Source organism: Haliotis asinina, chromosome 7 (genome assembly GCF_037392515.1).
Source record: "Haliotis asinina isolate JCU_RB_2024 chromosome 7, JCU_Hal_asi_v2, whole genome shotgun sequence".
NCBI lineage: Eukaryota > Metazoa > Mollusca > Gastropoda > Lepetellida > Haliotidae > Haliotis > Haliotis asinina.
Window position 1 is genome coordinate 3,898,567 of NC_090286.1, and position 72,089 is coordinate 3,970,655.

Genomic DNA, 72,089 nt, shown 5'->3' on the forward strand with positions numbered 1-72,089 from the left:
AGAAGGAATGTAGAAGGGTTTTGTACGTGCTTAATGATTCAAGTTATGCAGGTTTTATAAAAAGTTAAAAATAACTGATACTCTTAGGAAATAGCTCTCAGCGTTATAGAACATGCTCTACCAGTGACATTTTATTACCCCATAATTCAAATTTGCAGTTGGTGTTAGACATCTGACGTTGTGCATCTAAATGATGGATGCTTACTTTCCACAAATGATAACAACAACTGCCTGGAATTGTTTAAGCGATTTCTTAAAGTTCCAATTTCGAACACATCTAGAAAAGATGTTGTGAAATTTTGTTTGAAGCCATATGCGTTTTTGTGATCGCACCACCCTTTCCCAGATCCTTTGACGAACTCACCCTTACCGCAATCAGGATTATTTACAGACCCCGTCATATAGCTGAAATTAATGCTACACTTATGACACACCGACCCCATCCTAACAGGCTATAACACAACTGAACTGCTAAAAAACGCAAAACAGCATACCGCAATTCAGTCTACAATGTAGACAATAACTGTGAAACCTTTAGTATATGTACGACATATTATCATAATCTAGTTATCACCTTAATTGAACACTTAAATGTTATCAGGAGCATAACGATTCCAATAACTTACTTTTTAAGACTACTCTGAAGCGTTCCTCATACCGCATAAGCTCCTAGGCAAATCTTTAACTCCAGCTGACATATATTACCTGACCTCAACTGAAAACACTGACCTCTATTGAACTTTAGCAGAAACCAAGTAACACAATTAGAACACTCTTACACAACAGAACACGTCTGATTCTCCTAATGTTGGCAAGACCAAAGTGTGTATTTGAAGTGACAGCATAGCGGTGGCAAATGCCATAATGTACAGCTGTCGGTTTCCGTTTGGATTTAGTCTCAACAGTCTGTACAACAATAAGCAATCTTAAGACAGTTAGGGAACGATATGCGTTTCAAAATGGGCACTTGCATCTGTAAATACACATATATTGATACTCGTGCTCCTGTTCCGCTGCTTAAACGTGAAGTAAGTAGGATTCTACAGTGTTTGTGTCACACCATATAGATTCTTTCAGATAACTTCTTTCCTCCCTCAAGTATGTCGGTATTAAACTCAGTGGAGTCATCGTGTATATGTGAAAGTGTTTTCAGATACTGGGATCGACACAGATTATATCTTCAGTCAGTATTCCACAGATAGCCATGACCTCCACTGTATCAGTTCCATAAAGGCTCAGTTACTTCATTGTAGTCACGATCATATTGTCTTAGACGTGTTGAATTAACTCTAAGAAAATGTGGGTGACCGTCTGACATTTACCTGAGAAATCTTTACGAAGAGTAAGCTCTGTCTTAAACAAGGACAGAACAGAAATAAACAGGAGCATACGAACACCAATCATGAACACACTATTACGAACAGACAGATAGCGAACACGTAGTTTAAATAGAAGGGTGAAACTGTTTTTCGAAAAATTGATCACAGGGTGTGAAATTTCAGCGCTTTAACTTAACTTTGTCATAATAATAATAACAATTGCTTCAAAACGCCCCTCCAAAATGGTGCACCACAGTAAGGTGTCAACGATACAGAGGTAAATTCAATGTTGAATGGATATCATCGTAATGTACAGTTATTTGTTAAAGGAAATGGCTTGGGTCGTGTTTGAATAAAAGAATTTGGGTATTTAGCCCCCAAAACGAAAATCTCAAATTAATGGTTCTGCATAGTAGCTACATTCATGAATTCAATAATACCTTAAAGTCATAGCATTTTGTATATTTGCATAGTGTCCTAGCCTAAAAGAAATGGATAGCCACCATCTTACTAGAGAGTCGTTTGGCAAGCGACTTTTGTGACCCAACCTCCAGGTTGGTATTCCCGGGAACATTTCATGTTGATGCTATACTGCAAACTATGCAACCTCTGACAAACTAATACCATTTAACTTACAACGACCACCATGTTGACAAGTGTGTTGTTTCACAATCTAATAAATGAGACCATTGACTAAGAAACAACACCATGAAGGCGAACACGAATTGTACCCTGTCTCTTAGAAACGACGATAACGCCAGGCAATATCATCCAATTGGGTCAGCATTACAACGTTGGAGAAAGAGTGTGGTGACCACCGTGGCTTGACTGTCAGTGTGAGTTCACACACCGGTGACCTGAATGTCCCGATCCTTTGGTGGACGTTCCATTCCTTGACAGTAGTTCGTAGAAAATACCAGATGTTATGACGTTCCCAGAAATGTATTGTTACGTAAAAGACGTTCTTACATGAGCTATGAGGTATATTCCAGGAGAACATTGAAAGACAATGTTTAACTGAAAAGTTCATCCTTCCCATTCTTGAAACTGCAACACTGAAAGAATATGCTGCTCGCACGAACAAATCATTAAAGATAATATGTATTTTAGAGAAACAAGCAATTTAAAACGCCAGTGAAGATTTATTTATGAAAATCGTCGACTATGGATTCCAAGTGAAAACCTAATAAACATTCCAGCAGTCACTTCTCTCGATAGAAGGAGCCATATGCCAGCGCTTGGAACCTTTTTCTGTGGTGAAACTATACGGTTGATGAGTCTGCACAAGGCGGCGAGCTGCAGTTTTCTCTTTCCGTGAAGATTTCCAAGAGCGTTGCTCAAAGGTTGTTTGACGAGAAAGTTCATATTTAAATGGTTTATGGTGGATATGAATAAAATGATAACCAGTGTGTTTCTCCATGTAGACATGTACCGTATGTTCCGTGACTTTGACCATGTGTTTCTGACAGATGCTACCGTTGTTCATGGTACGTCCACCTTTATAGAAAGACCCGGGATCAAAACTACTCCACGGTGACTTAATGTTTAAAGTCACATTGGCAATATTTCAGCCATATTGTGACGTAAAACGTTACAAATTATCAATCGAAGCAGTTACATTACAAATGACACTGTCGACGAAGGAGAGAAAAATAGTAGATTATCACATAGCAAATAAAACTGGCAAGTAAAGTTAAAAATAGACACATGGTGCAGATAATACAATATAAAATCGGGCGATAGATCGCTAGCAACTCAAGGTAGATCTCCATGCCTGAGACCAAACTGAACTTCTCGTGACACTTAGGAAACACTCCGGTAATGGGTTCCGTAGTTTCGGCTATACATTTTCCGTCTCTTGACATCTGTGGTCACACCTGCTTGTGTGCTGTGTAATCACAGCTTACTCAAAATGCCTCTGCTGAAGCCTACAAATCCCATCATTAGACGCATGAACCAACCAGCAGTCTCTGGATATACCATGCCACACACTATCAGTGGGTTGGTATTTAACACAGGTCCCAGTTTGATGTCAGCTGCATGCCGTAGAGTTAATACTTTGGGAGAATAGTAACTAATAAAACTAGTTAACCCATATATGGATGTGTTCATATGTTTTCAAGCAAATGTGAGCAAGGATTATTGTGTCATTTTACCTGGAAACATTTTTCCCTGTTTTACTTAAGACTGCAAAAGTGCTTCCTAAAGCTCAGGCGATATGCAGATATGGGTACAGGGTTGTTTTCCAGTGTTGGTTCGGTTCACTGGCTCCTAATATAAAATAGCACCACCAAAGCAGGCATCTTTAGAGAAGAAAGCGAAGGGTCTTGATTAAGTATTTCTTGGTATTTCATGACAAGTTTTATATGACGAAAATATAATGACCGATTTAGCGTTAAAATAGTCATGTTTACTCAGCCTGCGTCACAAAAGTTGCTAACTGACTGTTGTTTCTAGTGTTTCTGAAATCCAGAGACATCAATGGAAGAAGACGAATGCTTGGCGAGGGTGTCACTAAATTTGTTGGCGATGCCACCTCTGACAGTTATCACCGCCCTTCAGTGATGACCGGTATATTTTGAACCTTTGTTCTGTATTCTTGGTACCATGTTCCACACCTTTGAAACGGGAGTGCGTGAATTTATTTTGGAAACACTTCTCCAAGAACGACGCTTATTCGGTTTCGGTGTGCGTCTTGATATTTCAGATTTTTAAGTTTATTCAAATTATGCACTGAAGGATGATTACGTTTCGGCTTTCTTTCTAAACACTCTGGTCTGTTTACTTTCATTATTAAACCATGGTTTTACGAATATGTGGAATTGCAGCGGAACGTGGAATTGTTTTGTCAGCAATGTTCTCATGTATATACAAGAACGGCTGTATGATATCTCTTTCACTGGTGATGAAAAGGTCATGTTCAAGTGTTTAATACATAGAGGGTTATAAACTAACGGGCAAAAGATACGATACCAAATCGACACCACTGATGTCACAAAAATGCCAAACAACCACTGTGAAAAAGGACAGTGAATCTTAATAACAGATTATGGGCAACTCATTTCATGGGAGTAGCAACATTAACACATGGGAGTAGCAACATTAACACATGGGAGTAGCAACATTAACACATGGGAGTAGCAACATTAACACATGGGAGTAGCAACATTAACACATGGGAGTAGCAACATTAACACATGGGAGTAGCAACATTAACACATGGGAGTAGCAACATTAACACATGGGAGTAGCAACATTAACACATGGGAGTAGCAACATTAACACATGGGAGTAGCAACATTAACACATGGGAGTAGCAACATTAACACATGGGAGTAGCAACATTAACACATGGGAGTAGCAACATTAACACATGGGAGTAGCAACATTAACACATGGGAGTAGCAACATTAACACATGGGAGTAGCAACATTAACACATGGGAGTAGCAACATTAACACATGGGAGTAGCAACATTAACAAGTCCTTTGAGTCACAGTATAAATCAAAGAATGGAGTCCAAATAGTCAAATTAAATTTAGGTATCGTTTCTTTTGCCGTTAGTATATATTGACCAAGCAACTTTGGTTGCGTTGCGTCCTGACAAAGTAGAATCTTCACCAGGTTTGAAAGTTTTAAGAACGGAAGGGAAGAGATCACTCCCACACAGTTGATCATGGCCCAGCCACACAGCTTCCTAAGACTGACTTGTGGAGTGCCAGATCGAGGGCAAAATATGTTCCAACAGCTGCAAGTGTTTACTTTTCCGGTAAACTTACAGAGGTTTTTCTCTGAAATATCTTACTCAAAGCTTTTCTGTGTTGAATTCTCCATCATAAGGGATAAATGTTTCACTGTAAAAACACTCAAGGATCTTTTTCCACTGTTAGTCCTATGTAGGTTGCTTAAAGGAATTGATTTCTATGAAGAATTCTGATTATTTATTTATTATAGAGAGATTTATATTGATGTTTGGTAGGTTAGTAACTTAGATTGCTGGTAGCTGTACCATCAGAGGGTGTTGAAGTATTGTAAATTTATAGAGGATACGTAAATCCCCAAACACTGAAAGTCAATTTTAACTTTCCTCTTTTTTTAATCGTAGCATATCTGTTTTATTGATGCATGGCTAGATGTGTCTAAATTGCTGACAGCAGAAGGGATGGTGTAAATCCAGCTAGGGACCATGCACGTAGCAAAAGTACTGTAGGTCCTCATGGTTCCTACTACGGTGATCTACCAGTTGTTGGCGAACTATAGCCTGTGTTTCATATTGTTTTGTCTTCTTTAATTAAAATGTTTCAGTTTTCCATGCTAGTTTTATGTCCATATCTGTGATACTCTAGTTATTATACAGTCCACCGATGACTGGTTATTTACCTGTTTATGTTTATTATGCCTGCCCATCATTTGGGGTAACTATATATATGGTTGAGATATTGCCGAGGTGACGACTAAATTTTAACTCCCTCCCTCCACAAAGATTTTAATTTTGTCAGAATGGATACGTTCTCAATGGTGTTTCTGATCACCCATGATGATACATGGTTTCCGAGGTTGACCATATATATATATATGATAACCAATTACCTAAAATAAGTCCACTATTATATAGACTAAACAATTTACTCTGGTTCACTCACTTCCATACTGCAAATCTGCCAGGTTAAAAATGTCAAACTGACACGACACGTAAAGGAGGCAATTCGTTCTTAACTATCGAAACTCTAAGTATTCATGTGTGCGTCGGTTCGACAGTCACATACATCACATTTAAGCTGAACATAACATTAATTTGCCGTTCATGATTCGTCCAACTGTCTCCAAGCAAGCTATTTGACTGGTTTTCATGGGCATGAAGATTTCTTTTGACGTAAAATTTTAAGACATTGTCAAGCATGCGCTACATATAGATAATTTTAGCTACGAAGTGTGTATCAGTGTACGAATCCGCTTTGAAGTGCCAGCCATACAACGCATGTGTGTATCTTATGATGATAAAATAACATGCAAATCCCAAACAGGGTCAGTGTGTCCAAACATGTGAAAACCAAGGCAGTCATCTTGGGACTCGCTTTGATTAATGGATGGAATGGGACAATATATACTGGAACCAAAATAAATATGTAAAGTTTGGTGTATTATTTGGTCTGCGTCACATGGATGAAGTATTGTTGAGTGAGCGTTGAACAGCAAAGGAGTAAAACAAATAGATGTTTTGCACTATAATAAGGCGGCATTCTCTTTTGTCATAGTAGATAGCTGTTACTAGCCAACATACAACCAACTACGCTCACGGTATATTTTTGTATGTGTGGTCACGATATATGTATGTATGTATGTATGTATGTGTGTGTGTGTGTGTGTGTGTGTGTGTGTGTGTGTGTGTGTGTGTGTGTGTGTGTGTGTGTGTGTGTGTGTGTGTGTGTGTGTGTGTGTGTGTGTGTGTGTGTGTGTGTGTGTGTTACTTGTTGGGAGAGAAAGGAAATGTTAAACTTAAATGCTTGATCATGAATCAGCTGGGGTTGCTGGTGTGGTATATGTGATCGTTTAAATGCGACACGGGTTTCGTTACGCTTTGTTTTTAATTAAAGAAGTTGTTTTCTTTGAGGTATGGAAATATCAGTTAGGTAATTGGGAGACTACTGAGTAGCAGTTCTACACGCCCAAGGCAAAGATTATCATTCGCGTTTGTGGTGTCCTTCGATATTGCTCTAATACAGACATCAAATGTCACTGTCAGCGTTACGTCATGTGCCTCATTTGACGTTATGATTAATGTAATGTTCACTTCCTGGATGTATTCGTGGGAGTTAAAATTACTTCTAAGAAGTTATCACTTGACACCTGCTGAAGTAATTTGAACCTAGTCATCAAACGGGTATGGTTGAAGATGAAGTTTGTTTGAAGAGAAAAAATTGCAACAGAAATGTATTTTTTTCTAAAAGAAAACACAACATGTATGACTTCTGATAAAAATGAAAGTGCAGGTCTTCATATTTCATACGCTTGAGAAGACATAGGATAAAGTCAGTTTGGTTTGTAGCTAGATTAAAATCATTGTATCGATTTTAATCAAAGAACTCTTTAGCAGAGAAACGTTTTTGTGGCTTCAGGGGAGAATGCCTGACGTGATTTCAAAATACTCTTCGCACATGACATATCTCTGCATGTCACAAGTAAGGTGAGAATAAACAAATGAGTTAGTTCAAACCATCTTTATTCAGATATCAGGGAAATATTCTCAGCATTTTAGTAAGATGCATGTGTCGAGTTAAATCGCAAATGTCTAGTTGTTTAGAAGGAGGAGTTGAAAATGTACAATACGTTTGTGTATGATGGTATGGTTTATGTGGGTATACATGAATGGTAAACCATTCTGTTTGAGCAAACAAAGTGGGCATTATTGGTTGTTTTCATACCTTTCCCAAGGCGCTGAAGTAGATGCCAGATACATACTACCGCATAAGAAAATATGTCACTGGATGACGTATACGTGCTCCCCATAGTCTTTATTTACAAGATGCTTTATCTTAGTCGTGTTATATCGGTCGTTCATACAGCCATGCTGTTACATAACGTCACGACAAAGAGGAGCAATTCTGTACCAGTTGCTTTGCTCAATAAAAGATATATGTATCCAGTTAACGAACATTGGGCCCATTGTTGTGTTTTGATACGATACGATATGATATGATATGATATGATATGAGCAAGTATTACACCTGTACCTGTTCACATTGGCCAGCACTGTTTTGTACTGGGCCTCAGCTTCTGACAAAATAGCAGCTGGTTTTGTGTTATATAATTTACTTCAAACAATACACGCTCTCGATGCATTTCTTTTACAGTATTAATGGACACGTATTTCTGCTGGCAGATGAGATGTGAGTGAATGTAGTTTTACGCTTGTTGCTGATTTCTGTGGGTAAAACTGTGATAGACATTATGTTCTCTATAACAGACACTATGTACACTATAACAGACACTATGTTCACTATAACAGACACTATGTACACTAAGACAGACACTATGTTCACTATAACACACACTATGTACACTATAACAGACACTATGTTCACTATAACAGACACTATATACACTAAGACAGACACTATGTACACTAAGACAGACACTATGTGCACTATGACAGACACTATGTGCACTATGACAGACACTATGTGCACTATAACAGACTATGTACACTAAGACAGACACTATGTTCACTATAACAGACACTATGTACACTATAACAGACACTATGTACACTAAGACAGACACTATGTGCACTATGACAGACACTATGTACACTATGACAGACACTATGTACACTATGACATACACTATGTACACTATAACAGACGCTATGTGCACTATGACAGACACTATGCAGACTAAGACAGACACTATGTGCACTATGACAGACACTATGTACACTATAACAGACACTATGTAGACTATGACAGACACTATGTACACTATGACAGACACTATGTACACTATGACAGACACTATGTAGACTATGACAGACACACACGATGGCTCTGGCTGATTGATGGATCTAAACTTTCCATGTTCGGTGAAACACACCAGAACGTGAGTTGACGATGGATTACACTACATCACTAATGTGATAAAATATCATGTGATAGACAAGGTATGTGTAATGTGATGTTATTATAATGTGATTCATTTGATAAGTTATGACATATTGTGATGTGATGTGATGTGACTATATTATTCCTTTCTGTGATATTTTGTGTACCATGTTCTTGTATACTATGGCCTGTGGTCTTATGTACGAATAAAGATAGATTGAATACACTCTACAAGCATTTTTCTCAATAAAACCGAAAAGAAGGCCATCGACACACAACTGGAATACATATTACTGAGGGTTTCGTCAAACACCACACATACATAACAAATGGATTGTTTGATCTCCGAGTTTTCTAATTTGTAGAACAGCAGGGACTTTTCCTGCCTACATGCTAATACGCCCACAATGTATGATTTTTTTATTCACCTGTTGGAAAAGAAAGTAATTATCACACCTGTCCTCATGGGCCACCTCTGTTTTGTACTGGGCCCCATTTTCTGACAAAATTGCAGCTGGTTTAGTGTTTCAAATTTCCTTCAAACACTACACGTTTTCGATGCATTTGTTTTACTGCTGGAAACGATTTTGCTCGGAGATGAGACGAGTGAGTGTAGTTTTACGCCGCATTCAGAATTGTTTTGCTGTACGGTGGAGGTCTTCAAACACGCCTCTTGCGTCAAGCATAGTCGCCTTTTATGGCAAGCATGGGTTGCTGAAGGTCTGTAAGATAAGGTAAGTAAGAAGCGATTGATTATCTCATATATTAAGCTTAAACTCTACAAGCCGACGGTAGAGATTATGACAACCGTTATGATAATTTTACCGTAAGTGATATGAGTATTATGAGGGGTCGAGTATTTCTGAAGCACAGAGGCAAAACTGTTCCAGTATTTCAAATAATGGTACTCCACTTTTATGAAACAAACGTTCACAACTCGACTTAAGATTAAGCCGTGGAGTAAGAAGACAGATTTGTTTTACTCCTACAGTGTTTCAACAAACGCAAAGCATGACAGAGGGTGAAACGACTAGTCCTGCTGTCACACAATGTAGAAGACATATCTTTTTGTCAGAAGGGCATGTAAAGTGTCGTGTAGGTCAAAATGTTTGTGATAGAGGGCACGTTGAAGTGAAGTGTGTCTATTAACGTAATAGTCGCGTTAGGTGCTCACGTGACCTACACACACTGAAAGTATGTAAGACACGATAAAGGACAGATAAATAGACGCGCCACGAAAGTTATTACGCGTAATGTGCACTTGCTGTTATGTAGCGACTGACAGCAGGAGATGACAGAGCATATTTGAAGTGATTAACGAGAACAAAACCAGCGTTAGCTGAACCTAACATTGAAATTTAGCCAAACACTAACATCTTACTCCACCAGCAAATAGCATCTTTTTGCTGATAGACGAGACTGAGGAGTTCCAATCTCCGTGAGTAAGACAAGGATGTTCACTATGATAGACACACAAGATGGCTCTTGCAGAATGATGGATGTTCGGTAAAACATCCCAGAAATTGAGTTGAAGACTATTGCATTACACCACAAATGTGAGAAAAAATCCTTCAGCGATGCAGATTACTTTACAATACAGCTGCAAATTTATGGCATAACTCTTTTGGTACATTGAATTTGATTTAAGAAACGTTCAAAGTTTACATTTTGCAATCTATGGATTATTATCGTTCATAAATTGTGTCCTTGTTGTTATTATTGCGTATTATTGTTGTCCGTGATGTTTCCTTCAAAAAAATCTCTGTAGCTATCATTGTGAGCAGCCTGTGCCTTCATCTGTACTTGACGCCCTTTATTCGTTACAAGACACTTTAAAACAAAACCACTTCACGAAAACTCAACTTTGTTTCACTATAATGGACCGGTATCATTTCATTACACTCTTTCAAAAAACTTAGTAAACTTAAAGCATTTTGTATGTTGTTGAATAGTCGTTTTCATATTCGGTTTGTAAGCAATAAAGATCACTGCACGAGTATTTCAGATACCAATCATCTTACAACGAGGTGTTTCAAAGCGTATCTGACGAGCGATTGTAAGATGTGTTTAGAAGCAACTTTTAAAATATATGGAATCTGATAGAAAAGAGCACAGGAATTTGTTCCTTACACACCATAAAATCACACCTTGGTGTCGAATACTAGTAGATTGAAATATTACAGACATTAATCTCCAAAATGAGCCAATGAATGAGTCACTCAGCTTCCTATTCGCTAACACACACACACACACACACAGAGAGAGAGAGAGAGAGGCTCTAACACATCTGTTCAAACTAGATAAGATTAATTAAATGCCTCAAAACGACGACGTTGCCCACGTGACTGTACATGATATTACTTCCTGTAAAACTATAACAGTGTGACGTCATTGTGTTCTTTGAGGACATTTTCTGGCGTCGCTCATTTAGTTTCGATATAGCTGTCGTCATTGGAAGATTATTTGGATTTTTCCTAACTGACAGGGACGGAATTCAAGGCCAAGGACGAATGACGTCACACGAACTTTATTTACTAAATTCATTGTTGATAATGTGTTTCTATCCTAGCGCCTGAATGACAGATACTGATTAACCACGGCTAACCTCTTTAACCTTTGGTGGACCGTTTATTATTAAGACACGTTTAACCCTTTTGGTTGTAGCAACAAGAAGGTTGATTCGGGTGTATTGTATAGGCAGACCTAGCATCGTCGACAAGATGGCTGCTGGTGGCCAAAAAGTTAGATAAAGCCTCACATATATGCATATTGATACCCTATCACCTTCCAATAACAGTTAAACTGTCAGGTTTCCTTTTCACTGAATTGTCCACCGGAAGTAGACATACAAGAGACTAGTAAAACTTCATCTGTTCTCCAGTTCGATGCATTATGATTTAAAGAGGAACGAACTCTTCATTTTAAGCGAACAATATTACAGCAGTTTCTGTTTTCGTTTGTTCAGGGTACCACATTCTTTGATTCAATGAAGCTTCATAAAAGATTTTAAGGTAGACGCGTGAAGGATATTTCAAAAGTTTAAGCACCAAATTAACGATGCACAATTCCCAGTTGTTGGTTGATGTAGTGTTGTGTTTATTCAGCGAGTGTTTCAATTAGCTCACTTGTACATGTTTTTATGCTACTACTGGGATAGGATTCACCTTTTCGGGAACACCAGATAATCCGAATCGCACAGTGGTGTTGGCGATCAGTGAATATTTCCTATGATTAACACAATTTACCTGCTTAATAATTCATGTTATGCATTTTGAGTATGTGTATGTTCATGCCCTGTCACGTTACCATTCCAATCAAGTCTACCTATTTATCAGGTGGAAGATCAATGTTATTCCAGTGTGTATTCCCAAAATCTGCTTACGCTGTTATGGCAGTGTCACGCTCTAATTCGTTGGAGTAAGAAATAATGAATTTAACATTTAGAACTCTGTTTTACAAGTATCACCTCAAGAACTCTAAGATTCTGTTCAGACCTAGACTCACTTAAACAGTTGGGTATTTAAGCAAGAACTATTATTCCTCAGAGACGCATCTGCAAGTATTTTACAAGTATCACCTCAAGAACTCTAAGATTCTGCTCATATCTGGACTCACTTACACAGTTGAGTATTTAAGCAAGAATTATTAGTCCTCAGAGACGCATCTGCTAGTAAAGATACTAATATTGAGGATTAATGTTAAATTTATGCATTAGCTTATTCCCAAGGTGCAGGAGTGTGCATTCACGCTATTCAGAAAAGTCAGTGAATAGGGCTGTGCCGGGTGATGAAGGTTATCAGAGGTGAGTCACCACATGACCTCAAGAATAAATAGGAAAGACTATAAAGCAAAATCTAAACTATTGATGTTATTGAGATGACATAAAGTATCATACTGCATACAAAGATACAGAAACACCCATTAGAATTAGGCATTGAAAAGTCGTGAGATATAGTTTATTTAAAAATATATGAATTACTTCAGATGAAATAAAACGTTGGGTTCGGCAAGTGGTTAAAGCGTTTGCCCGTCACGCTGAAGATCCGAGTTCGATCCCCACATGGGTACAATGTGTGAAACTTATTGCTGGTGTCCGCAGCAGTGATACTGCTGGGATTTTGATAAAGGCGGTGTAAAGCTAAACACTCACTTCCTCACTCGAACGAAATATGTAACGTCGACGGTAGAAGTTACCGGCCATCTCGATTAACCGGCATAGTAATCGGCTGAAAATATAAGACAAAAAGTAAAGGTCCGAATTGTTTAAATATCTCTTGGAAAATAATGGCTAGCACTAGGTGTAAGCCAAAATGATATTAAACATCTCCTTCTCTACCATAAGCATTCGTCTTAGTCGTTCATGCAATGTATGTTTGTATGTTGCATACAGCGTACGATTTACGCACGTGGTCTCAAAACAATCAAAATTATACCAAAGTGAGTGAGTTCAGTTTTACACTCAGCAATAGTCCAGCTATATAGACGCGATCTGTAAATGTTCGTGTCTGGGCCAGGCAATCCAGTGATCAACAACATGAACATCGATCTGCGCAGTTGGGAAGGGATGACATATGCATGTGTCAGCCAATTCAACGAACCTAACCACCCGATCATGTGACTTCCAATTTTGTAAAGTATACAGAATATAGAAGTATATATAAAGTATATTAATTGAGATTTACTTCCACAACAAAGCAAGTCTGGTGCTTGATTTTAAAGAGAAACATTTTATAAGAACAGGTCCTTTGTGATCACGAACATGAACCTTAATAGAAAGTGCTAGTTCTCCGGAATATCTTAATATCTGTCAGATATGGAATATCAACCTTTAAATTCAAGTTATGTATTATGTCGAATCTTCTCATGGGTGGGAATGGAAAGAGGACAAAACTCTTCGGGAAGCTTAGAATGATATTCGTGTGCACTCTTATCTGCTGAATACAATATACAATATATATACAATATATATACAATATATACAGTACTGTTGGATCCATAACCTGTCAAAGGTAAATCGTACTTTTGCAACATTCACGAAGAAACGTCCTTATCCTTTGTCCAGACCGTTGCCATTCTGAGATGAAATTACCGATATTGACAAGATCTAGCAGCGACCAAATGGGATCATGTGGTCTTCTCTTTTGAAATAAATAATGAATGTACCATGTTAGTATAATTTACCAAGAGGCAATTATCCTTGCTGAGTTATTTAGCTATTGGGAGCACAAATAAGTATAAATATGTCACCGGTCGATCGCGTATTAGCCGACGAAACTCTGATTAGGGTTCAAATACCATCGCTGACAGCTGGACTGGTCTTAACGAGCCTACATCCTGTGTGCAAATGTAGAATTCAGTCGATGCACCCTACTATATTACCTGTATTTGGCTGTTTATTTGTCTATTTTGTATTTTATTTTCAGGCTGTTATAAAGTCCATTGATTTAGCTAGGTTACGTAAAGGTAGCAATCGAAAGATCGAAGACAACAGACGTTATTTGCGTCTTACAAATCGTAATTCCTGTCATCACAACCGCCTTCGCGTTCCCAAGTGGAATGAGCTTTCAGTTGTTGTCCGACGTTGTTATCTACAACGTGGAACGTCCTCTGTATAATAAAGTGTCCAGATGTAGACACTCGTTTCTCCGATTGTCATCAGTGAGCCCCGTGGGACACCACGTTTTAACTACGACGTGAGGACAGGTGTCGGATTTAGCAGTATGTCCGCAATACGGCGTAACACACGCTTCATGTATTGTATCATGAGGAATCGAACACGGGTTTGTGTTTGTGTTTCGGATTAACCACTGGTCCCCCACCCGCACACATTGTGAGCTCTTGTGTATGCATGCTAAATCAGTTTTGTGTTATAGGAGTGAACATGGTAGCAGGTTTAAGCACTTGTAATAAACCTTATGTTGGCAGGATAAGTATTTTATGCTGGATGAAGAATGAACGAATGCTGTTAAGCGATGCAGCCTGCAACGTTGATTAGCGTGTCTGGAATAAATAGTGCGTGTGTCACGGACTATGATGAACATAATGAAGTCACTGGATGGCCAAACGGAATAGTCCATTGTGTTGCCCCATATCACTGAGCGCCAGAGTAAGAGTACTATTTTAGCTATTTTGCAGCAATGTCACGATACCACATATGGTCTTCATACATTGTACCCATGTGGGGAATCGAACCATTGTCTTCGGTTGGACGAGCGAACAAGACACAAACTACCATATTCTAACATCTCTTGCCTTGACTCGATCAGGGATCAAACCACGCGCCTTTTGTTTTGCATATGATGCTTTATGTTTATTCTTCCCATTCAAAGTTTGGTACATGTAAACATTTACGACCAAACATGTAAGGTCGCATTACATTTTTAAGTACTACGATGACCTTATCCTCAACGTTTGTCGGAGCACATGGTATCATCAATGTCTGATAGTGATTCACCGACACGTGCTTATGACATTGTTCCCTGGCATCTGCTGGGCACCAACTTGCTGAAGATGGTCGATAAAAAAATATTTCTTCTAAAAGCACATACCATTTTGGTTTCAGTTTCACGAGCATTTTGAATTTGCATCATTAGAAAGATTATAAAACATATGTCTCAACAACATGTTCTGAAATTAGGTTAAATGATGCATATCTGGTCTAAACCTAATTTTGCTACGACTATAGAGATAGAGAATTCGTCATTATCAATATTGCGGAACTGTCAATACTGAGGCAGAAGGTTTTCTGTCCACCAGCCATTTCAATTAACTATAAAGTAACGTTAGAAGCAGCAACTGATCAGATTCGAAGCACTGAGCCCTTTCATAGGATTCACAGGCCATTCCAGATCATCTTTATGGAACTGGACGAAGACTTGCTGGTTTTTGAGTAAATCTGGAGTTGCTCAGCACGTTACCGTTCTACTCTCTGGCTGTGACAACACAAGCTTATTGCTCCTGGGACCTTCTACGAGAGATACAGGAAATGGGAAAGAAAGAAAGAGTGCATGCACAGCTGTTTCCAATCTTTAGTTTATTGAGCCATAAGGTCGATAGGTGTAACGCTGACTTCGATTGAAGTTACTGAAGTGAAATACCTCTTTACATACGTTTTACGAATTAAATCTTATTGCATGTCACAACGAGCTGTTGTCACTAACATCACATTTATCGTATCACTAATTATTTGTTGGGTTGCCTCATACAGCAATATTTCAGATAAAACGGTCTCTGCGTTATAGCGTCTGGACCAGATATCCCAGAGGTCAACATCACGAGCATCGATGTACACCTCATACAACCACCATGGATGGCTCAAGACCAATTCTAACCCGGGTCACAGGTGACCTTTGACGTAGAACCATCACATTGAAAATGTTTTCCAGCGACGAGGATAGACAGATTATGTGTTCCGTGTCTGTTCAATTTCGTAATTAGTTACACGCCACCGATTCAATCTTTTAAGCTATGCGCCTTGTTTAACCTTACTGATACCCTAACCGCAAATTAACATATAATCTGAAATGTTTGGAATATTCAAAAATATTTACAGTACAAATATAGAAAAAGAACGGGACAATATACTTTATTAGGGGACTGAAACAGTTTGTAGTGTGGATATCTATGGTTGAATGACGTTAGCTTTTTCGGGGTTCCAGCATGCAATCCTCAAACTCCCACAAATACATCAAACACCGCATACAATGTCAATACCTAGTGTAACCTTGGCCGACTGCACTAACATCCCTGACCGTCCTCATTGACTGCTCCACAGATCAAATATGCACTGGAGAATTTCTGGAACTTTCTCTGACACATATTGTCCGAAATATGGATTTAGACGGAAGCCGCGATAGCTATGGGACTCAACTGCAAAATTACTAAAATCTGTAGGCACCCATGGCGAGCCACGTCCTCGTGGTGTGTGCTGGGTAACATTAAGAGCTCGCCAAGCCTCCATGTGGACCCGGGTCAACTAGCTCCATAGCACCCCATTGCTGGTCGCAAGGAGCGACCGAATTGGGCAACCTGTTTGCCGTGGGTTGCGTCCCGTGTCAGTAGAGGACGGTAGTCTGGTGGTTGACGGCAGTAGGAGACTGAACCATTTTGCTCCTTTTGCTCAACACACCACTTCGGCCTTTACTTCACCTAGACGGGTGGTAGAACTGGCCCAGTTCTATCAATCGGCTGGTCACGCCAATCCCTGAGCTGCAACTGTGTAATTGCTCACGATATTGTTAATTTAATTTTTCATGCTTGGCCATATTTTGAGAGAATAAATTCAAATGCATCATGTTATGTATGTTTTGCCTAGAGTCGTAAGCCCAGAAGGTGGTGGCTCATGGGCCAACCTGGTGGAACTATTAATCTTTTAATTTTTCTGCTGAAGTATATCATCATCGGTGCTGCAAGCTGGAGATCCGCTTGTTTTTAACATTGTCCTTGTGATGCTCCGTGGTGGGTGGGGAGCTCGGATGATGAAAGCTCAACCCTCTTGACGTACTCTTGAAAATGATGTTGATGATGATGACCTTCGACCGTCCAAATCAAATAACTTTCGGTCACGCTTTCTTGGGATTGAAACTGTTGACAAAACACCAATTGAACCCGTTCGCAGTTGCCAAATGTATTCAAGGTATTGCCGGGGAAGTTAAGAACATTAAACGGTTACGTTCAGGCGCAGTGCGGGTTGAGCGCGGGAAACGACAGCAATTAGATGAGCACAGAATCGTTTGTTGGCATTCCGGTTACTGTTTCTGTTCACAAGACGTTAAACACAACCAAAGGTATCATCAGAGACCGTGATCGGTTGTTTTCGGACATGACAGAACTTGACATCGTGACTGATATGAAAGACCAAGGTGTACTCTATGTAAACCGCTTTTCAACACGTAAAAACAATGAAACTGTTGTAACAAATACCTAGCTGCTCCCAAGTTCCTGAAGGCAGGTTATTGTAATATCACTGTTGACACCTACATTCCCAATCCGCTGAGATGCTTTAAATGTCAGAAGTATGGCCGTGGTGTAAGTACTTGTACATTGTCTGTTGTGTGTGCTCAGTGTGGTGAGAAGACACACACAACTGAAAATTGTACAAGTACTTTTTGGAAATGCACCAACTGTTCAGGTAATCATTCTTCGTTCTCTAATTTGGAAAGAACAAATGCAGATCAACCAGATCAAATTTACCCAGAACATTACTTTTTTCTGGTGCCAAAAAACTTGTACAGAGATCTGAGCTGACAGAAAGCTACGCTTCAGTAATGAAAGCACCAATCGAGGTAAACTCTAATGTATCTAAATCAAACACAAGCTGCCAAACAAACTTGACTTGGATAAAAGGCAACTCTCCACAGCATCTATATCCTGGTACATCATCTCAAACTGGGGAATCAAGACCTAGAACGTCAGAGGACGTGTCACAACCATCATCTAATCATACGTCGTCTTCTCAATCACGTTCAAAGTCTCAGTCATCATCTGATGTGGTTAAAAGCAAAACTAAACTTAGTACGATGCTCCCCAAAAGCAAAGTGGCAGAGCCCCAAAAGGGTCGGAAAATAGAATTCAACTATATAAAAAATATGGATCTCTCGAGGACATGGACGTCTCAGAAAACTTTCATTCTAGGGCCCACAGCTTCTCGCAGTCAAAAAAACGTATGGGGTAGATCCCCAATCAACCCACCTAAAAGATAATGTCTTCCAACAATATAGTACAGTTGACCTGTAGAGGATTAAGGACAAATGTTTATGAGTTACAGTTATTAGATGGCACCATCAGCTTTCTGTCTGCAGGAAACTTATCTGAAACAGACAGACACTCTTCATATTGCCTTTACAATATGCTCGCTGTATATTCCGCCTTCTTTCACACTCCATTTGTCTGATCTTAAAACTCTCTATGATCAACTTCCGAAACCCTGCATTATAATGGGTGATCTTAATGGTCATAATACACTCAGGGATGGTACACATGCTAACACTAAAGGTACAATGATGGTTGGAGTACTTATCAACATCCTGCAACTGGCACCTACCATTCTCTAGATTTGTCTCTGGCAGACTTTACTGTACTTAATGAATTTGAATGGTCAGTCATACTATCAGAAACTCCTCCAACTGATTCTCCATCTCACACACGATGGAATTTTTCCAAAGCAGACTGGTCCTTATTTCAAACCTTATACACATCTAAGACCCGAATATTTCTTGGATTAGTGTTTCTGACGCCTTAAATATAATTGCTGAGAAGCGTATACCAAGGTCCTCTACAGCTCCACATGTACGGAAGCCATGGTTTAATGCAGACGGCAAAAATGCTAGGAATGCAGGAAAGAGGCAAAGGAATATTTTCTCCCAACTGTCCATAACTTAAATAAATTTAAAATACTAAATGCGAAGGCACGTCGTACCTTTAAGCAAAATAAACGGCAATCCTGGAGGACCTGCATTTCCAAAATTAATTCACTAACACCTGTGTCCGAAGTGTGGAACATGATTCAGACAATAAAAGGCAAATGCTCAAAATCAACTGTGATAAATCAAGATGGTGATAAATTAAATTACGGAAAAATGTAAAATTGCAAATAGAATTGACGAAACATTCTTCATCAGCAAATTATGCCCCTGAGTTTCAGAGATATCAGAGACAACAGGAAAAGACAAGAACTTATTATAATCAAGTGTTTTCGTTGCATGAGCTACATACTGCTCTTGGGCAAGCTCATGACACTACAAAGGGTGATGATGATATACATTACCAGTTACTGAAACACTTACCTGAGCCGTGACCAGTCACACTTTTAGATATATTTGATAAAATATGGACGTCTGGAAAATTTCCTCCTTCATGGCGTAATGCCATTGTAGTCCCAATACCAAAACCTGGTAGGGATCATACAGATCCGTCGAATTACAGACCGATATCTCTAACTAGCTGTGTCTGTAAAACCATGGGACTTATGGTGAATAATAGATTAACTTGGTATCTTGAAACCAATAGCCTTATCATAAATGTTCAGAGTGGTTTCGGGAAAACTCGAAGTACTATTGATCATTTGGTACGTTTAGAATCCTTCGTTAAAAATGCTATAGAAAATAAACAACATGCTGTGTCGATTTTCGTTGATCTCGAGAAAACTTACGACACGACCTGGAAGCATGGTATTTTGAAGGATTTACATGACTTTGGGTTGAGAGGCCGTTTGCCTCTTTTTATATCAGAGTTTTTAAAAGACAGGCAATTTCAAGTTCGAGTAGGTTCAACCCTGTCTGATCATTGTAATCAGGATCAGGGTGTCACTCAGGGCAGTGTTATGTCTGTCACTTTATTTAGTGTTAAGATCAACAGTTTATCCAAGGTTTTAAATGATTCAATCGATGGATCACTTTTTGGATGATTTTAATATTTCCTGTCGTGGAAAAAATATGCGTACTATTGAACGGCAATTACAGTTGTGTTTAAATAAAATAGATAAATGGTGTCTTGAAAACGGCTTTAAATTTTCTATATCCAAAGCTAACTGTGTACATTTTCGTAGAAAATATAAGCCGCATAAAGACCCTGAACAATAGATAAATGGCACTCAAATGCTGTCAAGGAGGCCAAGTTCTTGGGTATATTTTTTTTATTCTCATTTAACCTTCTCACCCCATATTAAATCCCTTAAAGCTAAATGACTGAAGGCACTAGATTTGTTGAAGGTTGTTTCCAACTCAAAGTGGGGAGGGGAGGGGAGGGGACCAAAGTACCCTCTTACACCTATATCGATCACTGGTCCGTTCAAAACTGACTCCGTCGTACATGTTGGAGCCTGCAAAAGCAACCTTAAACGTCTTGATTCTGTCCACCACCAAGGTTTAAGACTTTGTCTTGGGTCTCTCAGAACTTCACCTATTGACAGTCTTTGCGTTGAGGCCGATGAACAATCTCTTACACAACGTCCTATAAAAATGTCCTTACAATACATTACTAAATTATACTCTAATGAATCTAACTCTGCCTATAACAGTGTGTTCAATCCACGTTATGAGGATTTGTACGACAAGAATTAAACCCTTTCTTTCGTCGCCCGGCATTGAGCTGGAAAACATTGCTTCCTCCAGTCATCTTTCTTCTCGTCCTTGGCAATTGGTTAGGCCATACGTTGACCTAACATTAACATCATTTAAAAAATCAGAAACAAATAACTTACAATATAAACAAGAATGTTATCTATTGAGAAACAAATATAACAATTACAAATCCTTATCCACAGACGGGTCGAAGGACGGTGGCGCAGTAGCTTGTGCCTAGGTCATTGGATCCAGAACAATATCTTCTAGACTACCGGATAACAGCTCTATTTTCACAGCGGAAGCTAACGCCATATTAACTGCTCTTAAATATATTCAAAGACACCCTAAACATAAACAATACATAATCTATTCAGACTCTCTTTCTTGTCTTCAGGCGATTAAAAATTTATCATGTAAACATCCACTTTTAATGGAAATTATTGAACTGTATAATGATTTTGCTCCTGGCCAGTATGACATCGTCTTTTGTTGATTACCGAGCCACGTAGGTATTTCTGGTAACATGATGGCCGATCTTGCTGCCAAGACAGCGCTAAGCAAATCTGTGACACAACTTCTTATCCCATACTCTGACTACAAAGCTAGCATTAGAACCTACATCCCTGATCTGATGGAGAAGAAGTGGGACACCCAAGTAGGTATAAATAAATTACATGAAATAAAACCGTATATTGGTCACACCAACTTGGGATGTCAGTCCCGATTTGAAGAGGTTATTTTACGACGATACCGTATCGGCCTCACAAGATATACACATAAATATTTGCTTAAAGGTGAGGATCCTTCGTTTTGTATCCTTTGTGCATATCCTGCTTGACTGTATTGAGTATTCCATCACAAGGGATCAGTATTTTAATTCACCAACTATGAAGGATCGTTTTAATAACACAAGTTCTCATTAAATCACTGCATGTTTAAAAGAATTAGATTTATTAACTGAATTGTAAATAGACATATTTTATAATTGGAAGTTTAAATTCATATATATCTGAGCTTGTTAGTGGCTGCATCCTCAATGGGGGTAGAAGTACTGTAAAACTGTTGTCCTCCTGAGAGGGTACGGAAGTCCACAAACATTTAAAGTAATTTCGAACTTTCCACGTTTTTAATCGTAGAATAACAGTCTTTTTATTGTATGGCTAGATTTCCCAAATTGCTGATGGCCAAGGGGATGACGTAAATCCACCTAGGGTCCATACAGGTAGCAAAAGTCACCATGGTCTCTGGTATGGTGATCTACCTTCAGTTGTTAGCAATCTAAAGCCCATTTTTAGTATTGTATTGTCCTCTATAGATAAACTGTTGTCCTCTATAGGTATAATTGCTAGTGTTTACATTCTTTTCTGTGACATTCTAGTTCTTTTACTGTCTTTTGTTGACAGTTTTTATAATACTCATATATTCCATTTCAGTGTTTTGTTCCCTTCACGATATGACTGAAATATTGTCGATGTGACGTTAAATATTAACTCACTCACTCACTAGAATCTGTACCTAGAAGTGTAATCAAAGTATATCATACGTTACATGTGACGACATTCTAAACGACAATGTGCAATGGTGCAATTCACTTATAAACCGACTACTTGTGCACGAATGCCATCGAGCGAAGTGGTCCTTCCAAACGGTAGAACCTTCATGTACATGTATGTCTGTGCTTGAAAGCTCGAACATTGGGAACATTCCTTGTTTCATTTGTCCATGTGTGATGCATCTTATGTTCTGGAAGAATGCGATCCCTCGTTTCCTCTAATAACTAGTCAACCCCATGCTTCACTTTTAAACAAAATCACAGACCTTTACATGTGAACATGCCATACATCCTCCGCTGTTTTCATTCTAGAGCAATAACATTTCCGTTACAGCACATATATTCAGTTGTAATGGCACAAACCAATCCAACAAATACAGTAAATGGGCATATTATGTTCTTGTCTGTGTAATTTCACTGAATGAATATCCTGAAATATAAGATTTAACATCTAATGTAATGACCAGAGGTACACGCTTTAATCGATATTCCTCGTATGACGTCGGGATTTTTGGGGGGTTGAAATTAATCTCTAGTGTCCTTGGCAAAAATTAATTCTTGTGCCTTTAGTAATGAAACTTCAGTGTCTCCTATGAAAGCTAAAAGGAATTAAACAGGAAACCAAAGCACAAGAAAACAATATACCTTCTTCTGACGCCGAAGGTTTCATTATTATTATTAGGTGGAAATGTACGTATATTTTATTTGATCAGCATTTGTAGATAATTGTTTTATAGTCTAAAAACAGAATTAGCAGTCTGGATATGTAGAGGCATCACTTTTTATGGGGATATGTTTCCCTCTACACATGTTGCAGCTGTCTTTCAGTCGATCACATTCACCACTCATGAGACCAGAGTGTGTCAATGAAAATAGCTTTCTATTTCCATAAAACAGATTGAAGTAACGGCTGAAATGAGTGACATATAGTGTCATCATTAAGACTAGCTTGGAAAATTAAAACTAATATCACTATTTAGAGAATACAATACCAAAAACAGGCTATAGATTGCCAACAACAGAAGGTAGATCACCAAAGTAGGGATCATGGGGACTTACAGTGGTGATTTGATTTACACCCTTCAGCTGCTGGCGATTTTAGGAAATGTTGGCCAAAATTAAAACAACAGGAATAGTACGTTTAAAAAACCTGGTCAGTTTAAGTTGACTTGAAAGTTTGGGGACTTACGTACCGCTTAAGGTAGGTACGTCTAAGGTGTATGTAATGGTGGTGCTAGGGACAAGTCCAGTTTGTGTCATACTAGTTCATGTTAAGTGAATTATCTATCTGAATCTCAGCTTTTGAAACTTAATGATGACTTCGCCGTTAGGGACGAAATGCCTAAACTTTAAAGAAATAGGTTTTTCCCCCGAGAAAGCTTTTTTTGACAACCGAAAGCCACTTCAATTGAATAACTGTCAAGTCTATGTCAAATTACATGAATGATAAAAACGTACTGTCCAAAGTCATTAGGCTTCGTGGAGGGTCCGACATACATAGCTCGGGGATGAAGAAGTGTTACAACCTCAATTAATGGTCGATATTGACCCGTAACATTTTCAGATGATGGACTGCCGATAAAAATACAATTTATCTAGCATTTGATTCAACCTAACTTTCATGAAATAATCACTTATTTGGCATCTTTACTGAGTGCCGAAACTTATTTATTGACAAAACCTATTCACGATGAACTTCCCGTCCGTTTTCTGAATGGTTATGCACTAGTGATGCATCTTTTTGCTTACAATGCATTTCGTCTTCCGGGCCATGATTCTTCAAGAAAGTTCTTTCCTGTTGATCGCAAAAAGCTGCACGATTCGCGGATAGCCATACATATGTGGTCACACACACACGCGCGCGCGTGCACGGACAAACAAAACACAAACGCACACACATATGTGAAAACAACAGTAATGGGGAAGAATGAAGGAAGAAAATAAATGGTAGCGATTGGTGATGGGAAGCGATAAATATACACCGGCAAGTACTCCAGACACAAAAATTCCTCATAGGATATCAAACACCGATAAGTAACAGACAGAGGAGAGGTGTAGCTAATAGTACTGTTGTGATGGAGACTACATGGAAGCCAGCACAGAAATCAAACTAGTAAGTCCGGAACTCTAGACAGATGTATTTCCTGGTCAAGGGTGATGACTGGTTTGGAAGTCTCCATGTCTATGTCCTCTTGTAGCGCCCTTCGACGCCAGTTGTTGTTAACAGACAGTACTTCAGTCGCTTCCCACGTGATGGTTTGATCATGGCTCTTCATGATGTGTCCGAACATGGCGGATTTCTGTTCAAGTTTGTTGACAGATGCCCGTTTTTCTTTGAGTTTGTCGTTGAGGGTTCTAAATCTTTCGCCAACGTATGTGTGGCCACAACTGACTCTTCCATTGGCGTTCAGGAGGGTCTTGACTGCCTTGCCTCTGGAGAGTTTACCGTCTAGTTTGGTTTTGTTCTTCACATCCGGAAGCTCTTATAGTGCACTTTACCTATGTAACTAACTGAGATACTGATGGGCGATGGCTCCACAGGTTCTTGTCGATATATTTTTACGAGATGGACTTTTAGTGAAGATAATGTGGGGGTCTCACACACTGTATGATAAAAAGAACTATCTGCTGAAACTCTCTTTGGTACTAGTCAGTATTATCTGAAAAAGTTTTTTATGAAAAAAGCACAACTCTGAAACTGTAGTTTTCGCGAATATGTAAGCAGAGCCTGCAGCAATGCAGAGTTTTTCACATGAACCAACGTCAAAATATATATGTCAGAATAGAGAAGAGCTAAAGCATACATCTTTGTCCCCACACAGCTAACTTAAATGATGCACCGGATCCCTGAATGTTTACGTCTCCTTGGATCACTGAGAAAGAGTCGCAAGACAGTCGTTGAAACCATTGAATCCCAAAGTGTATATCCCAAAGTGGTGAAATGTAGGCAGCTTAAACTGCAGCTACTGAAAGGAAAACTAACGTCATCTCTCTTGCCAGTCTTGTGCGTATTTGTCGACGCCTTTCATGCAATCATTACACAGCCCTTCCACCATGAACGTAACCCACACGATACCTCGAAAGATCTCCTGCTGATTCAGACTGTCTACATGTCTGTGTTAGTGAGTGATCAGAGATCGCAAGTACTGTGGTCACTGTGTTTAGTGTTCAATGACGCGTATAAAATGTGACATCATCCCCATTGACACAGCACATCATCACAAATCGTAGATGTGTGAGGTATAGGTGAATCCAAATCCAAATTTGAATCGTGCATTAATCAATGACACGTATAAAATGTGACATCATCCCCATTGACACAGCACATCATCACAAATCGTAGATGTGTGAGGTATAGGTGAATCCAAATCCAAATTTGAATCGTGCATTAATCAATGACGCGTATAAAATGTGACATCATCCCCATTGACACAGCACATCATCACAAATCGTAGATGTGTGAGGTATAGGTGAATCCAAATCCAAATTTGAATCGTGCATTAATCAATGACGCGTATAAAATGTGACATCATCCCCATTGACACAGCACATCATCACAAATCGTAGATGTGTGAGGTATAGGTGAATCCAAATCCAAATTTGAATCGTGCATTAATCAATGACGCGTATAAAATGTGACATCATCCCCATTGACACAGCACATCATCACAAATCGTAGATGTGTGAGGTATAGGTGAATCTAAATCCAAATTTGAATCGTGCATTAATCAATGACGCGTATAAAATGTGACATCATCCCCATTGACACAGCACATCATCACAAATCGTAGATGTGTGAGGTATAGGTGAATCCAAATCCAAATTTGAATCGTGCATTAATCAATGACGCGTATAAAATGTGACATCATCCCCATTGACACAGCACATCATCACAAATCGTAGATGTGTGAGGTATAGGTGAATCCAAATCCAAATTTGAATCGTGCATTAATCAATGACGCGTATAAAATGTGACATCATCCCCATTGACACAGCACATCATCACAAATCGTAGATGTGTGAGGTATAGGTGAATCCAAATCCAAATTTGAATCGTGCATTAATCAATGACGCGTATAAAATGTGACATCATCCCCATTGACACAGCACATCATCACAAATCGTAGATGTGTGAGGTATAGGTGAATCCAAATCCAAATTTGAATCGTGCATTAATCAATGACGCGTATAAAATGTGACATCATCCCCATTGACACAGCACATCATCACAAATCGTAGATGTGTGAGGTATAGGTGAATCCAAATCCAAATTTGAATCGTGCATTAATCAATGACGCGTATAAAATGTGACATCATCCCCATTGACACAGCACATCATCACAAATCGTAGATGTGTGAGGTATAGGTGAATCCAAATCAAAACTTGAATCGTGCACTAATCAATGACGCGTATAAAATGTGACATCATCCCCATTGACACAGCACATCATCACAAATCGTAGATGTGTGAGGTATAGGTGAATCCAAATCCAAATTTGAATCGTGCATTAATCAATGACGCGTATAAAATGTGACATCATCCCCATTGACACAGCACATCATCACAAATCGTAGATGTGTGAGGTATAGGTGAATCCAAATCCAAATTTGAATCGTGCATTAATCAATGACACGTATAAAATGTGACATCATCCCCATTGACACAGCACATCATCACAAATCGTAGATGTGTGAGGTATAGGTGAATCCAAATCTAAATTTGAATCGTGCATTAATCAATGACACGTATAAAATGTGACATCATCCCCATTGACACAGCACATCATCACAAATCGTAGATGTGTGAGGTATAGGTGAATCCAAATCCAAATTTGAATCGTGCATTAATCAATGACGCGTATAAAATGTGACATCATCCCCATTGACACAGCACATCATCACAAATCGTAGATGTGTGAGGTATAGGTGAATCCAAATCCAAATTTGAATCGTGCATTAATCAATGACGCGTATAAAATGTGACATCATCCCCATTGACACAGCACATCATCACAAATCGTAGATGTGTGAGGTATAGGTGAATCCAAATCCAAATTTGAATCGTGCATTAATCAATGACGCGTATAAAATGTGACATCATCCCCATTGACACAGCACATCATCACAAATCGTAGATGTGTGAGGTATAGGTGAATCCAAATCCAAATTTGAATCGTGCATTAATCAATGACGCGTATAAAATGTGACATCATCCCCATTGACACAGCACATCATCACAAATAGTAAATGTGTGAGGTATAGGTGAATCCAAATCCAAATTTGAATCGTGCATTAATCAATGACGCGTATAAAATGTGACATCATCCCCATTGACACAGCACATCATCACAAATCGTAGATGTGTGAGGTATAGGTGAATCCAAATCCAAATTTGAATCGTGCATTAATCAATGACGCGTATAAAATGTGACATCATCCCCACTGACACAGCACATCATCACAAATCGTAGATGTGTGAGGTATAGGTGAATCCAAATCCAAATTTGAATCGTGCATTAATCAATGACGCGTATAAAATGTGACATCATCCCCATTGACACAGCACATCATCACAAATCGTAGATGTGTGAGGTATAGGTGAATCCAAATCAAAACTTGAATCGTGCATTAATCAATGACGCGTATAAAATGTGACATAATCCCCATTGACACAGCACATCATCACAAATCGTAGATGTGTGAGGTATAGGTGAATCCAAATCCAAATTTGAATCGTGCATTAATCAATGACGCGTATAAAATGTGACATCATCCCCATTGACACAGCACATCATCACAAATCGTAGATGTGTGAGGTATAGGTGAATCCAAATCCAAATTTGAATCGTGCATTAATCAATGACGCGTATAAAATGTGACATCATCCCCATTGACACAGCACATCATCACAAATCGTAGATGTGTGAGGTATAGGTGAATCCAAATCCAAATTTGAATCGTGCATTAATCAATGACGCGTATAAAATGTGACATCATCCCCATTGACACAGCACATCATCACAAATCGTAGATGTGTGAGGTATAGGTGAATCCAAATCCAAATTTGAATCGTGCATTAATCAATGACGCGTATAAAATGTGACATCATCCCCATTGACACAGCACATCATCACAAATCGTAGATGTGTGAGGTATAGGTGAATCCAAATCCAAATTTGAATCGTGCATTAATCAATGACGCGTATAAAATGTGACATCATCCCCATTGACACAGCACATCATCACAAATAGTAAATGTGTGAGGTATAGGTGAATCCAAATCCAAATTTGAATCGTGCATTAATCAATGACGCGTATAAAATGTGACATCATCCCCATTGACACAGCACATCATCACAAATCGTAGATGTGTGAGGTATAGGTGAATCCAAATCCAAATTTGAATCGTGCATTAATCAATGACGCGTATAAAATGTGACATCATCCCCACTGACACAGCACATCATCACAAATCGTAGATGTGTGAGGTATAGGTGAATCCAAATCCAAATTTGAATCGTGCATTAATCAATGACGCGTATAAAATGTGACATCATCCCCATTGACACAGCACATCATCACAAATCGTAGATGTGTGAGGTATAGGTGAATCCAAATCAAAACTTGAATCGTGCATTAATCAATGACGCGTATAAAATGTGACATCATCCCCATTGACACAGCACATCATCACAAATCGTAGATGTGTGAGGTATAGGTGAATCCAAATCCAAATTTGAATCGTGCATTAATCAATGACGCGTATAAAATGTGACATCATCCCCACTGACACAGCACATCATCACAAATCGTAGATGTGTGAGGTATAGGTGAATCCAAATCCAAATTTGAATCGTGCATTAATCAATGACGCGTATAAAATGTGACATCATCCCCATTGACACAGCACATCATCACAAATCGTAGATGTGTGAGGTATAGGTGAATCCAAATCAAAACTTGAGTCGTGCATTAATCAATGACGCGTATAAAATGTGACATAATCCCCATTGACACAGCACATCATCACAAATCGTAGATGTGTGAGGTATAGGTGAATCCAAATCCAAATTTGAATCGTGCATTAATCAATGACGCGTATAAAATGTGACATCATCCCCATTGACACAGCACATCATCACAAATCGTAGATGTGTGAGGTATAGGTGAATCCAAATCCAAATTTGAATCGTGCATTAATCAATGACGCGTATAAAATGTGACATCATCCCCATTGACACAGCACATCATCACAAATCGTAGATGTGTGAGGTATAGGTGAATCCAAATCCAAATTTGAATCGTGCATTAATCAATGACGCGTATAAAATGTGACATCATCCCCATTGACACAGCACATCATCACAAATCGTAGATGTGTGAGGTATAGGTGAATCCAAATCCAAATTTGAATCGTGCATTAATCAATGACGCGTATAAAATGTGACATCATCCCCATTGACACAGCACATCATCACAAATCGTAGATGTGTGAGGTATAGGTGAATCCAAATCAAAACTTGAATCGTGCATTAATCAATGACGCGTATAAAATGTGACATAATCCCCATTGACACAGCACATCATCACAAATCGTAGATGTGTGAGGTATAGGTGAATCCAAATCCAAATTTGAATCGTGCATTAATCAATGACGCGTATAAAATGTGACATCATCCCCATTGACACAGCACATCATCACAAATCGTAGATGTGTGAGGTATAGGTGAATCCAAATCCAAATTTGAATCGTGCATTAATCAATGACGCGTATAAAATGTGACATCATCCCCATTGACACAGCACATCATCACAAATCGTAGATGTGTGAGGTATAGGTGAATCCAAATCCAAATTTGAATCGTGCATTAATCAATGACGCGTATAAAATGTGACATCATCCCCATTGACACAGCACATCATCACAAATCGTAGATGTGTGAGGTATAGGTGAATCCAAATCCAAATTTGAATCGTGCATTAATCAATGACGCGTATAAAATGTGACATCATCCCCATTGACACAGCACATCATCACAAATCGTAGATGTGTGAGGTATAGGTGAATCCAAATCCAAATTTGAATCGTGCATTAATCAATGACGCGTATAAAATGTGACATCATCCCCATTGACACAGCACATCATCACAAATCGTAGATGTGTGAGGTATAGGTGAATCCAAATCAAAACTTGAATCGTGCACTAATCAATGACGCGTATAAAATGTGACATCATCCCCATTGACACAGCACATCATCACAAATCGTAGATGTGTGAGGTATAGGTGAATCCAAATCCAAATTTGAATCGTGCATTAATCAATGACGCGTATAAAATGTGACATCATCCCCATTGACACAGCACATCATCACAAATCGTAGATGTGTGAGGTATAGGTGAATCCAAATCCAAATTTGAATCGTGCATTAATCAATGACACGTATAAAATGTGACATCATCCCCATTGACACAGCACATCATCACAAATCGTAGATGTGTGAGGTATAGGTGAATCCAAATCTAAATTTGAATCGTGCATTAATCAATGACACGTATAAAATGTGACATCATCCCCATTGACACAGCACATCATCACAAATCGTAGATGTGTGAGGTATAGGTGAATCCAAATCCAAATTTGAATCGTGCATTAATCAATGACACGTATAAAATGTGACATCATCCCCATTGACACAGCACATCATCACAAATCGTAGATGTGTGAGGTATAGGTGAATCCAAATCCAAATTTGAATCGTGCATTAATCAATGACACGTATAAAATGTGACATCATCCCCATTGACACAGCACATCATCACAAATCGTAGATGTGTGAGGTATAGGTGAATCCAAATCCAAATTTGAATCGTGCATTAATCAATGACGCGTATAAAATGTGACATCATCCCCATTGACACAGCACATCATCACAAATCGTAGATGTGTGAGGTATAGGTGAATCCAAATCCAAATTTGAATCGTGCATTAATCAATGACGCGTATAAAATGTGACATCATCCCCATTGACACAGCACATCATCACAAATCGTAGATGTGTGAGGTATAGGTGAATCCAAATCCAAATTTGAATCGTGCATTAATCAATGACGCGTATAAAATGTGACATCATCCCCATTGACACAGCACATCATCACAAATCGTAGATGTGTGAGGTATAGGTGAATCCAAATCCAAATTTGAATCGTGCATTAATCAATGACGCGTATAAAATGTGACATCATCCCCATTGACACAGCACATCATCACAAATCGTAGATGTGTGAGGTATAGGTGAATCCAAATCCAAATTTGAATCGTGCATTAATCAATGACGCGTATAAAATGTGACATCATCCCCATTGACACAGCACATCATCACAAATCGTAGATGTGTGAGGTATAGGTGAATCCAAATCAAAACTTGAATCGTGCACTAATCAATGACGCGTATAAAATGTGACATCATCCCCATTGACACAGCACATCATCACAAATCGTAGATGTGTGAGGTATAGGTGAATCCAAATCCAAATTTGAATCGTGCATTAATCAATGACGCGTATAAAATGTGACATCATCCCCATTGACACAGCACATCATCACAAATCGTAGATGTGTGAGGTATAGGTGAATCCAAATCCAAATTTGAATCGTGCATTAATCAATGACACGTATAAAATGTGACATCATCCCCATTGACACAGCACATCATCACAAATCGTAGATGTGTGAGGTATAGGTGAATCCAAATCTAAATTTGAATCGTGCATTAATCAATGACACGTATAAAATGTGACATCATCCCCATTGACACAGCACATCATCACAAATCGTAGATGTGTGAGGTATAGGTGAATCCAAATCCAAATTTGAATCGTGCATTAATCAATGACGCGTATAAAATGTGACATCATCCCCATTGACACAGCACATCATCACAAATCGTAGATGTGTGAGGTATAGGTGAATCCAAATCCAAATTTGAATCGTGCATTAATCAATGACGCGTATAAAATGTGACATCATCCCCATTGACACAGCACATCATCACAAATCGTAGATGTGTGAGGTATAGGTGAATCCAAATCCAAATTTGAATCGTGCATTAATCAATGACGCGTATAAAATGTGACATCATCCCCATTGACACAGCACATCATCACAAATCGTAGATGTGTGAGGTATAGGTGAATCCAAATCCAAATTTGAATCGTCCATTAATCAATGACGCGTATAAAATGTGACATCATCCCCATTGACACAGCACATCATCACAAATAGTAAATGTGTGAGGTATAGGTGAATCCAAATCCAAATTTGAATCGTGCATTAATCAATGACGCGTATAAAATGTGACATCATCCCCATTGACACAGCACATCATCACAAATCGTAGATGTGTGAGGTATAGGTGAATCCAAATCCAAATTTGAATCGTGCATTAATCAATGACGCGTATAAAATGTGACATCATCCCCACTGACACAGCACATCATCACAAATCGTAGATGTGTGAGGTATAGGTGAATCCAAATCCAAATTTGAATCGTGCATTAATCAATGACGCGTATAAAATGTGACATCATCCCCATTGACACAGCACATCATCACAAATCGTAGATGTGTGAGGTATAGGTGAATCCAAATCAAAACTTGAATCGTGCATTAATCAATGACGCGTATAAAATGTGACATAATCCCCATTGACACAGCACATCATCACAAATCGTAGATGTGTGAGGTATAGGTGAATCCAAATCCAAATTTCAATCGTGCATTAATCAATGACGCGTATAAAATGTGACATCATCCCCATTGACACAGCACATCATCACAAATCGTAGATGTGTGAGGTATAGGTGAATCCAAATCCAAATTTGAATCGTGCATTAATCAATGACGCGTATAAAATGTGACATCATCCCCATTGACACAGCACATCATCACAAATCGTAGATGTGTGAGGTATAGGTGAATCCAAATCCAAATTTGAATCGTGCATTAATCAATGACGCGTATAAAATGTGACATCATCCCCATTGACACAGCACATCATCACAAATCGTAGATGTGTGAGGTATAGGTGAATCCAAATCCACATTTGAATCGTGCATTAATCAATGACGCGTATAAAATGTGACATCATCCCCATTGACACAGCACATCATCACAAATCGTAGATGTGTGAGGTATAGGTGAATCCAAATCAAAACTTGAATCGTGCATTAATCAATGACGCGTATAAAATGTGACATAATCCCCATTGACACAGCACATCATCACAAATCGTAGATGTGTGAGGTATAGGTGAATCCAAATCCAAATTTGAATCGTGCATTAATCAATGACGCGTATAAAATGTGACATCATCCCCATTGACACAGCACATCATCACAAATCGTAGATGTGTGAGGTATAGGTGAATCCAAATCCAAATTTGAATCGTGCATTAATCAATGACGCGTATAAAATGTGACATCATCCCCATTGACACAGCACATCATCACAAATCGTAGATGTGTGAGGTATAGGTGAATCCAAATCCAAATTTGAATCGTGCATTAATCAATGACGCGTATAAAATGTGACATCATCCCCATTGACACAGCACATCATCACAAATCGTAGATGTGTGAGGTATAGGTGAATCCAAATCCAAATTTGAATCGTGCATTAATCAATGACGCGTATAAAATGTGACATCATCCCCATTGACACAGCACATCATCACAAATCGTAGATGTGTGAGGTATAGGTGAATCCAAATCCAAATTTGAATCGTGCATTAATCAATGACACGTATAAAATGTGACATCATCCCCATTGACACAGCACATCATCACAAATCGTAGATGTGTGAGGTATAGGTGAATCCAAATCTAAATTTGAATCGTGCATTAATCAATGACACGTATAAAATGTGACATCATCCCCATTGACACAGCACATCATCACAAATCGTAGATGTGTGAGGTATAGGTGAATCCAAATCCAAATTTGAATCGTGCATTAATCAATGACACGTATAAAATGTGACATCATCCCCATTGACACAGCACATCATCACAAATCGTAGATGTGTGAGGTATAGGTGAATCCAAATCCAAATTTGAATCGTGCATTAATCAATGACACGTATAAAATGTGACATCATCCCCATTGACACAGCACATCATCACAAATCGTAGATGTGTGAGGTATAGGTGAATCCAAATCCAAATTTGAATCGTGCATTAATCAATGACGCGTATAAAATGTGACATCATCCCCATTGACACAGCACATCATCACAAATCGTAGATGTGTGAGGTATAGGTGAATCCAAATCCAAATTTGAATCGTGCATTAATCAATGACGCGTATAAAATGTGACATCATCCCCATTGACACAGCACATCATCACAAATCGTAGATGTGTGAGGTATAGGTGAATCCAAATCCAAATTTGAATCGTGCATTAATCAATGACGCGTATAAAATGTGACATCATCCCCATTGACACAGCACATCATCACAAATCGTAGATGTGTGAGGTATAGGTGAATCCAAATCCAAATTTGAATCGTGCATTAATCAATGACGCGTATAAAATGTGACATCATCCCCATTGACACAGCACATCATCACAAATCGTAGATGTGTGAGGTATAGGTGAATCCAAATCCAAATTTGAATCGTGCATTAATCAATGACGCGTATAAAATGTGACATCATCCCCATTGACACAGCACATCATCACAAATCGTAGATGTGTGAGGTATAGGTGAATCCAAATCAAAACTTGAATCGTGCACTAATCAATGACGCGTATAAAATGTGACATCATCCCCATTGACACAGCACATCATCACAAATCGTAGATGTGTGAGGTATAGGTGAATCCAAATCCAAATTTGAATCGTGCATTAATCAATGACGCGTATAAAATGTGACATCATCCCCATTGACACAGCACATCATCACAAATCGTAGATGTGTGAGGTATAGGTGAATCCAAATCCAAATTTGAATCGTGCATTAATCAATGACACGTATAAAATGTGACATCATCCCCATTGACACAGCACATCATCACAAATCGTAGATGTGTGAGGTATAGGTGAATCCAAATCTAAATTTGAATCGTGCATTAATCAATGACACGTATAAAATGTGACATCATCCCCATTGACACAGCACATCATCACAAATCGTAGATGTGTGAGGTATAGGTGAATCCAAATCCAAATTTGAATCGTGCATTAATCAATGACGCGTATAAAATGTGACATCATCCCCATTGACACAGCACATCATCACAAATCGTAGATGTGTGAGGTATAGGTGAATCCAAATCCAAATTTGAATCGTGCATTAATCAATGACGCGTATAAAATGTGACATCATCCCCATTGACACAGCACATCATCACAAATCGTAGATGTGTGAGGTATAGGTGAATCCAAATCCAAATTTGAATCGTGCATTAATCAATGACGCGTATAAAATGTGACATCATCCCCATTGACACAGCACATCATCACAAATCGTAGATGTGTGAGGTATAGGTGAATCCAAATCCAAATTTGAATCGTCCATTAATCAATGACGCGTATAAAATGTGACATCATCCCCATTGACACAGCACATCATCACAAATAGTAAATGTGTGAGGTATAGGTGAATCCAAATCCAAATTTGAATCGTGCATTAATCAATGACGCGTATAAAATGTGACATCATCCCCATTGACACAGCACATCATCACAAATCGTAGATGTGTGAGGTATAGGTGAATCCAAATCCAAATTTGAATCGTGCATTAATCAATGACGCGTATAAAATGTGACATCATCCCCACTGACACAGCACATCATCACAAATCGTAGATGTGTGAGGTATAGGTGAATCCAAATCCAAATTTGAATCGTGCATTAATCAATGACGCGTATAAAATGTGACATCATCCCCATTGACACAGCACATCATCACAAATCGTAGATGTGTGAGGTATAGGTGAATCCAAATCAAAACTTGAATCGTGCATTAATCAATGACGCGTATAAAATGTGACATAATCCCCATTGACACAGCACATCATCACAAATCGTAGATGTGTGAGGTATAGGTGAATCCAAATCCAAATTTCAATCGTGCATTAATCAATGACGCGTATAAAATGTGACATCATCCCCATTGACACAGCACATCATCACAAATCGTAGATGTGTGAGGTATAGGTGAATCCAAATCCAAATTTGAATCGTGCATTAATCAATGACGCGTATAAAATGTGACATCATCCCCATTGACACAGCACATCATCACAAATCGTAGATGTGTGAGGTATAGGTGAATCCAAATCCAAATTTGAATCGTGCATTAATCAATGACGCGTATAAAATGTGACATCATCCCCATTGACACAGCACATCATCACAAATCGTAGATGTGTGAGGTATAGGTGAATCCAAATCCACATTTGAATCGTGCATTAATCAATGACGCGTATAAAATGTGACATCATCCCCATTGACACAGCACATCATCACAAATCGTAGATGTGTGAGGTATAGGTGAATCCAAATCAAAACTTGAATCGTGCATTAATCAATGACGCGTATAAAATGTGACATAATCCCCATTGACACAGCACATCATCACAAATCGTAGATGTGTGAGGTATAGGTGAATCCAAATCCAAATTTGAATCGTGCATTAATCAATGACGCGTATAAAATGTGACATCATCCCCATTGACACAGCACATCATCACAAATCGTAGATGTGTGAGGTATAGGTGAATCCAAATCCAAATTTGAATCGTGCATTAATCAATGACGCGTATAAAATGTGACATCATCCCCATTGACACAGCACATCATCACAAATCGTAGATGTGTGAGGTATAGGTGAATCCAAATCCAAATTTGAATCGTGCATTAATCAATGACGCGTATAAAATGTGACATCATCCCCATTGACACAGCACATCATCACAAATCGTAGATGTGTGAGGTATAGGTGAATCCAAATCCAAATTTGAATCGTGCATTAATCAATGACGCGTATAAAATGTGACATCATCCCCATTGACACAGCACATCATCACAAATCGTAGATGTGTGAGGTATAGGTGAATCCAAATCCAAATTTGAATCGTGCATTAATCAATGACGCGTATAAAATGTGACATCATCCCCATTGACACAGCACATCATCACAAATCGTAGATGTGTGAGGTATAGGTGAATCCAAATCAAAACTTGAATCGTGCACTAATCAATGACGCGTATAAAATGTGACATCATCCCCATTGACACAGCACATCATCACAAATCGTAGATGTGTGAGGTATAGGTGAATCCAAATCCAAATTTGAATCGTGCATTAATCAATGACGCGTATAAAATGTGACATCATCCCCATTGACACAGCACATCATCACAAATCGTAGATGTGTGAGGTATAGGTGAATCCAAATCCAAATTTGAATCGTGCATTAATCAATGACACGTATAAAATGTGACATCATCCCCATTGACACAGCACATCATCACAAATCGTAGATGTGTGAGGTATAGGTGAATCCAAATCTAAATTTGAATCGTGCATTAATCAATGACACGTATAAAATGTGACATCATCCCCATTGACACAGCACATCATCACAAATCGTAGATGTGTGAGGTATAGGTGAATCCAAATCCAAATTTGAATCGTGCATTAATCAATGACACGTATAAAATGTGACATCATCCCCATTGACACAGCACATCATCACAAATCGTAGATGTGTGAGGTATAGGTGAATCCAAATCCAAATTTGAATCGTGCATTAATCAATGACACGTATAAAATGTGACATCATCCCCATTGACACAGCACATCATCACAAATCGTAGATGTGTGAGGTATAGGTGAATCCAAATCCAAATTTGAATCGTGCATTAATCAATGACGCGTATAAAATGTGACATCATCCCCATTGACACAGCACATCATCACAAATCGTAGATGTGTGAGGTATAGGTGAATCCAAATCCAAATTTGAATCGTGCATTAATCAATGACGCGTATAAAATGTGACATCATCCCCATTGACACAGCACATCATCACAAATAGTAAATGTGTGAGGTATAGGTGAATCCAAATCCAAATTTGAATCGTGCATTAATCAATGACGCGTATAAAATGTGACATCATCCCCATTGACACAGCACATCATCACAAATCGTAGATGTGTGAGGTATAGGTGAATCCAAATCCAAATTTGAATCGTGCATTAATCAATGACGCGTATAAAATGTGACATCATCCCCACTGACACAGCACATCATCACAAATCGTAGATGTGTGAGGTATAGGTGAATCCAAATCCAAATTTGAATCGTGCATTAATCAATGACGCGTATAAAATGTGACATCATCCCCATTGACACAGCACATCATCACAAATCGTAGATGTGTGAGGTATAGGTGAATCCAAATCAAAACTTGAATCGTGCATTAATCAATGACGCGTATAAAATGTGACATAATCCCCATTGACACAGCACATCATCACAAATCGTAGATGTGTGAGGTATAGGTGAATCCAAATCCAAATTTGAATCGTGCATTAATCAATGACGCGTATAAAATGTGACATCATCCCCATTGACACAGCACATCATCACAAATCGTAGATGTGTGAGGTATAGGTGAATCCAAATCCAAATTTGAATCGTGCATTAATCAATGACGCGTATAAAATGTGACATCATCCCCATTGACACAGCACATCATCACAAATCGTAGATGTGTGAGGTATAGGTGAATCCAAATCCAAATTTGAATCGTGCATTAATCAATGACGCGTATAAAATGTGACATCATCCCCATTGACACAGCACATCATCACAAATCGTAGATGTGTGAGGTATAGGTGAATCCAAATCCAAATTTGAATCGTGCATTAATCAATGACGCGTATAAAATGTGACATCATCCCCATTGACACAGCACATCATCACAAATCGTAGATGTGTGAGGTATAGGTGAATCCAAATCCAAATTTGAATCGTGTATTAATCAATGACGCGTATAAAATGTGACATCATCCCCATTGACACAGCACATCATCACAAATCGTAGATGTGTGAGGTATAGGTGAATCCAAATCCAAATTTGAATCGTGCATTAATCAATGACGCGTATAAAATGTGACATCATCCCCACTGACACAGCACATCATCACAAATCGTAGATGTGTGAGGTATAGGTGAATCCAAATCCAAATTTGAATCGTGCATTAATCAATGACGCGTATAAAATGTGACATCATCCCCATTGACACAGCACATCATCACAAATCGTAGATGTGTGAGGTATAGGTGAATCCAAATCCAAATTTGAATCGTGCATTAATCAATGACGCGTATAAAATGTGACATCATCCCCATTGACACAGCACATCATCACAAATCGTAGATGTGTGAGGTATAGGTGAATCCAAATCCAAATTTGAATCGTGCATTAATCAATGACGCGTATAAAATGTGACATCATCCCCATTGACACAGCACATCATCACAAATCGTAGATGTGTGAGGTATAGGTGAATCCAAATCCAAATTTGAATCGTGCATTAATCAATGACGCGTATAAAATGTGACATCATCCCCATTGACACAGCACATCATCACAAATCGTAGATGTGTGAGGTATAGGTGAATCCAAATCCAAATTTGAATCGTGCATTAATCAATGACGCGTATAAAATGTGACATCATCCCCATTGACACAGCACATCATCACAAATCGTAGATGTGTGAGGTATAGGTGAATCCAAATCCAAATTTGAATCGTGCATTAATCAATGACACGTATAAAATGTGACATCATCCCCATTGACACAGCACATCATCACAAATCGTAGATGTGTGAGGTATAGGTGAATCCAAATCCAAATTTGAATCGTGCATTAATCAATGACGCGTATAAAATGTGACATCATCCCCATTGACACAGCACGTCATCACAAATCGTAGATGTGTGAGGTATAGGTGAATCCAAATCCAAATTTGAATCGTGCATTAATCAATGACGCGTATAAAATGTGACATCATCCCCATTGACACAGCACATCATCACAAATCGTAGATGTGTGAGGTATAGGTGAATCCAAATCCAAATTTGAATCGTGCATTAATCAATGACGCGTATAAAATGTGACATCATCCCCATTGACACAGCACATCATCACAAATCGTAAATGTGTGAGGTATAGGTGAATCCAAATCCAAATTTGAATCGTGCATTAATCAATGACGCGTATAAAATGTGACATCATCCCCATTGACACAGCACATCATCACAAATCGTAGATGTGTGAGGTATAGGTGAATCCAAATCCAAATTTGAATCGTGCATTAATCAATGACGCGTATAAAATGTGACATCATCCCCATTGACACAGCACATCATCACAAATCGTAGATGTGTGAGGTATAGGTGAATCCAAATTTGAATCGTGCATTAATCAATGACGCGTATAAAATGTGACATCATCCCCATTGACACAGCACATCATCACAAATCGTAGATGTGTGAGGTATAGGTGAATCCAAATCCAAATTTGAATCGTGCATTATTAATGCGGCAGTATTCATAACTGAGCAATGAAAGGCTCGTTAACATTACATAGCCGGTTGAAATGGGCATGATTAAACATCACAAAGGACACTTAATGATTAAACATCACAAAGGACGCGTAGTATGTACATATTCTGCTCGATTCAGTTTAGTGAATATATCCCAAAATTTGAAATTGACCGTTACATCTGAAACAACATCCCCGTGTGGCTGCTCTTGTCTTTGATATGGGTCTCGAGTAAATCCGTTCTGGGCCAAATGTTGAAGATAAATAAAGCAAGCCGAGCGTCCTTTGCGATGTTTAGGTACAATGACAATGACCACTTAAACATTCTGTCAACGCATAACTGTCACATTTCTCTGCGAGTTTTCACTCCATTCGTTACAGCTGTCTTTAAATTGATTACATGTACGACCCAAGAGACCAATGTTCGTCTACAAATTAACACAGTCGGTTGCTATTTCTGCAAACTGAAAGGCTTGAAGGCTTGTGATGATTGGCTGGAATACACTTACTACTCAAGTGGGTGACATTTGATATCATGAGTGATGACTTTTTATTACTTTTTTCCCCCGAGTCATTGAACATTCCTGATGTGATACCAAACCACATGCCACCATTTGGCTAGATTATGATATGATCCTGCAACATTCAGGGGTGGAACTGTCACAGGGAATCGAAAAGTAGTCGATGTTGTATGAGTCTGAGATTTATCCTATAATTGTGTACTCCAAGGGAAGGTCCAGTTACCACATGCGCTTTCACCTTATACGAAATGTCTACCTGAATAATGTTTATGGGAACGTGATCATGACATTGCTTGGGTATTGCCCAAACAATGAAACAATTCACTGTGGAAACGAGATGAAACGTCCCCCATCGTACGATGAATGATAAGCTGGAGGATGTGTTACGAGTGTGTATTTTCTGTATATTTTGTTATTAATTAAGTAATAATTATTATTGGGTCACAACGTTTGGTGTTTTGAATAATAATTATGATGGATCACATTTCGTATAACAGATGGTCAGCATTTCTAAAATTTTGGTAGCAGGCTGTCCGGAAATTATCTGCCCTTGGTTTTCTATATGTTTACTTCCGGGAGGTTATTCTAGATCTCTCCACGTTAGTGGTGATGGTCGTATTTGCTCGAACTTTCGGGAAATGACTGAGTATATAAAGAAAGGCTGGTCGCCGTGTTGAAACACGTACACATACTGACTGTAGTAAATATTTCTACATTTCCATCAACGCCTGATCTACATACACCGTTATCAGACCGATCGCTGTGTTATATTCTGCATGACTGTTTATCTCTCGCACTAAGACTTTGGTGAGTTTGCTATATTATATTTTGTGCATGCACGAAATACCCCCACCTACTCTGCATTATGATGAAACCGTTTAATTATTTGAATATGATTGTTTAAATCATGATGTATTTAGAGGTAAAAGTCTAATTTCTTGACTGTAATTAACGTCAGAGCGAATTGCAGTTAGAATGCAAAGGTAGATTAATGAGGTAAAAATTGTTGACTGTTGAGACGATGGTGTACAATCAGCTAGGGCCCATGCAGGACGCAAATGTCCCCATGGTCCTTAGTATGGTGATCTACCTTCAGTTGTTTGTTAATTTAAAGCCCGTTTTTATATTGTATTGCCCCCTAAAATTGTTGTTTTAGATTTAATTACTAGCTTTAAATTGATATCTGTGATATACTAGTGGTTTCACTGTTCTTCGTAAACAGGGTTTTAGTTTATAATTTTCTTGATATTTTTGATATTCCTAAGTGTTCTCGTCACGATATGACTGCAATATTGCCGATGTGGCGATACATATTAATTCACTCACTCACTCACTCACTCACTCATTCAATAACGTACAAAAATATGCCTGTCTCTGTAGAAACATAGTTGAAATAAAGTACTATCAAACACACGTCACATTACATGAATGAGGAATACTGACTGTTAAGGGTTACTTAGGTTTTGTATCACGTACAGAATACCGTGGCTACTAAAGAGCGAAAGTATTAATTATAACATCTCATGTTCAATATTGAATCACAACGTTATTATGAACCAGGTTGCTGATCGAAAACATTATTTGTCTGACACCACATGGACATATAATCATGAAATACTCAAGCAGTTACATTCAGTGTCACGGATCGCTTCCTGTTCTTTGTCTGTGTAATGGAGCGCTTCCGGTGCATCTTCCGTGTCATGATGTGGAACTAGTACATGTTTTACCTATCGTGACATGACATTACTGTGACATGGTACATGGTAACATTTGTCTGGCAGTGTTCATTTCTGCTAATTCATATGAATATTATGTTTCTTTCTTCTCTTCTCAGGACAAACCGTACAACGCCCCAAAACGACTTCAAAATTCTATATTCCACAGTTGTTATATTTGAACCACTCGACACAGTTTTAGTAAATGCTAAAACAAGATCAGCCTTAATACGAGCTGGTCTGATTTAATCCTTTCCTGAAGCGAATGTAAGTACAAATTAAAGTTATGGAAATGAAACGTTCACATGTATAGAGTGGCATGACGAATATTCTGCAAGGAGGAAAATGACAAAAAACATGTGTTTTATGGTTTTCAATCATGCTTAAAAACAATAGGATATACTGCGACAGGAGAATGTTGCACCACAGAAGAAATACAGAGAGTAATTTCCGCCGACATATTTTTTCAGTGCTATTTTCTACTTGATTGTTTTGTAATACTGACTCCGACATGTGCAACTGGAGGCATACATTCTTTTGGATATCACTTGCTTGCAAAATATAATTATGTTATTACAAAAACTCTAATTTCAGAAAATTGGGTAAAAATACCAATAGTAGCTTCCTCCTGCGAAAAACAGGACGCATTTGCAATTGTTCAGATTATCAAACAACACCTTTTCTTGCGAAAACTTTGGCGACCGAATGGTGCAGTGGTGCATTATAAATTTGCCAATTTCAGTAACTCTGGTATGAAGAAAATAGTTTTTGGAACACCTGAGAACTGATTGTTTGTCGAAAAAAAACGGACATTCCTGTTTGAAAAGAAAACTTAATATACTTCGTCACTGCACCAGAATGTGAAAGTCAGTGCCTGGGATCGTGAACATTTATTGATTTCAAAGAGGACATAAATCGGAATAATTTCAAACAGCTAAGCTGTGATTTAGTGGGTACAACTGAATGTTGTTTGAACTAGTTACATCACGACTGGGGGTTTTGGCTTAAGAAACCAAAGATTGTTAACATGACCAGCAACCCACATCACCAGAGAAGAATGATACAATAAGCTAATTACATCTACGCTGAGTCATCATTATTCCTATTCCCTCAACACACTATCTCACTTAATGTATAAGAGCGCCGCATGTACAATGTGTTCAAATGTCAAGGAGAGACACACTTTAATTCGTAACCCTGCACCTGGGCCCTTATTCTTAAATAATTACTAAAGACATCAGTTGAGGTTGGCCCTGGTTGGCACGACAGACATATGGTTGTGTCAGCGGTGTTTTATTAGGTTAGATGAAATGTTCTGCTACTATATTTTGAGGTTACTTTGTATTCAGTGTAGAAATCTAACGACATACTGTGAAATGAAGCTATTATATATTTGATACTTCGCTTGTCACAATGATACACTGTGCACGTTATGGACTTCTTAATCACTGGCTTTGGTTTTAACACACGCACACACACACACACACACACACACACACACACACACACCTCATTCTTATGGAACACCGATGTGAACACTGATTTCAGTAAACAATCAATACAATCTGCACTTGTTTGCGTGTATTTAAATGTGTGAGACGGGGTAGAATCTGGCGTTCACATGTTGTATGGACGTATATATTTGAAGACTTACTACATTTGTTTGACCTCAGTGTGTTTCCATCCACCTGACCAACCCATCTCCTCAAACACCTTCACGATGGTCTCATTGATTTCTAAGGAACCCTGCCCACCTAAATCTAGTTATGATCACACTGGTCACCACAAATTGCATCACTGACTCGTCTGGTGTCATCTTTACACTATTGTCATGCACATTTTCAATTAGCGGTTACAGAGAAGCCCCACATTTGCAAGAAATAGTTGTTGATCGCTAACGCCGACGGTTGCCCCTAGACGTCTGAAGGGTTCCTGTTGTTACACACTTAACGGTACTTGTATGAAAAGCGAGACTGATCATTTTCGCCATTGTGTAACCGTATTAGCATGGCGACCACGTGATCATAGAAACGCTCATTTTCCGGAATAAAATCGAAAATAATCTGTCCGTCAGAAGGTTGCACAGATGCATATATTCAATCGATATTTCCACTGATATATATTTCACGTATACGGTTAAGGAATTATGTACCGGAAAATGGTCAGTTTTCAATCGATGCCTATATATTTTGATTTACAGGAACTGTGATACATGTATGATGTGTGCTTGTCTGGGCTCATTAACCAAAACATCTATCCACGTATGTGGTGCGATTCTATATTTTTGCTATTGTTATATATCTGTTTATGAATCTCTTTGAATCTGTGACGGAGGTATTTCCTCTGATACCGGTTCCCCGACACAAACACACACAAAGGCCAGTCATCTGTTCACCTAAACCAAGTTGTATCTGACAACACAGTTCTCATCAAACGCGTTCCCGTATGTCTGCCATAACGCGATTTCAAAGCTTTGAATAGTGTAGCAATCGAACATGATTCGTGTGACGAGCTTTGAGATGTCGGCTACCAGAGAATGCTCCGATTTACATCAGACGCTGTGAGATGTTGACGAAATGGCTGGACCTGTCGGAATGTCAATCCACATGAAGGGAAAGATGGCGTTCGAAAAATAGTTAGTTCTTCTTGTCAGTTAGACTTGTTCATATTTAAATCACCTTTTCACATTTCATGCTATCGTTACACAGCATTTTCATCAAGAATGTGTCAATACCTTCACAAAAGCTCAACTTCACGTTTCAATTCCACCTCCAGTTGAGTTAGGGCACAGTGACTGACAGACACTTCTTGTGTTTGTGGACGACGACTCCGCTCAAGACCATTGTATAATGATGACCTCAGTTGCTTTCACTACAACGATGTAGTCACGATTTCAACTTTTAGTGAATAAGCAAATTTGGTTTTGCGTACCTTTGAACATTTTCCAGCTACATCATGGCGTGCAAACATGATTTGAGATGAACAATATAACTATCTTTCATGAAAAAAAATAAAGAATAGTATAAAACATATATGTACACACGTTTGGACAGACAATTCCAGCTTTGTGGGAGGTATTAAAGAATAAACACAGTCTTAACAGAACGCACATTCTTTGCATCGAAATGAAAGATAATGCTATCGTCTAAATAAATGCTTCCCGGTGACACACGTGGCCAGCCTAACCCTCCTTAAACACTATTGCCAGTACGTCAACATAATGGATGTGGACATTGACGATCACTCTCCATAACAAAACCGCTCTATGAATTACTTTTGCGGCAGTTTTGAGATTCAACACTGGCTTTAAGGTAATATGAACCATGTAGGGTAACCGTTGTCCTTTAAGCCGTAAAGCCTGAATAAGATCAATGTCGCAAGATGCTTTAACGAGCTTAACCATCAGAAGAAATAAATGTCATGCACATGGAACTCCGGCTTTCTCAATGAGAAGATAATGCTAGATTTTATGTTACTTCTCTCCAGAGTCAACAAATCAGATATTTATTGAGGCTTTGGATGTTTGCCACAAACACAAGAGCCCCCTCAGAATAAGAAAGATGTGTCTGTACACATGTGAAAGGGAACATTATAAGTTATCACATCGTGTCGAGGGAAATACGGGGTTTTATCAGTCCCGAGTAAGGTTGTATTCCCTGAGCCGCAGGCGAGAGGCGAAGGGAATACAACCTTACGAGTGTTAGGCGGTGTAGTCCTTACGAGTGTTAGGCGGTGTAGTCCTTACGAGTGTTAGGCGGTGTAGTCCTTACGAGGGACTGATAAAACCCCGTATTTCCCTCGACACGATGTGATAACGCATGTATCTAGCTGAATGTTTTCACTAAATCAAAACAAAACAACACGCATCAAATCGACTTGTGTTTATATATGTGAGATGCCACTGCACCGCACGTTCCTAAGGATTGTCGATGCACGCTTTTCTCACTTCGTCGTCACCGAGGCGTGGCGGGGTGATATGACTTTCGTAGCGGGAGTACACAACTTTTATACTCCCGCTCGCCGATCGTGATGGTTGTACATGGTATTTTATCAGAGTCACGTGGACCAATCAAAACTCGACATTCTTACATGAGGCTAGATAATGGCACGACCATGGACCAAATACCAAAAGAATGAACGGATTATGTCCTACCACACATATTTGCTTCAGGTCAGTGTGATTTGACTATTAATGGCTATTTTACAAGCCACTGTTTTCTCACCCACAAAAACTCCTGTCGTGAATCCCTTACATAGATTCCTCTAATTCATTAGGCGGTGTAATTAATTCATTCATTCATTCATTCGCTGCCCAACAAACACTGCTGTATATCGATGCACTCTGTGCATTCTTTCATTCGTTCATTCAATGTGCTGCCCAAAGAGACCTGCTAGGCATCGATGCACTCATTCACTTTATAAACGGATTAAGTCCGATACCTTTGATGTCGGTTTCTTCTAACAGAACACCACCTCAGGCAGTTTTACTTCACTAAGCCTCGTTTTGGTTGACTCCACAGGGTTGTGTGACGGAAAATTGGCCATAACTGCACAATCTGTAAATGATAGTGGAAAAAAACAAATTCAAAACCGATCACATATTAGAGAAACTTTACAGGAAGTTTAACTTCAAAATGATGCGATTATTTCGCAACATCTTTTTATCACAACCACTATCAAGACTAAAAGGTGTGACATGTCGGCACGTACACAAGTAGGCAAAAAATGTATGTATATCTCAAATCTGGACCCCGTTGTGAGACAATCAATATTGAGATAATTGAACAGGTCGGGGTAAAATAGTGACAACCCAATTATAATGCTTTTTTCCAGATAAATATATTTACTGGTTTCCAAGGTCCAGTATAACTATACGAGCATGAGTTATCTCCCCTAACTGCAATGTGGACAGTTGCATCATGCCTATATTTAGGATATTTATATTTCGGCAAGACCTTGAGAAGACACAAAATAATGACTGTAACAGCATTAATTTATTAAGGATACAGGCTTATGATTAAGCTAAATATACATGACGTCTGTTCACCACCCGTATGAGACACCACTCATCCTACGCACGTCCCTGTCATCCCCAAAATACAGCACAAGAAAAAATAATAAAAAATACCTATAGATCTACTGAAACAAAAATGTAAAAAAACACATTACTCAAAACCCATGCGTACACATTAGAAATTGTTGAATTGAAAGTTTGTTCATTGGTCACATGCTCATCTGTCATCGGCAAATACAAATAATCGAATTCGCGAAATCGATATCGATGGAGGACATGTTTCAGGGCTTCCAATGCACATACTTAAAATATAGGTCCACCTTAAGACTGTTCAGCTGACCTCAAGATTGACCTTGAAGATAATAAAAGACAATGCATTTCCGGAATAACTGCGTCATTTCAAATATGTACCAACTTGTAGGCGATGGAAACACTGAAAATGAGAGCTGCACAGTCCCTGTTGTACAGGTTTTCATTGTTACAAATGCAACATTTTTGTTGGCTCTAGATTAAATGAGATTTAAAGAATTCTGAACAAAATGTAATCCCTTTTAGATGTTGACAAGTGTGTGAAATTCCCGTGGTGAGGAAACACTCAAAACTAGCGCTTTGGAAAAAAACATCACTCAATCAACCAATATGAAGGGATTCTTCTTGTGTTAGTTCAGTGGTCATTGTTATGCTTTACGTAAGAAGGTTCCACACATGAAACCCTGTGGTATGTTTCATCCATACAACATGATAACCCCTTGGGGCGTTTTGCAGGAAAACTTGTGATCTCGCTCACAATTGTTGTCAGTTACATGAGATATGGATAAATCATGGGAATAAAAGCTTACTAAAGAGTAAAGCGAAAGTAAGACGCGGTGCTACTATTCTTTTGTATATGGGTTGAATTTCTGAAAGTGGAGTAAGGTTACGTTTCTAGTGAAATTATCTTTGATTCATGCCAAACGCCCAAATCCACATTACCTTTCCAGCATCCTCCAGTTCCTTAAATATTTCCTATTGTGACATGTATTTCTTGAAACGCGATTGCTTGAGTAGCTTATCTGAGAAAGATTCCTCGGCCAATGTATCAAATATCACTTAAATCTTTTCGACCGACTTGAGACAGCAAGTATTGCATAGTCTATACAATTAGCTCCCAGTTTTTCTAATAGGGAACGAAAGGATCTATTCACCTGTTCATGACTTCATGTAGAATTCGATGCTATACGCTGCAACAGTTGTCATGAACTCTCAAGTTAACTTCCGTTGGATAAAATCGAGAACATCCTTTCTGTTGTAGTTCGGACACGCTGATAAAAGTTTATTCCAACAATGTCTGTACATAGGAGAGTGGTATTAGTATTTGTGAACAGATATCATCTACGAATATAGTAAAAAGAAAAAGTAAAAATGTTTCTATAGACTAGGGGGTAGAAACACTTTTATGAAAGACTTTCATAACTACTACAAGGCTGTATTGACACTTTTATCATTTATTGCCTTCAAATTCAAAATATATGAAAATGCCAACAGGGAAATATAGACGAGGAGGCGGTATCGATCGTGTTGTGATCGAAGTTGCACTTTCGAAGTTAAACTCATATTGAGACCACGTGAGAGCCCACGTCTCTCGAGAGGCTATAGAATCGAGAAATGTTTGTAACTTTGAGCGAGATCATTTCTCTACTGGATCTGAAGACTGTCGTTACTGTCACTGGAAATACGAATTGTGATTTTACACCGCTTTCAGGAACATTCACATAATTCATCATTTCTACAAGTTCTGAAAGAATGGATATATACTGACACAGGTCCAACTATAACCCGGAGCCATGCCAGAATTTCCACGCAATGTTGATACAATGGCGTGTGTCAACCAGGTCAACGAGCGTGACCAATATATCCCGGTATTAGCTTCTTACGTCAAGTATGGGTTAATGAAGAAAAGTTCTAACCATGGATCTTTACAGATTGATGTATCGAATGCATATTCAAAGTAAAACAATGGACGTGGTGGAATGATACAATGCTGTATCATGGTATGCACGTGGTATGACAGAAATGAATACCGTATCTATTCTAAAAAATAAACGAGTGAGTGAGTTTAGTTTTACGCTGCACTCAGCAATATTCCAGCTATATGGCGGCTGTCTGCAAATAATCAAGTCTGGACCAGACAATCCAGTGATCGACTAAGAAGGGATGAAACGAAAAATATCCATAGCAAGTGCATACAGGAGCAAGTACAACACTGTGGAACCAATTCATCAACATCAAGTTGGTGGCTAGATCAGCGTGTACATCAATCAGTTATCATGACACTGTAACATGTAACTGCAGACTAAACTGTTTTAGAGGCATTTTAGAAGTTGTTGAGCTGAAGGTGACGGAACAAATTTTATGGATGATCAACTGCTTTATTTTCACTATAGCGACGTTTCGGTATGGATTCTTATACCGTTTTCAAGCTTATGGGAGGACAAGGTGTAACAGTTTATATACTGCTTCATGAGATATCGCTGAGGAGATTAACAATAACAACAACATAATTGAGGAGATGAGATAACAAAAACATCAACGGATATAACTTGAGTTGTTGATATAACCAGTAATTAGTGTGAAGCCAGGGGTGGAGGTGGGGGATTACAGCGTTGAGGAGACCAATTAATAGAGGATTAGTGACGGAAGCCAGAGATTAATATTTCTTGATTAAAGTGTCGAATTGGTTAGGTAGAAATATACCCTGATCCCTGTTTACAGAAGGGTTGTGTCTGCGGATGTGAATAGCTTCTGCCAATTTTCTCTGCTTGTACTCATGTTTGTTGCTGGAGAGTGTTTTGATAGTGTCCCAATTGATTTAGTGGTCAGGAAATATGATGATGTGTTCCGAAATGGCTGGGTTTTTGGTCTGCTTTGTTTGTTGATGTCTTGTGTTATTTGATGCGAATGTTTAGTGGTCTGGATGTTTCCCCAATGTAGCTGCTGCCACAGTTGCAGCTGATGTTGCATACCACACCCTTAGGCTGTTCGCATCTCACTTCCTTACATTGGCAAAACATCACACCACATTAGCCGTCTACTCAAGCAACAAGCAGGCATCGACACATACCTCACCACAGCCACACCCATCAAAACCATCATCAGGGCAAATGGTAGGAAACATCCCACAACAAAACAGGAGCTGTACCTCGTTATATCCCTTGATGTTTTTGTTATCTCATCTCCTCAATTATGTTGTTATTGTTAATCTAGTCAGCAATATCTCATGTACCTGTATATAAACTGTTACACCTTGTCCTCCCATATGCTTGAAAACGGTATAAGAATCCATACCGAAACGTCGCTATTGTGAGAATAAAGAAGTTGATCATCCATAAAATTTGTTCCGTCACCTTAACTGCAGACTGTTTTATAAACTGTTGTACCTAACTGTAATAATTCTATCTTTTTAGCACATCTCGCTGTCATTCACGGCAAATATAATATTAGTGTAACAACAAAAATAAAGTTATCATTTTCGTACATTCGGGAACATAGTTTCAATCTTCCACTTGTGCGGTATACTACTAAATCCTATTATGGGTTTCGCGATAATAAACAATATACAAAAGCTACAGTGGCTGTAAACATGATCTGTTTGCTTGGCATTTTAGAAGTTTGTGAGTAAGATGTAAGTAAGATGTGCTCAATGTCATGCATAATGTGTAGTCACAACGTGCCATGTCATGTGAATTTGATAATTAATCCCCATCGCTGTGATTGAGCAGCCATGACAACGACTATTTTATTACGCTCATACACTTCAGTGACTTGACCATGACAACTTTCTCAGGAATAATGTATATGCCAGGATGTTGATTACCTTCCTCTGGTGCCCACTCACCTAAATGCTATTGCCCTCAAGGTCGTGTACCTCATTACGAATTCTGACAGAATGCTTCCATTGTTTCCTTTAAGTCACGGCACTGTTCTGAAGGACAAACATGCACCTTGCTGTACCTTGTTGCATCAGTTGGCGGCCCGGGTATTGTTCCAACTCCCAAACATGTATTATACTGTACCAGTTAACACACATAATGTACAATTTCAAAGCTTGTATCATATGTGACATTGCTTATGTAGCAGCGATATATATCATACATTTCATTGTGGTGCCTTTTCATGTTTACGAAGACTGGCCACCATCTTGAATTTTCTAAAACCCACCAGCCCTTTTCTGAATTGGGAATCATCCATAGCATTACTTCCTTTTTAGTATTTACCTGACCTTGATTGGCTTCTTATGCCAAACAACTGTTTCTTGGCTCTGATTGGTCCTTCACAGTTGCTTACTTGTGTATTGTTTCTCAGTGGGTGCCTGCTCCTTACTGAGAGACCTTCTCTGTATACAGGTGAGTCAATCTTCTTTAATAATTCATCCTAAACTAGGTTAGGCATAAGTTCAAATTATTAAATAACAACATAGATTAAACATTAAAGATTTAAATTTATTAACTATTAATTACAATATATACAAACAGTAATTCAATAAAACTATCTGGTTATTTAGTCTAATACAGGCTATTTAAATTATGAGCCTGTCCATGGCCATGTGCTCATTTAGTGTCGGCCATGACAGTTATCCCATTGCACATTTACTTGGTACAGTGACAGACTGTTAATGAATAAAATGTCTGTGATATTGACATAATGTCGTGAGATATTTAGTCATGAGATTAGATTACATACTAGTATGTATATTTTGGCCATACTGTCCATATTGTCTTTCATGTTTAATGTGATAATCTTTTTCATGAGTGGGTGCCTGATCCTTACTGAGAGACCTTCTCTTTATACAGGTCCAGGTCCACACACATCATCACCATTGAATAAATATTTTGAATTGTTGGTCAGACTTGTCCTTTTTTTAAGGCGGCGTCCAGTGACCCGATTCCACACTCCGGACCACGGTCTCACTTAGTACAAAAAGAGAATAGTACTTAATGTCAAATCTTGTTCATTTTGTATTCGGTTAACCGTTGATATAAAAATGTTATGTATTTGATACATAGTCCAGAGAAACGCTGTTTGTTTTCCACATTCAGGACGAGCTTATGTAATTCCGTACTTCTTGAGAATCAAAGATATAAAGCTAAATACCAGAGAGCTGCGAGTTTGCATACAATAGAATCTTTAACATAGTTATTTTGATATTTATGATGTTATTCAAGTTCTGATTTGGTAAATTTGATCAGTATAAAATCTGTATTGCTACCAGTAGTTTTGTATATTTTGGTCACTTCATATGGACTTAAATAACTTAACAAAAAAAATGTACATGTGTAGGTAAAAAGTGCGATGATCAAGTTTCTTTTCAAGCTTTTCGTCCGCATTTTATCACCATTTATAGCTAAAATGGATAGAATTATCATTAAAACGACCGCACGTTATCAAAAATGAGCGGGCCACTGTAACTTGATAATGCCCGCAAAATGCTCGACAACGGACCATTATCAAGCCATGTGTTAGGTGACGTCATAAGCAGCTTAGCTGTTGAAGTTCAATCACCTAGGGCTCGTTTGAACTTGGGTTTATTACTGACCATATATCTGGCCCACATTCGTCACATGTGCCTGTGCCATTATGCACTTTCCTGCCTGTGCCAACCATAACAATTGTATCATAAATGACAACATACAGCAATGAAAATATCGGCTTGAAGTCTAACGTTGTTGATCACTGAAAACAATGGCGACTGGTAATATGGGCAAAGGTCAAGGTCGAATGTCGTCACTCTCAATAGTGACGCCATCTGTGTTGTTCTATAACGTGTCTATATTTGTGAAATGTGTGTCAGTGACCTTGGTCGTTTGTTGTTGGCAGTAAATGCTTCTAAACCGATGTCGTTGTTTTTATTCTTATGTTATTAAACATTCTATTCAGCGGAGCACTCGGTCTTTTCAAATGCCCTCCTTCGTCGGGCAGTTAATTTAAGACCTCGGGCTTCTGCAAATGATAATGCCCTGAAAAATAGCGTTACCCTTAGAATAGTCAACAGATATCAGAGCACATACTGTGATAAGCGTTATATAAAAATGAACTTGTCAAAGCTGTTAAGCTGGTAATGCCTCTACAGTCCGAAAACATGTTTGCATGTGTCGAAGATCAACGTTGATACAAACGCAATCATAAAACGCAAATGTGCCTCTTGCGTAAAATTCAGCCTGGTAGACTCCCACTCATATAAGAGGCTTACAGAATACAAGGAGTGTCTTCATATAAACCTAGAAGGCTAACTATATTTTTCTCGGAAATGTGTAGGCCGTAGGCGTGCCCCTCTCTCATACGCGTTCTAAGTCCATGTGTTTATACGTGATTATTTCGATGTGACAAATGTAACAAGCAAGTGTGGTTCTATTTTACGGGGTTGAAACCGAACGTCAACGAAAGGTTTCAAGTGAGCAGTTTACAAAGGGGACAATTAAGCCGCACATAATATATGAGTTGCAGGTACGTACCGTTATATTATTAAAGTAATAATGAAACTACGACAGCGTTTGTCCTCGAAAACAAATCGTTTACTACAAGAAAACAAACATGACAATTGCACTGTCATAAATCAACAGAAATAACACCTAAATTGGATATTTATCAGCGTCCTGTATATCATTGATCGCATCTAAATTGATAAACAGTTCATTCACGACAAGACCAGACGAAGTGGCATTGTTCTAAATAACATGAATAACGAAGAGTATCTTTCCTGGATGGTCTCGCGGGTCTTTAAGTAAGAACGTACTGATATTGTGTGTGAAGTAAAGTTTGTCTTCTGCATTTTATCACTGTATAACCAATACAACTCACAAGTAGCCGGTATAAAGCATTTGGTTGCAGGGACGGTTGACATGCCCCCTCAACCTGTATCCTATTCCTTGAGTTCTGCCGTTGTAATATATAAATGACCTTTCCACCTCTATCCTATTTGCCTTTCTGTTCTTGAGTTCTGTGGCTGTTATGTATACATAAATGCATAAATACATAAATGCATAGTACATACATCTTGGCATCGTATGGTAACCGAAAAATATTTAATCAGAAATCATTTAATCATTTAATCAGAATAATTGTGGGTGTACATGCACAGGACATCGAGTTGGGTTATAGGTCAGAACGTCAAGCAACTCACACGAAAGTCTCTCCCAGATTTCTGAAGGTGATTGCAATCAGTCATTAGAATGTACCAGGATGTAGCCCTTTGATTCATTATTCAGAGCCATAAAAAGAACAGTGCCATCTTCGCACTCGGTGGTTTGATAACACATTGAATGTGCTCCAATTGTCTAAGGTTGCATAAGGAAACCAAAAAACAAATTGATAACCTGATATTAAAATGTTTGTACGTCGAAGAGTTGACAAGGGACATTACTTCATGAAAAGATCTTTGTGTTTCGAAATGAAGTTTTATATACATTCGGGATTTTCATGTGCTTTTCTTTTTAAAAATCCTTAATAATTACAGAAATGGGTTACACGAGAAAGTTACAAAAATGAATTTGTCTTCGTTGAAAAGAAGATAGGGTTATTCTTGAATTAACTTATACATGCCTTAACATGTTTGTGAATGGAGTAAACAAACTCACATAATAACATGTATTCAAAGATCTTTTTTTCTCATAAAACGTATTAGTTGACTCTTACAAAATTTACCTTTCTGAAAAGGTGTGTTAGGTTTAAGTAATATTCATTTGTATCACGCCTTTAAGAGTTTGGTGTTGGAAAGCAGGGAACAATTATTTACATTCCTGGACTGGAACCCATAACCACTGACTCTTGGCATTCCCAAGGGAAACTGCGAGACCCCCGAATTCTAGGTCCTCAGAGTCACGTGTGGCATTTAAACCATAACACCCCATGAGACGGAATCACATCCCTTTGATGAACCATAGAACGACAAATACATCATCGTTTGAAAAATAAGGATTTTTACTGCGCAGAGCATTGGGCAATATTTGCTCAGGTACGTCTTAAATGTCATTTGCGTTGAATGCGATAAGTATGTATGCATGAAGAAGCATATTTCAAGCCAATGAAGGCGTATAATTAGGCTTATGCACTAATATCATCGCTTCTTTCATTAAAGTGATATATATCGCCAATGTATGTCCTTCTCATGCTCAAATAAACCAAACTAAATTAAACATTAAATCTCATATCACAAATTAGAAACTGTGTCACTGCAGTGGACAAGCAATGTGAATTCGGAAACTAAACTATCATCAAATGTTTCAATGCAGCTTTACCTGGACAAACAATGTGAATTCGGAAACTAAACTATCATCAAATGTTTCAATGCAGCTTTACCTGGACAAACAATGTGAATTCGGAAACTAAACTATCATCAAATGTTTCAATGCAGCTTTACCTGGACAAACAATGTGAATTCGGAAACTAAACTATCATCAAATGTTTCAATGCAGCTTTACCTGGACAAACAATGTGAATTCGGAAACTAAACTATCATCGAATGTTTCAATGCAGCTTTACCTGGACAAACAATGTGAATTCGGAAACTAAACTATCATCGAATGTTTCAAAGCAGCTTTACCGGACAAGCAATGGAAAATCGGAAACTAAACTATCATCGAATGTTTCAGTGCAGTTTTACTTCGGTTTTAGCAATCTTCTTCGCCGCTCATTGGAAGCAAATAACGAAACGTCTAAGGCGTCTCAGTGAGTCAGTCAGTGAGTCAGTCAGTGAGTCAGCCAAGATTTAAAGTCCCATCGGCAATATTTCAGCCATATCGTGACTAAAACTAGTTCTGAATTCATAAGACAGGCATACAACATATAAAAACCTGTCGACGAAAAAATGTAAAAACACTAGGCACTAGGATATCAATAGAACTACTGCTGGCAGTTGAATATATATGTTTCAAAGTCGGAAATACCCTCTGTCAGTACCTGTAACATTAGGAATTGTAAACCAAAAGTTACTGTCTTCTGTAATCTGATTGGTTGAAAAACATGATTAAATGGTATTAGATTCCCGGAAACTAAAAGACGATTCACCGCGTATTGACACGTAAACAATTGTTTTGTTGTGTCATCAACAGTGGTGACGTCATTCAAATCATATTGTGACGTAAAGTTAGAATGACGTCACAAATGAGCAACTCCAGATGCTACCATGAGAACCAGCTGAAACGGCCAGCTGATGACACTTCACTGCTGTGTCCGTATTCGATGTAAACGAGTGCAGACACTAAAACCCCTTTGGTTTACTTTTGTGTTTACAATGTCGATAAACATCATGTTTATCTCCTAATAATCAACCTCTTTCTGTACCTTTCCAGTTTACACAAACATATCATTCCAAAACGTAACATTGCAGTTTTAGGAATAACTGTTCTTGTCACGGGATACGGGTCTTGCTGACACGGTGGTAATTAGTTGTAGAACACACTTAACCTGGAATTTAGGTTGAGATATATTGTACGATGTTGTCACAAGTATTGTTGTTTTCATGATCTGATAAGGAATGGGAAATATGGATATTTTGTCGGAGGAAATAGCTCCGCAATCTACATCGTATATCGTGTTCCTATAGATAATGGTACATCTGAACCACTGCTGATAATAGATCTATGATTGACTCATGAATGTACTATCAGATTATTTCTTCACGTAAACAATAATCATATGAGGTAGCTATTACTAGTATATTACTGACGTCGCTGTTTGGTTGTTGTTGTCGGTAAGGCGGTCATAGCAACTAATTCAAAATGGAATTATTTCCTCTGTACTGTGATTGTTTTCTTGCCAGTGTGCGTAGGGTGCACAGTCGTTGAATGATACATTCCTCCGAGAGTTGCTTGGCTTGTGTCCTGAGACATGCATCTTAATATTATGAAGGATGAAGTTTCTATAAGGTTACCTCACGTTGTTCATAATAATTTGTGTTCTCTTTTGCAAGTGATGCCTACATAACTATACAGTATTGTGTTATAATAATATAATCAATTATAATAATTAAACTCTAAAGCTCCTCTATACAGATACTAGTATACAGCCAGCACTTCTAGATAAAATTCATGTGACTTAATTATCATTGCAATCAGTCAGTATGTGAACTCTTCACTACCACATTTATTCTGCAACATTAGTTAAGGTATTTTGAATTTGCAACAATGCAGTGGTTGCTATGCAGTAACTTTCAAACAGTACTAGATATTTAGAATGCAATCACAACACCTTAAATTCCGACCAAGTTAAAGGTGACTTAAGTTAGTTTTCATTTCAGGAAAAACTATATCCCATTGATCAGTTCAGCTTAACGACTATCACTGGATGTGATGTTTAGAACAGTTGACCCTTTCACAATAAGCGGGTATTGCTGGTTTGCTCGCTCTGATTTAGGTCGATATCGATCTCATCCCGCTTTAATGACAGAGGTAAGTTTACGACGAAATTGAATTGCCAGCTGAAAACGTCATGTTAGTGATTATGGGCTATGATTAGCAAATGGTATAGCCATGGATGACTTAAATTATTTTCAGGCTCAGCTCAGGTTATGCTCAGGTCAAACACTAATCACCTCATTTCCAGAATATATCGTGGATATTATTATATTATAATGATGTGTTTGGGTGTGGTGCACGAATCGATATCTGAACGGATTATTTAAGCCTAATTGTGAAAAGAAACGTTCATCATTACTGATCATGATTATAAATGACCAAAACTTTACATAAACAAACAGAAAACAGAAACAAACTGTGGAACATGCTTGCAAATATCATGTTTCTGGGATCAGAAAAATCCCATTCGTCAACACTATTTTCCCTGTTTTGCAAACAGTACTGTTATACATACAAGTATCATGGAGCATATTTCAAGTAATTTTACCGTTCATCAAACATTTGACCCATGAGCCGGCCTGGGTCACAATTAAATTAGTTTCATTAATAATTCTTGCTTTGTCCAACCGTCATTATTTTTAAGTCACTTAATGGTTGCAAACATTTTGAATATTATATGTATAAACAATATGCATATTATCCAACATCCAACGGATATCTTTCTCTTGAGGGCGTTAACCATAAATGCTGGCAAGTAAGATTTGTTACGACACCATTGAGACGGACATCTTTCTCTTGAGCGCGTTAACCATAAATGCTAGCAAGTAAGATTTGTTACGACACCATTGAGACGGACATCTTTCTCTTGAGCGCGTTAACCATAAATGCTAGCAAGTAAGATTTGTTACGACAACATTGAGACGGACATCTTTCTCTTGAGCGCGTTAACCATAAATGCTAGCAAGTAAGATTTGTTACGACACCATTGAGACGGACATCTTTCTCTTGAGCGCGTTAACCACAAATGCTAGCAAGTAAGATTTGTTACGACAACATTGAGACGGACATCTTTCTCTTGAGCGCGTTAACCATAAATGCTAGCAAGTGAGATTTGTTACGACACCATGGAGACGGACATCTTTCTCTTGAGCGCGTTAACCACAAATGCCAGCAAGTAAGATTTGTTACGACAACATTGAGACGGACATCCCAATAAATATTCTTCTCCTCATACAAGTATAGCAAAAGTTCGGTAATACTACAATCATATTTACGAAAGAATTTAGTAATTGTTGTTTTCATTTTCACGCGATAACTACAAGAGTTCTGGCACCCTTTCCATATTATTGATCCTACAGAAAATGACTTTATTAGTAGTAGTATTTAGTATCATCTTTTGCTGTAGAGTTTACCTTCTTCCTCTTCACCTACCTCTCCCACTATCTATCTATCTGTCTGTCTGTCTGTCATTTATTTACCTATCATTTATCTGTCTATCTGTCTTTAACTCCTAGAATGTTGATGTACCGTCAGTTGTTGGCGATATCTAGCATCCCATGTGGCATTGTCTGCCTTAATTCAAATGTTTCATTTTTCCATGCTCTTTTTATTTTCATATTTATGATTACCAAGTACTTTTACTTCCATCGTCGACATGTTTTACTCTACAAAATGTTTTCATTTTTCACTGTATCAATTGTTTTCGTCACGATAAGCCTGTGATATATATTGGCGATGGTATGTTAAATATTACCTCACTCACTCCATCCATCCATCAATCCCCCACCCCTCCCTCCCTGTCTGTTTGTTTGGTCCACAGTTTGAATAACAACCTTGTCTGTGATAAAATTTCAGTGGTGTTTGCTCTTGCCAGCCTGGATAGTGCAGCCCACTCTGCTAATTTCTTTTGTCCATGTTGACATGTATCATCGTCTGGTATTTCCGTCCTCCCACTTTCCTGGAACCATCAAAATCCCCTAGTCCAGATTCAATTCGTTACAATGCTTGTCCACATTCTCACACTTTAAAAGTATATTAATGTACCCCTAAAAGAACTACATAATTAGATAGAAATGACACAGCTTTGGAAATATAATGCTGAAACATTTAATAAAGTTCCAAAATGAATAGCCAATGAGATTAAAGGAAACGTTTATGAAAGAAATGGATCTAACATCAGTATTCTTCATAATACCCTCGAGATAATGTTCCAGTCACGTACACATTAACTCGTCAAAGTAAAGATTAAGAGGGCAACAAACTTTACAAGATAGTCCCCTGTTGATGTTGTGTCGACACCAGTCTATTCAGAAACTCTCAAAACAGCACACTTAGAAACTGTACTTGGTCAGGCCATCACAGTTTGATTCCCCACAGGGGTGAATTGTATACAGAACTGTATACATGGAATAAAAGGGTTGTATAATCGGTAATAAACTGCCAATGTCCAGAATATCGTCTTTGACATGATATCATCGAAGTAGTTAAAACGTGTCATTCGTACGAACCTGTACCAGTAATTTATGTGAATAAAATATATTGAGATTTGGCGTTGAAGAAGTGCATCTTTGGTTTTTCATTGAAAGTGGCATTCTCTCTCTCTCAGGCAAGTGGTAGACTACATCATAGTGAAAACTACGAGCGTTTGTTTTCTCTATGTGTGGAACAGCAGGAAAGTTTATCCTCTCATGACTATTTCCCATGGACATTTTCCAACGAATTCTCGGTTATAAAGTATGACAAATCAACATCTAATGAACGTAAACTGATTTTCACTGAAGACAAATAAAATGTAATTTGAACATAAATATGGCATTTACTTCTTTGCGATCGGCAAATCACAAATTTCAAATCAAGTCCCTCTGGATCATACAATCTTTTCAGTCATTTGCTAGCGCCAAGTTGAACAACACATTTACCATGCGGAATGTTCCCTTGACAAATCATTTATACAAATATGTATAGTACTATAAGAAGGTTAACTTCTCAGTGTTAATGTGTTTTCTGTTAATACTGGCACGACCGCTGGGCTCAAGAAATGAACCATCTTCCAATGAAACTTTGCAAAGGGCAAAGAGTGACGATGAGTCAAATACAGTGTACACATATATTTAGGTCACAACTGAACAATAGCAATATGATTTCACATCCACAAACACGTGTTCTGTGCATTTTACACCCCGTCATCCCATCACCCACGCTCAATCCGGATTAGCTTACATCTACCTGTTGTAATGGGTGGTCGTTGCATGGTTATAATATGGAAGTGTTTCACACATATGTATCATTCCCACAGTTCTCTTGTAAAGCATGGTAAGGCTAAGGACAAAGAAACGCAGCCCACAGTTTTCGAAAGCGAGGAAAGATGGAAGCGGTAATCTCAGTGTCAACGTTCATTTTGTTGATGGCTTTGTTCTAATGGACGGTATAATGCAATGTTAACCATGCAAGCTAACTGCCACATCACAATATTTCATTCAAAAAGGTTCTCTGAACGACATCCAGTTATTGTGTTGGTTCTTGCGTAGTCCTTAGCTTGGATACTCCAGGTTGGCCTGAAAAGTGAAACAGAAGGCTTTTTGTTTGGTGCTCTGGACCATTCTCGTCCAGGTCTGAATCGTCAAGGTAATTGCTATGATTTTGTGTCAAAATATAAGACTTGGTGTGTACATTCTTGATTAAATTCAACGACAGCGTTCAGCTGAACGTTGGACGATGCCAAGCTCGGGGTAAAAATGGTATCTTTAATACCGTCTTCGCCATGTGTGTGGTTTTGACTCAGAGGCCAATCCATGTTTCGGATAAGTACAGGACGTCATAGAAAATGGCCGCTACAAAACCGTTTTCGAATTTGCCCATATACAACCTCAGACGTATTCAAGAAAAGCATCCTGGCCTTGTCCTCTTTTGATAAATAAAATGAAATAATTGAATTCTGTATCCCTGCTTGACAAGCTACAAGAAGCTTTGCTCCAGTTCCTTCCCTTGACCTTATGGCACCTATGACATCCCCTGACTGACACTGAGAGTGACTAGGTTTGTTTTTGTAAACCCAGACCTCTAGTATGACACATGTAGAAGGCTGTAGTGTCTTCATATACTTTTGGTGGGTTCAAGCATCTGTCTGACTCAACTATTCGCATTCTGGGAAAAAGACCCTTATTATATTAGTGATAGAAAGAACAATAAATCACATTCTGGAAAATTAGATCATCTGAAACAGTACCTCTTATCTTGGAGCAGTCTAAGGGAACGATAAAGCAATCTCTTCGTTCATCACCAAACAGGAACCTGATATGTCGCAGTATTGATAGAAATACATTCTCTTTTCCTAATGACGTTGACGTTGACGTTGACGTTGATGTAGTCCAGATCACCATGCTTTGATAACAAGCAGATGCACGTGTAACGTTAAATGTGGCTATGATTAGCAATGGAATAACACAAAACTGAAAGAATAGATTTCGTGTTATTTGCGTTTTACACTTAGCTAAACGTTTTTGGTTCTGAAAACAAAGAACATGTGCAACAAAAATATATGTTTGATTGGCATTCTAGAAGTTCATGAATAAACACGAAGACACACTGTTGTGTGGATTACAGATTTTTGTTTCTCGCGTTCAGCCAAGTTTCGAGGCCCAATTGAATCCTCCCTTTTTCCCTGTATGCTAATTGTTGCTATATTCCTTCATCGATATATAGAAAGTAATGTTATTCTTTACTGTCCTCTGCTACGTGTCACAAAGTATCCTAAGAAGTGTTTTTCTAGGAACTTGACGTGTATCAGCCAAGTCAGTGAATCTGACCTCCCGATCTCGTTGCTCATATCGTATGACAATCAAAGATGTCTCAGAACCAATGCTAATCCGGATCTACGTAGAAACAGGAACACTCGCGTATATTATGCAAATTTAAGGTGGGTAAATCAGTTTGAAGGCAATTGGCTATTTCTTGGGCATTGAACTATATCATATCATACACCTGATAAAGTATAAGAGATGCATAACGAGGGTATCAGACAAGGTGCTTCTTAAATAGAAGCAAAACGTGAGCCTCATGTACATGCTTCACTCCGGACAAATGGACATGCATCCCCACATAAGTGCAATATCCATGAACCCAGTGTTCAGCACATTTTCATGTCCATTTTTGGCCACAATACAGTATGCTGACTTGGCATGACCATCTGCGTTCGCTCGTCGATTCCCTCCGGAGGGATGTGTGAAACCCATTTCTGTTGTCCCCCGCCGTGATACTAATGGAATATTACAAACGGCGACGTAAAACTGTAGCCACGCACTCACTGTATTAGGTGATTTATTATTAAATTTAGCGTTTATTGTTCATTCATCACTTTAAAAGTCACAATATGGCTAAAATATTGCCGAACATTTAACGCACTCACTCACGCATCGTCATAATTCTACGTTTTGGCTCGTCAATGGCAATGCCCTTATCCTTATAAAGCCATCAAATGGTGCTCCACCCACGCAGTTTAAGGCGCACTATCAATAATTCCTATTAAGGTAATCTAGAGTATTCGCAACGATGTGATCTAGTGATGAACGGAATTTATCCATTCGTCAGTCAGTCCAGCAGTTATTTGAGTACTGCTGTAATGAACTCATGATACCACGCTCAGAACTAAGCTTTAAAGAGTCTCACGGCAATTGTAACGGCATAACTGTCATATCACAATAATCTGTCGTCGATTGGGACAAAGCTCGCTGTAAAATCCCACTTGTACCTTGATTATACAAGTATTAAAATATTGCATACAATATCTCGCCGTATTTAATAGTGAAAAAATATAATGTTGACCCTACATTGCATTTCACTTGCAGAAATCACATATGTGCGTGCGTGCGTGTGTTTGAAGAGGACTGAGAAGAAAGAGCAAAAGGGAGAGGGAGAGATCTCAGTCGATCCACAGGACTGGCCTGTATGCACGTATGTGTGTACACTTTTGTGTCCGGGAAAACAGAAACGGCGACTTGACTATCCCAATTACGGCGTGTTTAATGAACAATACTTAAAATGTTTTATTGAGTTACACAATGCACACGGGAATGATCTGTGCCAGTGGGGCCAGTACTTCAACCGACTGAACGACATCGCCTGAAACCACGTCATGAAATCAATCGTGCAGAAGGAGTGATTGGATGTTGCCGCTTCTGGTGGTAGCTATAATGCGATACAATCTACATTATACTTTTGGTCTGAGGAAAGATTTACACTTTTTGCTGTCAGCGTTCTCTGGTAATGATAACCAAATTGTGCAAATGTGTGTAAAGAACATGAATTTGTGTTTAGGGCAATGACAAATACCATTTTGTTATTGTGGAAACTCCAAATACCACAGTCCTGTATCATCTCCAGATATAACTCGTGTCCTACTTGCGCTTGACGTTATGTAGTTTTTAACTTTACGACTGCATGAAAAAATATGTTCAGTGGACTTTATGAAACATCCAGGGGCCAAGGACAAGAGACCAGTTTACCTCAGAGAGTCAAGGTAGTATTTTGCAAGAGGGATGAAAAAAAACATGGAACATACCTGTGAAAAGGATGCAGTTTGTAATATTTTTTATTATTATTCAACAGTAGGATTTATTGCTGTGATTTATTGCCGGGAGATCGTAAAACAAGCAGACATTTGTGCAAGCCGGGGTTGTGGGTCGTGAGCAGATTTACACCAAACGCAGGCGGTCTATAAATACATGAGTCTGCACCAGACAATCCTGTGATTAACAGCAGCATCGATTCACGTAATTCAGTTGTGGATAGGAGAGTGTTCTCTGCCAAAACTTTTGACGCTGGCAATTACAGGAAATAAATATATTTGTTTAAATTTGTCATGTATTCACGCCTTTGGGACTCGAATGTGCCATGTCTCATATCAAGGTTATAATTGACCTCACTATGAAAATTGTAAAGTGGTATTTATGGTATTTAAATGAACTAAGATATTATCAAAAATATTTACGTTGTTAAATTCAGGTTCATTTTTAAAAGAATTATATTTGTGAGCTGAAATGTAAATAGATTAAAACTTTCCACTCTTTTTAATCGTTGCATTGATGTATTTTTAATTTTTTGGCTATTTGCTAACAGCTGAAGCGGTGGTGCAAGTAGGGCTTGGGCCCTGGCAGGACAAATGTACTGTAAATGCCTAGAGTCCCTAGTAGGGCGATGTATCCCCTTAGTTGTTTGGGATCTATAGCCCATTTTATACTGTCTTGTCCGCATTTTGAAATCAATTTCAGAGACAGGTGCTCGTTTTACTTCTAAATTTATTGTGACATTCTAGTTGACTTTACTGACCTTCGTTGACAGGCTTATATATTTAACGTGTATTTATAGCGAATGTACAGCGTGTTTTTGTCACGACACAGGTGGAATGTTGCCCATGTGACTTTACATTTTAACTCACCATCATTCAGGTATAGCTACCGACTCAAGCACAGAAACACTGAATGCGTTTGTTTGTCGCATGCGCTTTCAGTTATCAGGGTATTGTAAGACAAATTAATGTAATATTTACAGTATCTCCACATAATGAACTATATATAGAGCAATACTCCAAAAGTGAAATGCCATTTTCTGTCATATATCACAACTGTTTCAATTACAAACAGCATGCTTTTTTAACGACATTTGTAAAGAACAGTTTGAGACTATTAATCAAAATTGGTTTACACTGAAGTTTTTAATCCAAGTTTCAAAACGTGGGTTACGAAATGTGGGTGACAAAATTTCCAAATGTATTATTCATGTGTGTTAACAATCAAAACCAAGACAGTAACCTGAACCGTAACTATGTTAGTGTGATCTTTCAATGCGACCTATTGATACATGTGCGTCAGGTGCGATTTTTCTAACACCGGCTATCCCCATTTTTATAATAATTCATTAACAGATATTTTTGGCGGAGTCCCAATAGTAAAACTGAGAGTTTGAAAATATTTTATGAAAAGGAATTTGGCTTTTGTTTGTGCTAATATAAACAGATTGTTTAAAAAAATACACACAGTTTAATAAAACTGTTTTTGATTTTTTAAAGTCAACTTATAACATAAACGTTTCATGTGACTTTTTGCAAAACATCTGCTAATACCAAGGTGACTTTATTTATCACGGGTGATGCAAGCCAGTGGCTCATGCAATATCACAAGGATAAAAAGATGTACAATTTGTAAAGTGCGTATTTACAAAAAAACACAAATCATGTAATAATGATATTTACAAAAGCTTTATTATTGTAAATTTCATCTTTACAAAATTTAATACTTTGTAAATGAAATCGTCACAAAATTGTAAACGTCTCCCAAATTTCATCTTTACAAGATATCTATAACCTTGTAAATGTAGACCTTTTAAAGAGTATATCATAAAAGGCGCATGTTCGTTCCTGAGTGAGTGAGTGAGTCAAAATTTAACTGCACATTGGCAATATCTCTTCCAAATCGTGACGAAAACAACTGACACAATAAAAATGAAAACATTTTGAAGAATAGCACCTGTCAACGATGGACAGTAAAAATACTGGAGTATCACAGATATGGGAATAAAACTAAAACATTTTGATTAAAGCGGACAATACAGTATGAAAACGGGCTATAGATTACCAACAACTGAAGGTAGGACGCCATACTGGGGGCCATGGGGATGTCCATTCCTGGCATAGGCGAGATGTGGGAAACCATTTCTAGTGTCACCCGCCGTGGAATTGTTTTACTGTTGTCAAACAGGGTCGTGAGTGAGTGAGTGAGTGAGTACGTTAATATTTAACATCACAGCGTGTTTCAGCCATATCGTAATACAACTTCACAAACCTTTAGCATTTTCAGTTTCAAAGAGATTTAAGGTCAAATGGGTATGTGTAACCAGGTCGAGAACACAATAAACAGTATTTAGAAAATATGTTGCTGAAATAATATGCCGCTAAAATTATCAATAAATCATATTCAAGGAGAACTGGTTTTATCTGACATTTACCATTACAGCAACACACACAATAATCATTACAACAATGGAGGTTGCTCCAGTAGAAGGGGCTAGAAAACACAGACATTGCTGGGTATATATATACTCAGATACACACTTACTTGCACGATTTCTAGATTACATTGTCTATCAAATGTTCTAAAATAAAGCATCTACAAACAATAGCAATCAATATTGAATCAAATTTTTGGATAGGGTTTTAACGACACTGGCTAATGTTTTGTCAGCTGAAAATAAATGTAAATGTAAATACAAGTATCTTTATGGCTATATGATACGGCAAATCAAACACCTTCGACATTTCTGTGACACGCATGGTGTTGGCACAGAACTTCATTACATGTTTCTCCGCCCTGTCTTTAAACACTATCGGTAAACATATGTCACAAGCCACTATGTCAAGAAAACACTGAGTTAAATTTTAAGGAATTCTTTAATTGTAAACGAATTAGTGTGTTTCTGTTTGTTTTTGGTTTTTTGTTTGTTTGTTTGTTTGTATGTTTGGGGTTTTTTGCTTTGTTTTGTTTTTGTTTTTTTGGGAGGGGGTTTGGGGGGGAGGTGGGGGGGGGGAGATAGGTGTTTGGGTTTTGCTTGGTTTGTTGTTTTTTGTGCTTGGGTGTTTGTGAGTGTACGTTTTGTAATTCTCACAACAAGACTGTACACTCTTCAATGTAAACCACCCGGCCATCCTATGTTCACTAAATTGTAGGTTGGTACCAGTTTTGCAGAGAATCCCGTTCTGAACGTCTTAACATTCTGTTCTGTACTGTTCTGACAGCTGAAGCTTACTTCATGGTCTCCGAACAAAAGATGACACCAGAGACTTCTGAATTTCGATGCTGCTATCATCTGGCTTCATATTGCAGTTGAGCAGCTTTAAAAACTAAGAAATGGTTTGACACACTCCCTTTTAGGGTGCTTTACCATTGCAGAGACAGGCCATATGACTCCGTTCTTACAGATGTCTCTTGAGGCTTGTATAGAGTTGCTATACACTACTAAAATGTGGACCCTCCATTTTGAAAGAAAATTTTTTTATTGTCACGTAACCTCCTCCATATACACAATGGACTAAAAAGTTTGAATTCACTCCTTCGCTGATAATTATATATTTCATTCTCTTTAAAGGTTTTGCAAACTTGGACTACAGCTCATGAACAATTCTTCATGTCACCTTTGAAGAAGTTTTTTTTAAAATAAATTGAAAAAAATGAGACTTATGTTTAAATGAAACAGCTACCAATGACTACAAACTCCTGCAAGAACGTGTTCCTTAAACATTTTTGATCATGTCATAAATGAAAGGATTTAGAACAACACATGGGTGGGTTGTTGCTCATTTTAATTTTTTGAGATGCTGATATTCAAGAACACATTAGCTTGAAATATCACGTTTACTTTGAACCTGCATGTAGCATCCTTTACAAAACATCCTAGTACAGCGATATAACAAGGATAACCTAACGATATGAAAATTATGTATAAAGGTTATAAAAAATGCAAGAAATGATAAAAGACAAAAGTCACAGTTGGTAACAAAAGAGATAGATGACTAGTCAAGAGGTTTATGACTTGTGTAACTAACAACAAAGCATTCGTAAAGATAAATAAAGTTATATTTTCATTGAAATTTGATTTAAGATGTAATCTATGAAACAGGTCTTCAGACTCCGACCTGTCTTTGTTCGATTATCAATGGATGGAAAGTTTCTTTAGTACCAAAAGTAGGATTTGACATTTGTAGTATATGTGGCATTTAAATATTTTACTTGTGTGAGACGTATTCTGATATTAGACCACGAACATTTGAAATCAGATGTTCCCCTTGATTACATACTGTCAGTGATCCGACAAAACAGATTCAACCGTGCTTGAAGGTATATGAGCAGACCACTGAAGACCGTGATGACTGAGTATAGTTTCAGGCCGCCTTTAGCAATACTCCACCAATACCAAGAAAGACACAAGAAATTGGCTTCACACTTTTGTACCCATGTGGGGAATCGAATCTGGGTCCTCTGCGTGAGGAACCAACGCCTTATCCAATAGGCTACCCTACCTCCCAAAATCCATGCTGACAAAAGGCAAAGGACTCAATGCCAATGACATTCGGGGATGGATAAAAAAAGACTGTTGGTACTTCAGCGCATGAAACCAAAAACGAAACTTATAAACCTATGAACTATAGTTATGTTTGAATTACATCCGAATGAAGAGTTTGCTCCTTATAAGGAGAGATATTTAAATAAATGTTCTTTATGCAACATGGTGAGCGTGTTTTACTGTCACGATTAAACATGTAGGGAGTATGTATGTCCCTGTGTGCAAGTTTATGGTCAGTGAATGCGAATTCTGATCTTCATCCTTGATGAGGTTCGAATCTCCTATTGCACAATATTGCGACAGGAAATTATCTTATGATATTGACGAAAACTCGGTTTTTCTTTACTTTATTTTAAACAAATGCTATTGGCCAAAGACTTAAGTTGACTGCTGGTCCCATGTCAACTACAGCCAGCCAGGCCGGCTATCATAACATTCTACTCGTGGTAGAACTCCTGGGTAATCGTACCTCAAGACTCCATATAGTTAGGGCGACAATGGATAAACGAAAAGATAGTGACGTTGTCCTGCTTATGAGACTTTGGATGTGATAAACGATACCGCCCATGGGCCAGGGCGTAACTGATCAAGGTCATGAATGACATCCAGTGATTTGTTGCATTGAACAATGAAGCAACTGACCACTTTAACTCACTGTTTACTGGATGTATACCATGACAATCCACCATCATCGCCACACCTAAAGGTGAAGTTGTCCATGATGTATACTTATCAAAGTGCAATATGGCAAACACAATTATGTTAACATAGATAGCCATTGGAGGAAGGCACAGCGCGGTGACAGTATTCGTTTTGTGATGTTAGATTTGACTGGGTTGAATAATACGAGACTAAAACGAGAAAGGGACATTTCAATAATCCTATGGAATTTCAGTTGAAAGGAGAATACATAACAGAATTTAAATTACACACGGTTCATCTGTCTACACTGCCTATGATATTCCGGAGACACTGTAAGCAGGGCGATTCCGATCAGTGACAAACGAAACAAGTAGGGTAACGTAATGGGTTAAAGGTCCGCTCATCATGCTGAAGACCGGGTTCGATTTCGACAATGAGGTTCTTATTTCAACCGTCCTGATATTGCTGGAATATTGTTAAAAGCAGCGTAAAACTATAGTCACTCTCTAACATGTCACAAAACACATCGAAAAGTACATCATAACGCATCCGGAAATGCAGTAGAACACATGACACTAATCAAAATGATATGATCACGTTTTTGTAATGGGTCACATTTATCATTGTCCTCTGGAAGACTACAGTAATCGTTTAAGCTTTACTGAAGCGTTTAATGATGTAACGCTGATCAACTTCTCGACAGTATTCCACTTGTGAAACTGTGGAACCAAGTGCTTAAGCCGCTGAAATAATGCTTGACATTATGTTGAACGACTAACACGTTGAAGTCATCACTGGCAGTTTATAGTCTTGTCGTGATCTTTTATCGCCGTGAATATTCATGTCAAATATTCTTTATAAATAGATAAGGCAGATTTGATCTAGCCTCATGTATGTCTAGCTCAGGTGCGTGTGTAGGTGAAAGATAATTAGCTTGCACCTTATTACTGAACATTATTAGATCATTATAGGAGAAACAAAATCTCTGCCAAAATCCCTTGTGGGATATTTAGTGTGGGTCGACGCGACAGAGCACGTCGTTACTGAGAATGTGTGTCGCCGAGAGTTTATACACATACATTATAAATATTTTTGTGAATATCTACATTATGAAACAAATAAGACTCAGGAAGAAATATCATGGAAATGTACAGTCAAATATGTTTGTGGAAATTTCACGTTTTGAACTACATTTGTTTTAAATTTCACGTTTAACACATTTCTGCAGTATCTACAGTATTTAAGAACTATTTAAAAACTACTTTTTAGTTTACAATAACTTTGTCCAGATCTTCTTTCTGATCACTTAACCTTTCACATGAATGAGTCATCTTGTACGTGTATTGTGTGTTGACGCACAAGAAAACTTTTTATTACAGGAATATTACACTCATATTTCTGAATACATAATAATGACAACCGAAAACCAACAAAGGTTCAGTCGGTTTACATTACACATGACATACACTGTGATAGTTGTATTCTGAACTCCTTATGTGTGTAGTGGATACCCTTTACGTTGTGTGAGACTACATGAACGCTTAATGGTGTTACACATAGGCATGAGCAAAGAGTCACTGGGGAGATTTAAAAAAGAATAGTC